This window comes from Agelaius tricolor, unplaced genomic scaffold (genome assembly GCF_023055355.1).
Source record: "Agelaius tricolor isolate 1412-34295 unplaced genomic scaffold, bAgeTri1.0.p SCAF_9, whole genome shotgun sequence".
In the NCBI taxonomy this organism is placed as follows: Eukaryota; Metazoa; Chordata; class Aves; order Passeriformes; family Icteridae; genus Agelaius; species Agelaius tricolor.
Genome location: NW_027269269.1, coordinates 24,898,596 through 24,970,684, shown reverse-complemented (window position 1 = coordinate 24,970,684; position 72,089 = coordinate 24,898,596).

Here is a 72,089-nt window from a genome sequence, read left to right as displayed (position 1 = left end):
CATTCTTTTCACTCATTTGATTTCTTTTATCTTAAATATCCAAAAAAGGCATGGAGCTGTCTTAGTGCCTTTCTCAGGGGAGACTGATCATATTTTATATGATTTACCCCAATCCTAGATTATCTTGCATATAAAAAAATAAGATTTTATAGAAAAACCTTCATCAATCCCTTCCTATCTGAATATGGTTCCACCAGAGAGAGTGGGAATTGTTACTGAACAAAGGCATTATTTTGGTTTGGTGGTCAGCAGCTCTACATGCCTCCTGATCAGATGAAACAAGTCCAGGTTAGTGGTGGTATGTTGATCCCTGTAGAGGCCATACAGAAGTGAGCATCAGGGCTACTCTGGGTTGTTACAGAAGGACAGCAGGCAGTCCTTGTAAGCTATAATTTGAGAGTTGTCACCTGTCCCCTCCTCATACTTCCTTTTGATGAGGAAGAAAGACAGCAGAGCCAGCTCTGGCTTCTCTCTTTCTCATGGACCTGCTTTACACAAATGCCCCTTCCCTGCAGACAGCTAAGTGTTTCCTACTACTACTGATCAACAAGTAACCAGGCTAAATTGCCACAGTGGGCTCCAGGAGAAGGAGGGTTAATGACTGCAGCTCTTTGGGGCAGACATTGTGTTCTGTCAGGATAAGTTTTACAACACAGGACTAGCAGCTAAACCAGCAGCTGTAGCCAACAACACACCGAGTCTGCCAAGTCTGATAAAGCAACCTCTTGCTCATCATCCCTGAAGTCTGCAGGTGCTTCAATGCCCAGTAGTAAAGGGTGAGGTGACATCAGGAGGTTGTCTCACTTAGTGACACCCAGCATTGCCTTGTGGCAAAGGCAAGCCCAGAGATCTCCTGTCTGGACTGCTTCATTACAGAGTCAGCACGAAGGAGATACCTCAGCTGCTTATCTGATCTTTCCTGAAATGGCCACAGCCTGCAGGTGACTTAAGGACAGGTTTTGTTTTCTTGGGGTTTTCTGAAAGCCAACAGTTTATTCTATTACTTTCCCAATTTAGAGACCTGAAATTACTCCACTCGATGGAGTGGGAATAGCAGAGTGATTCCTTGCACAGTTGGAATCACTAGATATTATGTTTAATACTGCCTCTGTCCCAGGAGGATATTGAACCAGGTACTTCCTGAATCAACATGAAATTCACAGGAAAGGAGTGCTCTGCATTTCAAATCCTAGCTGCAAGCCTGCTTAGGGCAGAAGGGGAAAGAACATATGAATAGCTGAAGTTTTTTTTCAACAGACAACATGCCTTTTAGGAATTAATTCTGAAGGCTTTGTTTGTTTGTTTATTTAAATTACATCCCTCACAGCATTTGCAATTTGTTCTCTGTTACAGATTGTTCTAGTTGACATGGCACAGGGTAAGCTCAGAAAGCCTAGGTGTCCCCACCCACCTCCATTTAAACGCTAAGAAGGCACCTCTCTCCATCAGAACTTTCCCCTTGCAGGAGCCATCAAAGCCATCTCTTCAATTTAGGAGTTGGCAGCTTTTCTCTGAGGCAGTACCTTGTCTTCACACACCAGGAATCACACTGAAGATAGTCAGTCACGCTGCTACCATGCTGATCTCCACTTCTCAGAGGAGGAAGCAGCAAATCTGCTCTTCCAGAACAGGGAGCACAGGAAAAGCTAGAATTACTCACTACAAGTATTTGTGTTGATCAGGGAGCTGCCAAACACTTTTTATTGCTGCCATCAATTCCATTCCTCCAGGACAGGGGTACACATAGCTCTTTTGACTCCCAGTGATCACAGCTGGTTTCTGTGCCCTCATTCTGGGCTATTGAGTTCTTATCTTCAGAAAAACAGTGAGGTACTTAACAGCAGCTGAGACCACCTTTAATTTTATTTTATTTTTTGGATTCTCAGGAGTCCCAATGTCCAGGAAACATTATATAATAACATTCATCATGTTTCTAAGGGGAAAAAAAAAAGACACAGCCAAAGCCATCATTCCATGTTTTATAGGCTTTCATTTTCAATGTAAATGAGCCTGGAGCTAAACTGTGACCAAGCAACACAGTCAGGCAAAAGATTAAGAGCCAGACCCATCAAAGAGACCCCTGCCACCTGTTTTCTCCATGCCATAAGGGGTCGGGTTTGATTTGTGTCTCCTTTTGATCCAACTGCTCGGGGAAGATGCAATGGGCACCTACAGAACTAGCCCAAGCAGCTCCTGTGCCATCTCACCTTGATCACCTACCTTCCCCATCCCCACACACATCCATCCATCCACAATGGATTCATAGCATTTGAGGTCGTTAACAAGAGAGGTAGAGGTTATAATTTTCTCTACCTTAAAAAGCAGGAAAGATGAAAAACACTTTGATAGATGCTTGAAGCTTTGCTTCAGTTCCAGAAGCTGCCACCTCTCCTTTTGATCTCACAGTTTAATACCTAACAAGTCATGTGTCATGTCACACCAGGCAGTGGCAGGAGGGCTTTTAGCTCAAGGAAACATCTACCTTCTATGGCAATTAACACACAGGAAGGGGAGCAGCAGCCACTGCAGTCCTGTGGCTGCTGAGATCAGACCACAGCAGCATTAGGCAAAGCATGGGGCTCCTCTAGAACCTCGGGGCAGGGAAGTTGCAGTTGAAGTGTCTCAGGCTCCCAGGTGATGACTACAGGCCAACAGCCAAGTTATCCACCCTGCCAGCCTTTCCCAAGAGGAGCATATACAAAACCACTACTAAAAATCTTTTTATTAAGAAATTACTATTTTTCACTGAGGTTTTTGCAATCAGCTGACTGTAGGCAGGGAGAAGGTTCTTTGCCATTGACTTCAGGTTTCACTTGTAGCATTTCTGCCATGTGAGCTCAGAAGAGACAGCTGCAGGAGAATCCCAAAGCCTGCACATACAAATGCTGAGCAGACACACAGGAAGGATGGTTTTGGAAACTTGTGCTTGTCCCAGACCTTTCTTCTTTTCACCTGGAAAGGTCACAAGCTGCTGCCCTCTGCCATGACAGTTTGAACGGCTCTCACAGCGTGCTTGAAAACTGACCTCTGGGGTGAGGGTGAGAGTTTTCAGGAGAGCTTTCACAAACAGACTAAAGATCAGTCCTGGATTGGAAAGAGGTCATTTTTCTGACCCCCATGGTTAGACTGGTTTTACTGCTGAAGCCTCTATAACACAGAAACTTGTTACAAACCTTCACTTACCTACAAAGGAAGCAGAGGCTTAGTTTAGTGAGCTAGCACACTGCACTAGAGCCCAAAGCTCCTTGTATTTACTCCTGCCTCCAGCCACACAGCAATCACAGGCACTTTCCTTTCAAGCTTTAGCTCATCCATTTCTAATGCTGGTTCAATGACCTCTAGAGTAACTGGGTGAGAGATAACCAGCTTTTATTCTTAGCTGCTAATGTGATGTATAGCCCAACAATTGTCCTTCTCTTAGGAGAAGGATCAGGCCTTAGGAGGAGGTAGGTTCAGGTCTTAGAGAAGCTTACAGCAATCAGAAGATTAGCTGCTTTAACCAGAGGGGCTGTTTGCTGACATGAAGCCTAAACACAGCTGTGCTGTGGGTACAAAGAGCTCATGGACCTTGCAGAAGGAGCCAGACACTTCACAGCTTTCCCTGTGTGCATCACAGCCTCAGCCTTCCTCTTACAGTAAGCATTAGGAGACTTGTTGCACCAGTGAAACAGAAAGAACAACAAGGGGAGGAAAAGCCTGCAGCCCCTTGGGCCACAGCTTTAGCAAGCTACAGCCACCTCGCTGGGACAGACAATTCACACTCAGGAGCCAGCAGCCTCTCTGTTACACTGACTTCACACCATTGTAAACTCCAGTGAGTCAGGCCCCACAGGTGAGCAACAGAGAGGGCTAAGGGAGGGCAGTGATAGAGTGGGAAAGCAAAATTCTCTCAATTTTACACTCGGTCACCCAGCGTTATCTAGAGACAAGGGGAAATCTCATTCCATGTAATTCACTTACCCACAGCAGTCAGAAGGGAAATCACTGCAGTGCTGTTTGTGAGAAGGGTGAGAGGCATGCTTTTTCAGCAGCAGCAAAGGACACCACGGTGTCCCAGCATAATCACATCTCTAAAGCCATTAAGAGCCCCAAGGAGCAAAGAAAAGAAGCACCAGAGCATCCAAAGCATACTTCCCTAAGGAGTCACTTTCCACTTTACCAGCTACGTCCTGATCTTACTGTCTAACAGTTCATTAAAAAATCCCACCTGCTTGTAGGAGAATGTTTTTGTACTCTTACTTGAACTGCAGCTGGACAGAACTAAGGACACCAACCTTCAGGTAAGGCTAATACTGCCTCCATGGGGTAGGCAGAGAAAAAGTCTATTCTCACCTTGCAGACACTCCTCCCTGATTAAATTGTCAGCACCTGCTCCACATTTATCTATTTTTATTTGTTCCAAAATTAGTTCCCCAAACCCATCATTATTTCCTAAATAAAAATAAATGAATTTCAGAATGTAAATAGAGGAGGCAGAATCTGAAAAATACTCTCCACTACCATTACTGGGTAAGAATAGTGTTAAATGTTATGCCCTCTTCTAAAAAATAAATAGATGAATGTGTACAGAGGGAAGTGAAAGGCCTGAATCACACAAAAGACAAACTTCTTTATTGCCTGCTCACACAATGCTGAACAATAAAACATACTACTTGTCAAACAATGCAAATGCTTCCTATAATCTTATAGCATGTATGTGCAGCATTTTTTGTTTCTTTATAAACAGAACAAGTTGTGATCACATTTCAAAAAGAACTTATTGCAGTGTACGTGTGAATACATAGACACATGCACGAAGCAAAATGTGTGAGGAAATCATTCACAAGACATGTTCATCATAAGAATTTGGGAAGAAATTCCACTATCACAGCCATGCAGGCAAATGTCTGTAGTCCCTCTGAGCCTCTGCAGCTCCAGGGTCAAAAGTGTGCACAGAAAGAGAGGAAGTTCCTGCATTGGGACTTGAGATGCTTTCACTTTGAGACTCAGGCTTACCAAAACAGCAGTGGAGTGTAGGATTAAAACTTTAAATACTTTAAACAGAAGAAAAGTTCCATGAAAAAAAAAAAAAAGACTCAACTGAAATAGAAAAAGCCCGAGATAAAACAAAAGCTTGAGGAAGGTAAAGAAAGCCTGTAAATACTGCCTTCATGCCTAAAAATTTTGCTTTGCTTCTCCACCCCTCCCCATCCAATGGGCAGCTGGTCTGTCTACCTGGAGTGGGTTAATTCTGCAGTACCTAATCCATGGTGACCACACAAATGCACACTCTCACCTCAGTTTCAGGACCTACAAGAAGTCAAGTGCAAGCACAAAAAAGAGCTGCCACAGAGCATTTAAATGCATGGTGCACCTTACCACAGTGTGATCCAGTTCTGTTAATCAACTTCATAGCCGGCTCAACCAGATGCAAGAATTAAAAATATAAGAGGGTGCTTGCTTAGATGGCCAGCTTAGGAAATTTTCTTTTTCACGGTATGCTTTGGGTTTCCAAGGCATCTCTCTGCCCACAGAGCCACAGTCATTGCATGAGGCAGAGCCATGTCGATGTCACGGAGGGCACATGTTTTGATCTCTTCAACCAAGATCTTTTTAGGGCTTTTTTTCTCTATTTCAATGTTAAACAGAGACATTTTAGACTGAAAGGGCATGGAAAAGTCAAAAAATCACTAGTTTAGTTATATTGTTTGAAGGAGGGAAATGCTGCAAATAAACAAATGACAGACAGGGAACAGTGGGAATTGATTTAAAAACCCCACAACTTTCTAGATTTAGTTATGTGAGATACCTTTTGTTTATTTCAATAGTTCATTTTGTCTGAACTGCTTGTCTTGTGTGACTAAAATCTTCACCTTGGGGATCTACTACTACAGATTTTTTGCAGTGTGAGTGGTATTTTCAAAACACCTTAACATTAACTCAGTTCTGTTTCCCCCTGAAGTCAAGTGGCATTTTATCATCAATGGCAATGAAAAGAAAATAAAGCTGATCTAGAGTGCTTCACCTTCCTGCACATAATTTTCCTCTTCTGATGGTTTGTACCTATGTGCATGCATGTACCAAACACACTGAGGTGCTTAGGAATCTGGGACATAAAAATAACATTGGTGGCTCAGGTCCATATAGAAGAAAAAAATAGAAAAATTTTGCATAAACCTAAAAGAAATGAGTAAGTTTTTTCAGAACTACATAAAGCATCTCTATATAAAAAGCTAAAGTAACAATAGTCTGATCCAAAACAGACTAGTTGAGGATAACGGGATAAAAAGAAATCAGAAGACATTTAGCCTGAATCAAGGCAGACTTGCCCTCACATACATTTTTAAGCTAGTTTTTTTTTTCACATGAGGGAATGAAACAAATACAGTTCTGTCCAGTTTGACTGTTGCATCTAAAGGAGTGACACAACATTTATTATCTGTAGTTACAATTCTGAATCACAACACAAGCCATTGTAGTGTGCAGGAGTCTCAGAGTTGCTTTAAACTGTGCCAACTGCTTGCAGAGGAGATATACAATGCTCAGCAGCACAAAATAAAGGAATATTATGAATGATGGCAAATTCCTTATTGTATGGCTGAGCAAGCTGGTATGGAAAAGGGAAATGATGTGCCCAGCAGTCTAAATTAGATCCCAGATCCACAGGTTTTTTTGCTTCCAGTAATGAGCAGGACATTTGGTCCTGTCAGACTTGAGCGGATGGACTGGTACTGGAGTACTGAGATTTTTAATTGCTTCATTTGTGTGCCTGGCATGGAGGAGGAGAGGTAAGGGACAGGATAAAGCAGTTTACATGCTTGTGCCTGAGAAGAAGGAACACATTTTGGTTGCAGTGTATTCCTGCTCCAATCCCCCATGGCTCTGCTTATACAGAAAGCATTCCTGAGGAGATGGTTTCTTCTCACTGTGAGCTCCCATTAAGCTGCCCGAGCACTGGGGGCTGTGGTGTGACAGAGAGTCGCACTTGTCATCAACACTGACACAGGACAAGGAAAAGCCCCTGATGCTGTGTCCACAGGAATCTGAGGCAGCAGAGACCCAGCCCTACCATCCTGAGAGGCTGTTCTGTGTTAGCAGTGGCTCTGTGTCTGCAGCAGTGACCAAGTCAAGCCACAGCCCAGGGGCTTGTTTGAAAATGTGTCCTTGTGGTACAAGCTCTGCACTGGAATAGGGCACCTCTAAAGCAAAGGGGATGAGCTGCACACACATCTCATCTCACTCCTTGGAGATCTAAGCCCAGGAATGACAGTGGGGAAAAGCAGGGAGCATTTCCTGAATTCCCAAAAGGAAAACCCTGGTGTCCAGTGAGCCGTGGTCAGCAGTGCAGAGTAGTGGGATGTGCTGTTAGGTGGTGAGATAAAAGAGGGGAGAAAAGGGCCAAAGAGACATTTACTGATGGGCATAAGTATGCTGTGAGGCCACTGCCTGTGTCTGTCCCTCCCTCTGATCATGCAATATTCAGTCAGCTTCCTTTCCCTTTCTCTCTGTGGGGATGCTGGGCTATGCTGGCAGCAGCACAACCACCACTGCAGGCTGTCTCACATGGAAGTGAGACAAAAACTGGGGTGACTGGGAAAAGATCAAACTTGGAGAGCATCCTTTATTTGAAGGACAAAGCATCATCTTCTGCTTTGGGACTCCTGGAGCATATTTCCTCCCTGGCCTTGTGCCAGGGTCAAGGCAAGGGCTTCTTCTCTGATGTGTCACTCTGGCTGGGTGCAGACCATGGGTGTGCAAAGTTGCCCTGGTGATCTCTGCCAGCACTGCTGGAATTGTTCAGAGCTCTCCTTCAGCTGCCTGAGGCTGTAGGCAGCAGTGGTAGGAAAGGGCATAGCTCTCAACTCACTGGTTCCACATCTCTAGGGAGAAAGGCAGAGCTTTTCAGGACTGCCAACGTGTGTGCTTTACCCTCAGCACAGCAAAGGCAGAGGCCTCTTGTTTTGCCATGGACCAAAGCTATTGGTGCTAGACTGATGCTTTTGCCTGGGGCAAAAGCACAGCATACTTATGCCCCACTGAGGCACAGTGAAAGTTCTGTGTTTTCATTGCTTTCCTGTTCGGCATACTCACAGGTATTATTACAATGGGGTTTTAAAACTCTCTTGAAAAGCTATTTTTGACTCCGTGTGTGTGTGCATGTGTGTGTAGGCACACAAACTTAAACTTAGAGCTGCTCATCCTCTCCCATTTCCTCCCTCCCTATGGCATCTGTTTTCCCTCTTACCAAGGCAGGAAGATATTAATTTTTTGCTCTGCTAGTCAGAAGATTAGAAATATTAAGATGTATGCAGCATAACCGTGTTTATTTAGTTTGGTTTGTTGTGGTTTTTTTTTTTTTATCTGAAGGCCAAAGAGAACTTAATTTAATTGGTGGGAAGATAAAATAGGACTGCATTTACAAACAGGTTATCTTTCTACTGTCAACTCATCTCCTCTGCTCTGTCAATTGGTTGAATTTAATTGTTCCAGGCCTCCTAGTTTTATTAAGCTCTTCCTCTACTCTCATTCCTGGTTACCCTGCTTCTGCATAATATATTCTCTTCGCAGGTTACTGCAGAACTGTAGGAAAGCCTTGAAGGAGTGCATGATTTAAAAAAAGACATCCTAAGCAAATCTAGAAAAGCCCAAAGCCAAACACTTGCATGTACTATACTAATATATTATTTAGAAGGTATAGCAGACTCTTCATCTGCAGCTATCATGTCTTGAGACTGGTTGTTTTCCAAGAGCTGCCTCTCAAACAATTTTAAATGTTTGAGGGGAGAGGTGACAGGACTTAAATCTGCCTACTATTGAACATGGCTTATGGATAAGTGAGGTGGACCACAATTGTCCATTCTGGCCCTGATTCACTGATGCTGTGGGTAAAAAAGTGTGGACAAGACCTAAGCAGTTGGTTTTTCAGAAAAAAACCCCAAACCTCTCTGGCATGACTAGATGATAGCAGTGCCAAAAACTCTTGTTATTCAAAATTCCCTTGGGTATTTGATTCTGCATTAGTTTTGCATGGCCTGATTTTGGTAGTTGGAGGGGCTGTAGGAGTGCCTTCTGTGAGAAGGTGCTGGAAGTTTCTTCCATGTCCAGCAAAGCCAATCCCTGGTGGCTCCAAAGATGAGCATGCCACTGGCCAAGGCTGGGCCAATCAGAAATGGTGATAATGCCTTGTGATAACAGATTTAAGAAAAAAGGAAACAAAAAAGTTGTAACTGCAGAGAAGAATAGAGTGAGAACATGTGAGAAGAACAGCTCTGTAGACACCAAGGTCAGTAGAGAAGGAAGGGGGAGGATGTGCTCCAGGCCCTGGGGCTGGGATTGCCCTGCAGTCCCAGGTGCAGACTGTGGTGAGGCAGCTGTGCCCCTGCACTCCGTGGAGGTTCACAGGGATGCAGAGATCCACCTGCAGCCCATGGAGAAAACCCAAACCAGAGTGGGTGGATGCCCGGAGGAGGCTGTATGGGGAGAGGAGCCCTGCTCCCAGGCTGGAGCAGCCTGTCCTTGAAGGACTGCACCCCATGGAAGAGTGACCCATGCCGCAGTAATTTTGGGAGGGTGTTTGCCTGTGGGATGGATGTTGCAGCAGTTCACAGAGAGCTGCTGCTTGTGGGATGAAGCCACATCAGAGAATTGTCTTCCACAGGAGGGACCCCACAGTGCAGCACTGGCAGCGCTACTCTCCCTGAACAGCAGGAGAAGCCACAGTGATGAATTGACCATAACCCCATTCCCTGTCTCCTTGTGCCACTGGGGGAGGAGGTAGAGCAGGGAGGGAGGGGTGGCCAGAAGGTGTTTTGAAGGTTCTATTTTACTTCTCATCATCCTGCTCTGATTTGTTAGTAATAAATTCTCTTCATATCTCCAAGCTGAGCCTGTTTTGCCTGTGGTGGTAGTTAATCTCTCCTGGTCCTTATCTCAACCCATTAACCCTTTGTTAAATTTTCTCTCCCCTGTCTGGCTGCAGAGGGGACTGGGTGAGCAGCTTTTGTGGGTGCCTGGCATCTGGCCAGCATCAACCCACAACAGATACAACCTGCCCAGGGGATTGAATTCTGTCCACTTCCTGCGGCAGAGTATGGCAGAGCAGAGCTGAGCATGTGGGAGGTTTTGCAGGCTGGCCCAACCTCTGTGTTGCAGCAGCCACAGGACAGCAGTATGTGAGCTGGCAACTGCATGTCTAATTCAGGTACAGCTGTAGGAGCTACAGCCATATCTCGATTAAAATTAGATTAGCCTACCCTACATTAGGTAGGCTTCAGCCAACTCACATATGCTTCAGAAAGCTATTTCCCCAGTCCCTCTGCAAGCCAGCAGCACAACCATTATCAGGTTTGTCAGCATTTTTCAAAGATTTTTCTACATTATTAATGACTGTACCCACACTGTCCAAGGAAAGATGCAGCCTGGGCTGGCAAGTGATTACTTCAAGTCTTCAGAGGAAATATAATAACTCTTCAAAAAACTTTCTAAGGCCTGGATGGGCTCATACATATTAGTAAGGGAAACTGATGCTTGGAGCTGTATTCTAAATGTTCTATGGTCACAGTATAAGACAGAATAGCAGCACACTGCGACTTTTTATCTGCTCTCTATTCTGTATTTGCACTAAAAATAATGATATTAGTCTGCATTCCAAATCTTCTGTGGGCACTGGAATACATCCACAATCATATAAGCAATTACAACTTAGGCTGAGTCTAAACATTAGGGGCTGATTTCACCACTCTGTGCTCCTGATCAGTACAATCCTCATACTCAAAGCTTGAAGCTCAAGCAATTTTCCTGCTCCTTCCCTTCTTCTATTGTTCCTTTGCTACCACAAAGAGAACAGATGTTCACAAACAGGTCTTGCCTCACAACCAGTAGTGGAGGAAATGTTGGGACTGGTGACTGAGAGACATGAAAGCTGAAAAAATCCTGTGTTAGTGAGTGTCAAATGTGATAGATAGACCTTGAACTAGTCAAAGCAATTCTCAAGAGTTCAGCAATACTCTGCTTATGAGCGTGCAATATCTTGATCTCTGTCTCTCAAACTGAAATGAAGATGTATGTTCTCTGCCTCTCTGATCCACTTGACTCACCTTACCTGGCAGTATCTACCACAAGAATTGCACCTGGAATCTGCTATGACAGTAAATTCCTCTTTGTCTTAGTTTCATCTTTTTCCTTCTCTTCCTAATTCAAATTATCCTAAATGGGATTAGAGGAGCTTTGCCTAGATTCCCCTGGTGATTCAGCCACATTGTAAGCATAATGCAGAGACCAGTGAGTCAGCAGGAAATGAGAAGGAGCAATTCACTTACCATCCCTGTCCCCTAATCCTTCTTTGCCTGTGAAGAAGCTACAACTCTCTAAAGAAATCTATTAAATGGCAGAGTTGTTCCTTCCATTGTCAAAAAAAAAAAAAAAGAAAAAAATTAAATCCAACTCAGAGGTTAAACGGGGGGTAAAGGAGGAATCATAGAAGTAAATACATCCCTCCAAAACATAGCTACTTTTATCATGCAACGTCACCTTTGTTGTAATAAAGTCGCAATGTAAATTAAGAGAGAAATATTTGTTCCCATCCTAGAGAAGTAAAATACTTTGGAACATCATAGTACAGAGGTACAGAAGCCAATCCTCTCTCACTGCACACCCCATGATAGATAAACACCCTTTTCTTCAGGTCAAATGACACCCCAAACACAGATACAGCATTTGTCTGCACAGCAGCAAGAGGAGTCAGTCATAATGGGGTAGGGGCAGAGAGAAAGGGGAAGTCTCATACTCTCTCTTGAGAGAGGAGAAGTCTGAAGCACAGTCTTAAGCTGTGGGACTGCTCACCCATCACTAATGGGGGGCATAGACACTGTTCATGCCTCCCTCTACCTCTGTAATTGTATGCTTCACCCATACCAGTTGTCTAGGCTGCTCTAGAGCCTGCTTCCTCTGGTGGTTAGTCATTCTCCCCCAATTTTCTGCCTGTTTTTATTCATGGCCAGTTTATACCCACTTGCTCTTGTGCCAAAATTTTAGCTTAAACAGCTTTTCTTCTTCCTTGACGTTTATCCCCTTAAGGTGTTTATAGAGAATAATCATATCACTTCTCAGCCTTTGTTTCATTAGACAAGTAGAACACTTTGTAGTTCTCCATTCTCCTCGATGGACTCATAGCCTTCCTCAGCAGCCTTCCTGTTCTGCTCCTGCTGCAGCTCAGCCAGACACGTGGCTGACTGGTGCTCAAAATGATCTTCCAGGTAGAGCCTCAGCAGAGCCTCAAACAATGATATTAAAAATTCCCTGTCAGTCTCAGGGAATATTCATCCTAAAATCGCATTTGCTTGTTTCTCACCTGCATCCCAGAGGTGGCTCACAGTTGTACTAGCTGATCACAGGATGAATAAATTCTTGGTCCTTTCTCCCTGCTGTCATTTGCAATTTATGGAATTTATGAATTTATTTATTCTGGCACATAGAAGAAATTCTCATGTTAATCCCAAGAATGCAACTTTTTACTCTGCACTATATGACTTGATTCTGCCTCTGTAACTTTCAAGCTCACCCAATGCTTCCTTCACTATCTCACTTTTGTCTTGAAACTGACACAGTTTTGTTTCATCAGCTAATTACATTGACACATTCCTTTCTTGCAGGTTTATTCCTAATCCCTGTCCTCTCCAGATTTAGGCAGTAATTTCCCATGTAGGGTATCACCTTTCCATATAGGTATCACCTTCCTAAAGTCCAAAACAAATTAGATTTGACACAGGTTTTTATCTCTAGAAAGATGGTTCTCCTCCTCAAGGAAAGTATCTAGTTACTATGTATTGGTTCCACTTTGACAAACCTGGACTGTATTCAGCCTGCTTATCTCCCTGTCTGTAATTATTTTTACTTTCAAAACTTTATTTTGTTGTTTTTAGAGTGGGTCTGCACAATAAAGACATCTGCACGTTGTTAAGAGGGAGAACAATTTAAACACCAAACAGCTGAAAACAAACCAAAAACCAGTTTCAAGATGGATCAGGGTATTATTATTATTTTTTTTTATTCTTTTCCTTTTCTTGGCTATTTTTTCACCTCTCCTCCCCATCCTCTTAAATCTGAGAAATTCTTATTGTCATTCAACTCAGATGAGTAACTTCCCATTCACGTCTAAATTATACTACACACTGTTAGCCTGATATTGCTGCAAAACCTCAGGAGTTTCACAAAGGGGCCCTTGAGCAAATACACATTGCTCATCAAGAGGGCTGCTGAGAGGGCCAGGTTGGAGTGGTGGGTGTTGATGGTTCAGAGCAGGCAGAGGGGGCTGGGTTATCTGCCCATAGCAGTTATTTCCATCTCCTTTGAATCAGTGGGAACCCACACACTTCATATGAGCCAGCGCGTTTTCACACAAATAATGACTTGCATTAATAATGTTGTCGGCCCCCAAGTGCTGGTGGCCTCTTTCCAGGTGCTACTGGCTGAATTCAAAAGGGCTGATTCACATAAGCCTTGGAAAACAAAAATAAAAATCAAGAGGCTTATCAGAAGCTTAATCAACCCTTTTCAGCAGCCTCATTAAGTTGGCCAAAGGAAAATGTTTAAAATCCTAGCCACCAGTGGAGACATGTAAAATCAGCTGGACAACACAGGGGTGAACAGGCTCCAAACACCAAATGTATGTAGCCTCGTAGGGAGCAACAGGATGAAACAGCTTAGCCCTAAAACTACTGCTCCCTAACTAATTAATTACATTAATTAATTAAACAAATCCTACCTTCCAGATCTGCATCAGCCAGTGGTGAACATTCACCATTGTGAGAGGCCATGCTCTCTGTGCAATGAGGACTTCAGGACAGACCCTCAGTGTACACTCTGGGCTCTTGTGTGTCCTACCAGCACAACCTCAGTCCTCACTGCCATCCCAAAGATCCCAAGGGGTTCCACACCAGAGGAGGTGACTGACGAAAAATGATCCTCCTCACCTGCAACAGAACCTACTTCTGTTTAATTTATCCTGCTTTCTTTGGGTTATGTGATCATACTGTTTGTCTGTATGTCTGTTCTAATAGCCATTGAGTCAGTAGGCCAGTTTCAACTCAGTTTGACAGAGAGCACAAGTCTGAAACATATTATTAAGCTCTGAACTGTTTTGTGGAAAAAAACCATACAGGTAGAAGTTTAGTTTCAGAGACCTTTTGGGTCTCATCCATCCTGGAAGAAGTAGATGATGTAATTTTTAGATGAGAAAATTCAAGTGATGGCAATAAGAATTTTTGGGCAAACGTGAATCTCTGAATGAACCCCAAGACATTGCTTCTGTCCTTGTATACCCATCTATAGGTATAGTTCTATGCTGGATGCTAGAAGACTGGAAAGACAGCAATAGGAACTATATCACAGACATTAAATTTTCTTTCATGAGCCCTCATACAAAAGGTGCATTGGTTTATCCCAGACATTGCTGTTGAGACACTGTATGGGAAAGTGCTAAAGACGCTTCCTCAACTTTGGTCTCCCAGGCTACAACCTTCATGACATAGACTTCTCTCAATCTGAAGCAAAGTCTGCTGCTACCCTCCAGCTTTGATTTCTGTCCTCTGCACAGCCAGGAAGTGCTTCAGAGATCTTATGAAAGAAAGAAGGAAAGAAGGAAAGAAGGAAAGAAGGAAAGAAGGAAAGAAAGAAAGAAAGAAAGAAAGAAAGAAAGAAAGAAAGAAAGAAAGAAAGAAAGAAAGAAAGAAAGAAAGAAAGAAAGAAAGAAAGAAAGAAAGAAAGAAAGAAAGAAAGAAAGAAAGAAAGAAAGAAAGAAAGAAAGAAAGAAAGAAAGAAAGAAAGAAAGAAAGAAAGAAGGAAGGGAAGGGAAGGGAAGGGAAGGGAAGGGAAGGGAAGGGAAGGGAAGGGAAGGGAAGGGAAGGGAAGGGAAGGGAAGGGAAGGGAAGGGAAGGGAAGGGAAGGGAAGGGAAGGGAAGGGAAGGGAAGGGAAGGGAAGGGAAGGGAAGGGAAGGGAAGGGAAGGGAAGGGAAGGGAAGGGAAAGGAGTCCCTGTAGCAATGCTGTGAGTTATCTGGCTAACTCCTGGAGTCAAATGAAAACAAATGGGCCTTGATTTACCTAAGCAGCACCCTGTGCTCTGCTAGTTCTTCTCAGCTTCATACAGACATCTTGCTATTTCTACCTGCCCTTTTTTCTACCCAAATATTGATAAAAATCACATTTAAGTTCAGGAGCTAGTTAACATCTTGGTAAAAGGAAAAGCTTCCTTAAAGGATTCGCATCTATACCCTGCAATGCTTACAGGAAATATCCTTGAGGTTTTTCTCTACTGAAATAGCTCAATACTTTACAGAGCAGCTCTGACATTTCTAAATATTTGTTCACACTAGAATATACATTGCTTTAATGCTGGAAAAAAAAATCAGAACAGTCCCTTAAGGCACCCTCATTTCTATTTGCATACAAGTAATAGTCCAGTTTGACTTAACAACACAGCTTTCCAGCACTTTTACGTTTCTGTGACCACATCCACACTAAGGGTGGCTGATAAAACAACATAAAATCACTTTCCTAAATGAACAATTAAGAATGGACACAACATTTGCATAGAGATAGCAAGCTAGGGAGAGATGAAACCCTCGTCCCCTTTGGCTTATCTTTGTACAGCAAGAAAATGAAAATTGGTGCTAATGCTTCTACAATTCTATGGGCATGTGAAATGGTGTTACCAGAAAGACAGATATCAGTGTTTATATTATGGCACAAAAGTTAAAAAATAACATTGTAGTTTCAGGTGTAGTGAAAAGCAAGAGGGTTGGTTGACATGAGAGCCAAAGTAGAGAGGCATTCATTAGAGTGAAGCTGGATTCTGTCTCTACCCTGACAATTCCCTTCTTTATTCAAAGCAATTGTTTCCGCCTCTCATTTGCATAAGCACTTTGCTCATTAACAGGCTGTAAAAGGAAAAATGAGATGGGGGTGGGGAGAAGGAATGGACCACTGATAGAAGAAAAAAATGTTTTAAACCAGGGAAGCAATAAGGTCACATCAACACCAGGCTGATAAGAGCTGAGGTCAGTGAAGGCCATGGCACCTTGTTATCAAAATCAGTCAGAAAAAGGAGATCGAGCTGATGCTCATTCCTCACTCTTCTATTTACACAACTATCTCCCCTCTCCAGTTCTTCTCCCCTCTTCTGCTCCCTCCCACCACTTTCTCTCCATGTTGCTGGCTCTTTTAAGCCAGAGCTGTTGGGGCCAATTCTGCCTTCATCCCAGATGGTTTCCTTGCACTGAGTCCATTTTCATCTCCCCCGGCAGGAAAAGAACCAGACTTCCATGTTTATTGGTATCTGTCCTTGAGGGACAAACCCACAGCTGGTGTAGAGAGGAGCTGAGGATCTACACCCCCAAATCAGCCCCTGGGGGAGACACAGAAGAGGCAGCTTGGTCCGGAACAGCCGCTCTGCCGTGGCGTGCATTAAGATTTGCGCTGGATTTGTGACAACTGTGGCAAGCACGCCCACGGGGGCAGAAGACAACAGAAGCTTCTGCCTGATGCTGCAGGCAGGACACATGGATGGCTCACACTCTCAGCCAGTGGATATTGGCTCATGTCACTGGCTTGAGACAACATCTGGCTTCCTCACTCTTGCTCCTTCCCACTGGCTCTCTCCTATTACAAGGACAGTTTGTGCTGACATGGCTTCGGCCCAGGAAATAACTCCATTTTCAGAGCTGGCCAGACGCAGGCTGCACAGCAAGGAAGCAGTAGAAGGAAAGGAAAACAAAAGAATAGGAATAAAGAGAGAAATTCAGTGAAGCACTATGCAGTGGTATGCATAATGAGGCTGAAGGGAACATCACAAGACCATAGTCCCTTCTTTCATCATCCTTTCCTTTCCTTCTGATCATAACCAATCTCACTGTATTTGTCAGACCATGCTCTTATGGTGGAGGAGAATGCTCCCTCCCTACATGATCAGCTACAGGGAGTCTCTGCACTTACCAATGGAGAATCTATCCCAGCAAATCTCTCTTGTAATTAGTCTGATAATTTTTGTCCTTATAAACAGGACAACAAGAAGATGGTTGCCCTTGGTTTTACAACATCTATTACCATTTTGGAGCCTCTTTTCCCTGGTGTTCATTGGCAGGAAAGAAAAGGAATTAAAGGAAAAGATTGCTAACTGTAGCACAGACAGGACTCAGTCATAATTTGTTATGTAAGAGCAACTGACAGCAAATGTTTGAGACAGGAACACATACTAATGTATTATTTATATCAGACTAAGGAAAAAAAAAGTGAGAACCTAAAAATCCTATGCTTTCTTCTGCTTCCTACATATTTGGGGTTCATTATTCTGCTGCTGGTAACACAATTTAGGTGAAGGCTCTTGGCCAGCAGTCTTCTAGTCAGAATAGGAATGAAAAATAAATCCTCTCCAACCAACATCAGTGTCCACAGAAGGAGTATTTTCTAGAGACCAGCAAAAGTGTCCAATACAGAGTGACTTCCAAACTGCATGAATGGAGGCTTCTTGTCACTCTCAGAAACATACCATTCCAATGTATGAGTTTGGAAAGGATGGAGGGAACGTGGCCCCCATCTTCATGACTGGCTCTCTCTGTTTGGCTAAACACAGCAGTGACAGTTCTCACCTCTAGGAACTTTATATGCTTGACCAAAACTTAATGGGTTTAGTGATCAGAATGATCACAAAATCATTCAGTTTACAAAAAACCTCTGATATCATAAAGCACTACCCAGCACTGCCTAGTTCACCACAAAAACCATATCTCTAAGTGTCACAGCTACGTGACTTTTAAATACCTCTAAGGATGGTGATTCTTCCACTTCCCCAGACAGCCTGTTCCAATAATGGATGATCTTTTCTGTGAATAAATTTTTCCTAATATCCAATACAATCTGAAGCTTATGCTGTAGCATGGCTTTTGGCATAAGGACAGTTTGGTAATGTGCAGAGTTAAGCATGCATTTGTCAGATCTCTTTGGAGATGCAGTGACCCTCTAACTTTCAGTTCTCATGGTCTTGGGACCAATGTCCACATTGCTTAGTTCAGCCAAGCTCCACTGCACTCAATCAAGTTTTGCTACTCACAGAACAAACCCACAAACCTCCACTCTGTGCTGGAGAACCAAAGCCAGATATTTATTGAAAAATAAGATAGAAGAGTAACATTCTACAGGAGTCAGAGAATTACTCCATTTCTATAGGTCACATTATTATGCAAATAATTATCTTTGCTAACATAAAAATTGATAGATCAGGACATCAAATTTAGGAGGTGATGAGCTTAGCATGCTGTTCTTGGTAAGTGCAGGCATAGCTAGTGTGCCTGTGGTTTACCTGGGCCATAGGAACTGTGCTACTCATGCCTGCACAAGAGATTTGTGGCCCTGCCTTGCAGCTTTCCAGGCAGAGTCTCTTTGTTTAGTTTTGCACAGGGTCAGCAGCACACTATGCTCACTACAGCAGCCCTTAGACAGCCCATCACAAGGTGCTGCTGACTTTTCAGAGCTGCGTGCTTTAAAGCTAAGAAAGTATCTTTATGGGATGTTAATAGTCCCACACAGTTAACTCCCCCAGTGACCCAGGCAAGGTGCAGCAAATGAACTGAGTTGTTTTACTAGACACCACCAATTGTGATAGAGACAGTGCCTAAATCTTCAGAAGTGCTCGATTGGAGAGAAATCTTATTTGGCATGTAGTCAATAGCCCAGGGAAAGAATAGAATCTTGTCCAGCAACATCCCCAGAGGTATGTGGTACATGTAACAGTGGCTGGGGATAATATAAAAAAAAAAAAAAAAGAAAAAAAAACAAGCTAAACAAAACCCCGACCTGGCTTCTCAGAATGCTAATCAGGCTTATATTTCACCAAAGAAAAACAATCCTTTCTGGTTTTGTCTATTCCCCAAGGCTGCTGAGACACCCAGAATTTGTAAGGTAGCCACAGCAAATAAATTGGGAAGTGTGATGTTACAGAGGGAGGATCTTATTCTACGTTGGGCAGAAAAGCCACTATAAAAGCAATTAGACAAACTCTTCCTGGCTCACTGGTGAGGTTCCGGATGACTGGAAGCTGGCCAATGTGATACCCATTCACAAAAAGGGTGCAAAGGAGGATCCTGGTAATTATAGACCAGTCAGCCTGACCTCAGTACCTGGCAAGATAATGGAACAGTTTATATTAAGTGCCATCACACAGAATTTACAGGATGGCCAGGGTATCAGACCCAGTCAGCATGGGTTTAGGAGGGGTAGGTCATACCTGGTTCACCTTTTATGACCAGGTAACCTGCCTAGTGGATGCAGGGAAGGCTGTAGATGTTGTTTATTTGGATTTCAGCAAGGCCTTTGACACTGTCTCTCACAGCACACTCCTAGACAAGCTGGCAGCCCGTGGCTTGGACAGGAGCACTCTTTGCTGGGTTAGCAACTGGCTGTTTGGCCAGGCCCAGAGAGTGGTGGTGAATGGTGCTGCATCCAGCTGGCAGCCAGTCACCAGGGGTGTCCCTCAGGGGTCTGTGCTGGGGCCAGTTCTGTTTAATATTTTTATTGATGACATGGATGAGGGTTTAGAGTCTTTCATTAGCAAATTTGCAGATGACACTAAGCTGGGAGCGTGTGTCGATCTGTTAGAGGGACAGAGGGCTTTGCAGAGGGACTTGGAACAGTTGGATGGATGGGCAGAATCTAATGGGATGAAGTTCAATAAGTCCAAGTGCTGAGTCCTGCACTTTGGCCACAATAACCCCCTGCAATGTTATAGGCTGGGGATGGTGTGGCTGGACGGTGCTCAGGGGGAAAGGGACCTGGGGGTGCTGGTTGACAGTCGGCTGAACATGAGCCAGCACTGTGCCCAGGTGGCCAAGAAGGCCAGTGGCATCCTGGCTAGTATCAGGAATAGTGTGGCCAGCAGGAGCAGGGAGGTCATTCTTCCCCTGTACTCAGCACTGGTGAGGCCACACCTTGAGTATTGCATCCAGTTCTGGGCCCCTCCGTTTAGGAGGGACGTTGAGATGCTTGAGTGTGTCCAAAGGAGAGCAACGAGGCTGGTGAGGGGCTTGGAACACAAGCCATATGAAGAACGACTGAGGGAGCTGGGGTTGTTTAGCCTGGAGAAAAGGAGACTCAGAGGTGACCTTATCACTCTCTGCAACTTCCTGAAGGGTGACTGTGGCGAGCTGGGGGTCGGTCTCTTTCTCTGGGCAACAACAGACAGAACAAGAGGACACAGTCTCAAGCTGCACCAAGGGAGATACAGGCTAGAATTAGGGAGGAAGTTTTTCACAGAAAGAGTGGTCAAATACTGGAATCATCTACCCAGGGAGGTGGTGGAGTCACCATCCCTCGATGTGTTTAAAAAAAGACTGGATGTGGCACTTGGTGCCATGATCTAGTTGAGGTGTTAGAACATGGGTTGAATTCGATGATCTTAAAGGTCTCTTCAAACCTAGAAATTCTGTGATTCTGTGATTCAGGTGCAGCTAAACAATACAGAGTATTTTCAGTGGGCTGAGCAATGCCTGGTGCAGGTAGTCCATAAATTGTCAGTCTCTGGAGACTGGAAGCACATCCCAAAAAAGTAATTTCTCTATACTTACGCATGTTTCATACACTTCCTGGAAAATCTTGGTACCTTGGTTAAAGGCTTATTTATTTGGGGTTTTTTTCTGTTTTAAGATATTTTATTTTAAGATGACATGTTTCAAGTTGCTCCATTTCAGGCCCTTAGCTGTGCCTAAATGAATGATAGTTGTTCTTCCCTGAAGTTTCCTCACCAATCTCTGTTTTATTGATAGATTAGTTGTGGCTCCAAAATAATAGCATTACTCTCCTTTCTGAAATACCTGGATCAAACCACAATAGCATTCCCAGTGGTGTTCCCCAGTGAGAGCAGCTTTAAAGTTTGTAGACTTGGTACCAGCTTCCAAGGAGCATTGTACACATACACATAAACTCTTGCCTAGGCCATATCTCTCCTTTCCCCGTGTCCTCTTCACCCTCAGGTTGCACAAAAGTGGAGTGAAGATTTGCTTCTGCTCTCCAATGCATCCCAATTGCAGCCACGAGGAAAAGGCAGGCAGGTGCCTACGACAGCAGGGAGCAGATTTGCAATAAGCAAAACATTACTAACAGAGCTTATAGGCAGAGCCATGGGAGCATTTTACTATTTGATGGACTGGCAGTGCTTCAGTGTTTCAACCATTAAAAAATTCACCATGAAAGCTTGGAGGGAAAGAGAGAGGCCATGAGCCAGCCAGAACAGGGTGATGTGTGCATAGGAGCTGTAAAGAAAGGAGTGGAGAAGCTAGAGAGTACGCCCAGAGGGAGTGCAGGCAGTAAAATAACATGTTAAAGGAAAGACTCCTTTAATATCTAAATATGGTGTGCCATCCTCTTAATCTGGGGGTTAAAATAACAGGCATGGGTGCAATTTTGTATGTTACTTCCTAAGCAGTGTACAGTACAAAAATGGAAGCAAGAGTGAAGGAATTTGAGGCAATTTCCTGGAATCCCTCAGGAGAAACTGAATTTAGCCTGGCTGACTTGCCCCCTGCTGAGAAAAAATTATTCTTCACTCAGAATAAAAATACTAATTATTATTATTATTATGACTGCTTATAATAGCATTACCTTTCATTTACCACTGAAATTCAAAACTTGTCATGCTGCACATTTTACACACAGTGAAAATCATTTTCCCATATCCATGAGACAAGATGGGATAGGGGAAAATTTACAATGAGTCGTGATTCAAGAGAGGTGGTAGAGCCAGTTCTGGAAATCTCTTCCTTTGATATCTCCCAGTGCAATTATCTATCCTGTTGGGTCTTCTGTCTGTTTGGCTGAGCAAACTCTGAACTGCATTGAATTATTTTCCAGCTCTTTATTCACTGAGCCATGAAGCTGAAGGAAATACATAAGGCTATGGCAAGCCTTCAGCTTATCCCTCCATTAATTCCACTCTTCCATTACCCTGCACCATGAAGTCGATAGTGGTGGGTTTAGTTTTGGCCAAATGTGAAGAGGACATCATGTGGTAGAGAAGGTGCAAATAGAGAAGGCGCAAATATCCACTATGAAATCCAGTAGAGTGGTTAAAGTTACCAGGTTTACCTCTGGGTATTTTTGTTAGCAGGGGATACAGTCCCCAGCTTGGACATGGGAACTGCCCATTGGTGTTTCCCCTGTCCAAATCCTGCACAGCAAAGGCTTTGTTTAAGCTGCCTGACTTTGCACTGGAGCAGATAAGGAGTGCACAGGAGCTCTGCTGCACAAACTCTGTATAACAGCTGAGAGCTCTTTATCTCCAACCTCCCACAGCAGGCACAGTAGAGATCTTCCTCTCACCTGTGAAACACCTGGACTTTTAGCTGAGGAGTCCTGAGTCTTGATGCTATGGGTTTAGCAGGAAAAGTCTGTGGGAGCTCCCTATATTAACTGAGCCTGTTTGCTTACCCACAGTGTATGATGTGCATTACATATGACAGAGAGCAGGGCCTGAAGACATAGAGCTATAAGAATCACTAACAGTCCAGACATTGAAAAAGTGTGCAGACCCCAAAGCAGTTAAAAAAAATCCCAGTGGTTCCATTTCCTTCCCCCCTGGGAGCATCCTCTCTGTTTTTAATTTGTTGTATGCTTTGTTGCTGGTCAGCAGGTGCCACAAGGCATCCAAGACACTAATCTTTCTAATAAAATACTTCCTTCAGGATACTGAAAGTGCCAGAAGTTTGGAAAAAAAAGAGAGAAAGAGAGCAATCTCAGAATCAACTTGCAACTGATAAGAACAGAAAGGTCAAGTTTTTCTCAGCATAGCCAATATTTACTTTCATATTCACATCTCATTGCCTCACATCAAGAATAAGAAGTGAAAAACTAGTCTCACGGATCAGCAAGCATCACCTGCCATGAAAGAAGGTTCTGGAAGTCCAAGTCTGTGAGCCAAGACAATTGGATTGCCCAACTGCATCTGTCACTTACTTGTAAATCACCTTCCCTAGCAATGTCATGAGTTTTCAAACTCCGAGACAGAGCCAGCAGTGCTTAGCAAGTTCAGATGCAAGTTGTCGGAAGTGGCTCAAAAAACTTCAGCTGGCCTCAGCATCCAATGCCATCAGGCAATGCACAGTGAAAATCTCAGTGGCCTTTTCCAGCCCTCTGGAAAGGTGTGGTAAAATGAAACAGAAGAGATGGGAGGAGCAGCAAACTGGTTAAAGCATGAGTCCCTGCAGGTCCTGAGGAAATAGCTCTGTGAGTTATCTTCTTAATTTTGCCCAAGGCCTCCAATTTAAAATGGAAACTACAGAGAGAAACTTTTCTGGAAGTCAGATCTAGAGTGGCTCAAATTAGAGATGCACTGCCTCCACCCATCTGTCACCTCTAAATGAAAATGTCAGCCTTAATTCATGGACTTTTTAAAATCCTTTGATGGAAAGGACTTGAAAAGCAGTGGTTATTATCACAAGCGCTCAGCACTGCTATCAGGCACACGGCTATTTTATGAGCAGGCAGTGCTCTACCCATCCTCCTACTCTGGAAAGTTATAATGTATCTCTGGGGTAGGTTGATATTTGCACTTTGTGGACACCCAATAAATAATAATCCAAATATTTGCACACATGGAATATTTTGTGACATTATAGAGCTGACAGACTGTGATTATTCGGGAGTTGCTTTGTGCACAGAGCTCCCATTGGTTTCAAAGTGAGTGCGGAGTTCAGAAGCGCTGCAGAATAAGACCTGTGACATTTATGTTTATGAAATAGGAGAGACCTTATCATTTACTGTTTCTGTAGTCACAAAGCCAGAATAGCTGATGAGGGGCCTTTGCTGCTATCTTCAGTATAATCACAATGTACACAACAGAGGTGTCTTGGCAAGTAGTAAGTGAGCTAAGGAAAACAAAGGGAGATTAGCAAGGGATGCTGCAGGGCACAAGGGGGCACGGGCAGAGCCTGGCGGGGGAGCCCTGGCCTGGGAGATATGAGATGGCTGGGGGACCACTGGGATCACTGGCAGCATTGGCATGAAGATCCATGGGCTGGGAGACACCAGGAGGCTACAGAGAGGAGTGGGCACTGGAAGAGCTCGGTGCCGAGCACTGGATGGGAACAGCAGGGCTGCTTTGTGGGGGGCACTGGCGCAGCCAGCGGAGAAGCGAGCAGAGCTCGTATGCCATCTGCTGCTGCACTATTAACTGCTATTAGTCACTGAGCTTCATGAGCATGAAATTCCCTTAGTTGCTGAAAAGCAAGGAGAAAAGCCTAGGATGTGGCTTAACTTTGATTAAGCACCAACAAATTTGGGACAATTTAAACAAGAGGGATTTCAGACATCTCATTGAAGCATGTTGCAAAATTCCTTCTTTGCCTGAGGGAGGTACGCACACAGAGTATGCCCCATTGTACTTCTCTTTCCACAGCACTTTTGCCAGCAAGATAAGAAGAGAGAATTTGCAAGTGGTTAGGAAAGGAGCTCTGGATTTGCTAAATGGATTTGTATCCTGTTCAGTTAGAGTGATATGGTTCAGCACGTTCCAAAAAAAGATGGAAGCAGACAGTAGTATGAATAGAAACAGCTTTCTCAATTATGCTAGTTAAGATAAATGTTGGTAGACTTATTAATCCTTATGCTTCAGGGCTTTTGCCGATCAGCAGCTTGGGTCAGGAAGAAACATCCCACGCCTTGTCATGGCATAATGCAATTAGAATTGATGTCTCCTTCTGTTGTGGTTCTGGCTGAGATAGAGTTAATTTTCTTCATAGTAGCTGTGGGACTGTATTTTGGATTTGTGCTGAAAACAATATTAATAATACAGAGACGATTTTATTTCCAACCATGTCATGTACAGCATCAATGACTTTTCTGCTTCCTACACCTGGGAGTGCACAAGAAGTTGGGAGGGGACGCAGCTGGGACAGTTGGCCCTGGCTGACCACAGGGATATTCCATACCACAAAACCTCATGTTTGGCATATAAAGCTGGAGGAAGAAGGAGAAAGAAGGGAGGAACAATTAGAGTGATGGTGTTTGGCTTTTCAAGGAACCATTACACATGATGGAGCCATGCTCTCCTGGGGATGGCTGAACACCTGCCTGCCCATGGGAAATGGTGAATGAATTCCTTGTTTAGCTTTGCTTGTTCAGGCAGCTTTTGCTTTACCTATTAAACTGCCTTTACTTCAACTCACAGTTTGTTTCACTTTTACATTTTCAGTTCTCATCCCACCAGGACAGAATGAGCAAGTAGCTCTGTGGGGCTTAGTTGCCAGCTGGGATTAAACCATGACACATTATCTGCCAGATTTGGCTATTTGATAGGGTAGGACATGGGGCATCTTGTGACCACACGGGGCTCTGCTCCCAGAACTGCCCTTAATACATAGGCTAACTTAATGGATAGAAAGACTGTTGATTTTCTTCCCGTGAACACTCCTCCTGGAAGCCAGACTTGCACTCCTATAGCTGAATGGGAAGTGAGATGGAGGGAGAGAGCAGAGGCAACCTAATGTGACTGTCACCCGTTGACACAGCTTGATTTAAACAGCAGGCTGGAGAACTAATGCATTTGCAGATAAAGGCTGAAGGCACTGCTTTGAAAAAATTATAATTTCCTTTCTCAGACAGAGGGAAAAGTGAAATACATCTGCCAGATTACGAGCTGTGAACAATTTTCTTAATCTTACTGAGAAGACAGTACATAAAGCAAGATTTGGTCACAACATGGAAACAGCCAGAACCCAGCAATCCTATACATCTAGCAGGGTGGAATGTGGTGACAGCCACACCAGCCCAGCTGGGTGCTAGGCAGAAAAAAACAGGTTATTTTGTGCTTGTGGGAGTCATAGGGAATGGTTGGACTATGCAGTAAATCTGATCCTGGGGCTATTAGGACTGGATCAAAAGCTCTGCAGCCGTGTGAGGCCACTGCTGAGCTGGTATAAGCTCACTCTCTTAGAACAAATTTGTCCAAAGCGTTTTGCCAAGGTAAGTTGCACTCAGCCCGCGCTCACCAGGCCTGTCCCACAAGAGACCCTGTGCTTCCCAGCCTGCTGGCATCTCTCTCACCCATTCCATTCAGGATGGGGCTCTCCTTGGGAGGTAGTCAGGCACCCATGAGTTTTGGCAGGGGTGAGGAGAGTGGGAATTCAGGCTTTCCCAGCAAGCCACATCCTAGCTGAGGCACTAAAGGAAGCTGTTGTCTCTTCAAGACCATACATTACAGCCATTGTTAGTCAGTCATTGTAAAGTGCTCTTAGAGCAGTGGCAGATGTCCTATTACACTGAGAGAAGTAAGACACCTGGGTTCGTTACCACCTAATTAGGTTCTCCATGTGATTAACTACTTGTGTTGCAGACAAAGAAGCAAACTACCCAAATGAATGCCAACAGAAGACAAGCTGGCATGGCAGCAGGCACCTGACAGGCACACACAGATCTGTAACTCATCTGGCTTCCTGACGGAGACTGAAGGACTTTTAGTAAAAGTTATAAAACTATAATCAGAAACTCTGAGAGCATATGTTTTGCCTGAGTCATAGTCCTTTGAGACTCCCACAAACTCTTATCATCTCACAAGGAGAATCCATCTTGATCCCTGGTGGATCTGACCTACCTAAACCTTTACGTTTCCTCTGCAGAGCCCTCAGCATCTTCCAGTCACCTCAGTATCTTCTCCTTAGAGACACCTCCACCTTCCCAGGAGGAGATATTTCTCTTTACCTTTCTGTACTCCTCAAAGCCTACACTATCCATCTGCAGAAAGCCATTTTTGTACCTTTGTCGTGTAAGAAAATCTTCTCTTGGGGAAGTCCTTTTGTATAGTCCCGAGATTTTTCTGCCTTCCAGTTCCCTCCCTCCATTTCCTAAACCCAACAAGGTAACAAAGCACATCTCTGCAAAACTGTCTCTCTTCCCTGAGAGCTTCCCAGCCTGCTAGAGCTGAGACTGCAGTGCTCCTGCCTGAGCCTGAAGGCTGCAGGCTGGGTTTCCTCAGGAGCGCCTGATCCAGCCCAAACACAGATCCACATTCAAACCATCTGAAGCCTCTAATCAATCAGTGAATTGCACTGAACGCCCTGAGGAAAAAAAAGATCTTTGATGAGGCTTTGCTGCTAGCAACCAATCCAAATCCATTAGCTTTCACATCTGGAGTTCCAACGAACAATAAAAATGAGCTTGATGGCCTCAATCTTGTCCTCATTTTTCAGCATCACAATAACCTGGCTCCACTAAACACAATTCAGCATGATTGCCTGACTGCTCAGACTTCAGGGATACCCAGAACCACTACAGCTGCCAGAGAAGAAGGGCAGGACAGAGGGTGCTTTGGCAAAACTCTGTGTGTCTGTGTGTGCACATATGCATATTAGGGCAAGATAAAAAGAACTAGAATTGGGCAGGATGCTGCAGGGTAGGATCAGGGGTATTGGCAGAGCTTTACGATATAAATCCACTTGGCATTTTCCCAGTCAAACATGAGTATCTGGGCAGGACTATTGCTTTTACAATATGGCCAGCTTTTACCTTATTTTTACCATTTTTTGAAATTTAATTGTTAGTTCCTCCTTGTAGACTCTTCTTTGTCCCCTCTCAAGCCCATCCAACCCTGCATCTCCACCCTGTAAGAAATGGAGGGCCTTCCTTTGGAGCTGGGCTGTAAGGAAGGAGAGTTTGCTCTGCTGCCCGGGGCACCCGCAGGCAGGACTCAACTGATTCCAGGAGATCTGAAATGCAAAGAGGTAGCAGTGCACAGTGGCAGACAGAGGCTGGGATAATTGCATGATTTGTGCTCATGATGAAAGCTGTGCTGATGCCAGCCTGGGACATGCATGCTTGGACTCGTCCCAGAGCTGCAAAGAGTCCAGCACAGCCCTGCAGCCGCCAAGCCAGTTGCCTGGCAGGTGGGCAGAGCCTGTGTAGCTGGATCGGGAGTACCAGATTTTAGATGCTTCTCCTGATTTGTCCAGCAGCTTCCTATACCACAAACAGTGATTCTGGTTTACTTCTTTCTGCATATCTGAAGTGATCTTGGTGTCAAAATGATGTGGAGAACCTGACTGCACGAGGGACTCTGGTCTTTCCACTGCTGTGTGAGCAACCAGCCCTGGCCTAGGATTTACAGGTCTAGTTTATTTCAACTACCTTTCCCCATACACAATACCCTCCAAGAACCCTCTCCCTCTCGTGTGAAGAGCAGTTGGTAGTGGCAGTGACTTTTCTCTTTCTCCCTTTTCCTTCACAAGTAGCCCACGGCCCACTTCCTGACCTCACCTCTCTCTCTCCTTGCCTTTTACAAACAAGGAGCCCATGGTGAGACCTCCGTGTGAAGCCATCTAGAGCATCTGCTAACGGGCAGCCTAATAGCTATTTAATGGGCCTGATAAAGCTAATAGATTTGTAAAGAAAATATGAGCAACAATAGCCAAAGGGGAGCGCTCAAAAGCGTTCAAAACTGGCAAGGTCTTTCCCACTTGGATTCAAGTAGCTGAAGCTGTGCCTGAAGCCAGGCAGCAGCTTTGCTGGCTTTCCAAAACTGTCACATTCCCGGGAAGGAACTTGATCTGAGAATGACACTACCACAAGGTCATAGGAAGGATCTGCAGGCGGCTGCTAAACGGCTTTGCCAAGTGCTGCCAGCTCTGGGGTGGAGGAGTGCTGGTGGACAGGAGGTCAGCCTTCTCCAGATTGAGGAGCAGGTCACTGCTGGAGTTACTGCTGTTCATATCCTCACAGTGGAGAGAAAGGTCTGTTAAGGCCGCATCCCACAGATTTCTCTTCCCCAAACACAGCAGAGTCTACCTGTCAGAAGCAGATGGATTTATTTGATCTTGACAGAATTTATACCTAAATCTCTTAATACTTATTTTCCTTATGTGTAGCCAAAAGTTTTATGAGACACACTAACCCCTGCTAAAGAAACAGACAATATATTTTGAAGGATATTGTATCTAGCTGACAAATCATAAATTCCCTTTCTCACCCTGGTGCCCACCTCTAGTTATACAGCCACTGTGGAGTGAACACTAGTCCATATCTCTCTGGGGCTCCTCCAAAGGCCCTTATCACTCTGCACATATGTTGCCTGAGCAGGATGCCCAGGCCTGGAAATAAAAGCTGAGCTGAAACGAGTCAGGTTGTTGTCAGATGATCTTACAGTTCAGGTGTCAGTGATAGTGGTACCAACCAGGATAGGATATACACACTCTTGACAGACTTATGTACACCTCTGGAAGATGTATGGGGTCAGTGGGGGAGACATGGTCAGCTTGGGAAGTGAGATGGGATGTCTTGGCACTGCAGCCTGCCTGGGCTGTTCTTCAAGCTGTATATACAGTGGGAGGAAATATGCTCCCAACAGCATGTCCACTTGAAGCATACACCTGTGTTTACCAAAAATGTCAAGTACTCTCTTTGAGAAGCATCATGATATCAGTATCGTGCACAACCCAGACTCTCCACCTGCTCTCTTATCCCAGCCCAACCCTGCGCCATCTCTGTCTCAAAATGGGACAGCAGAAATGCAGGCTATGTTTCTGCCACATTTCCCCATCCAGCAACTCTCCATCCTCTCTCCAGGCAAGTCCAGCAGCCCAGCACAGCTGTGTGTCTGGGGATGGAGCAGGTAAGGGTAACAGGTATGGGATAAGGACATCAACCCTCACAGTACAAGAAGCAAAAACCCTTTTTTCACTCCTATTCTGAAAGAATAGGTCTGAAAGATAGGTCCTGGCCCTCAGCAAGATCAAATTGATTGCCACATGGGGAATTATTGACAGGAGAGGAAAAAGAATATAATTTTCCTGTGGCTGCATTCTAAAAGCTCACCAAGTCCTTATCTAAGTGCAAACACACAGCAGTGTTGTGATATGTGACAGTTTGGCCCTCATCATTGAGGATGATTACATTTCCTTTTGTAGCTGAATTTAGCAAAGTGTAGCTACCCTCTGGTTAAAATAATGCTTCACTGTTTTAAGGGGCAAAAAAGATATGTTTAGCTCTTGTTACACCAAATCTGGGATTTGGAGTTTCCTTGTGACTTTAGCAGCCTGCTTGGAACTGATTGTGCCTTGGTAGTCCCAGAGGAGGGGTTTTGAGTTGCCATTAGAAATACTACAGATAGTGAGCAAAGCAGATCCTGCGGAGGGAAGGACAGGAGGATGCTTGCACATGGATGCTTGAGGGATCCTTGCCCTGTACACCTGTACTGCCCAGCCCTGAGCAGTAGCACAGCTGGCTCTCGGCCTCAGGGAGCCTCTGCTGCTGCTGGCCAGGGTGGCATTGATACCTGGGGGACAGGGAGTCAGCAGGCAGGGAGCTGCCCTTCAGCATCAAGGGGCAACACAACACTGAGGGTGCCCTTTTCCCATGGAGAACCAGAGGCTACCTTTGCCTTGGCAACACCACAAAGACAAACGGGATTCATAACTGTAGGAGCTCCCTGCAGCCAGGAGTTTGAATAATTCACTTCCCAGCAAGAGACATCAATCCTTTCTCCACAACCCCTTCTACCACCTCATGAGATGTATGAGGGGAAGGCAGGAGGCATTTTTATTATTTTTATTTAGGTTGCAGATGTTTAGTGTTCCTCACTATGGGCTATACTCAGTCCTCACGTGTATGATATTCTCAAGACCTTTATCAGTTGACTATCCCTGCTTTAATTTTCCTCCTGTTCTTACCCTTACTTTTCCCTCTTTATAAATTACAACATTCAGGCCTTTGCTGGCAGTAGAGAGCACTACATTGTTCTGGAATAAAATGGACTTTATTCCATTATAATGACTCTGCTTCCAAAGGGGAGTAGTTATACTGGAATAAAAGTATTTTTTATGCTCCAGTCTGGAGCATAATTCAATCATAAATTACATCAGAAAAAAATAAACCATAATAATAAAATGGCAGTTTGTGCATTGATTAAAGTGAAAACACTCTTCATTCTGGAATATTCCATGTATAAAGTGAAGTAAGTGTGCAATAAGTAAGGGTGTGATTTTTTATAGCACACTAACTACCCTTCATTCATTCCCTAATGGATACCCTGCCAGAAAACACAAGTGCCTTTAGGTGAGGCAGGTTTGAAAGCGGAATAAACTATTGTGCATTAATGTGCACTAGGAACATTCATAAAGGAGTGTAGGGAAGTAAGTAGAGAGGCAAAAATCCACCACTAACTACTCCCACAGTGGCACCCCTAGGGAGGTTCAGGCAGGTCCAGGCTGGGAGAACTCTGGGGGGAGAATCCTTCACATTCTCCTGTAATAGGAAGATTTTCCAGGCCCACTGGTCCTCATGGTCTGGGTCTTCAAACTAGTTGTGTGACCTTGATGAAAGAGGAAGCAGTCTTGTTTTGGGAATGGGGATATGCCACCAGGAAATGTACACTATGAAACTATCCCTTCCAATCTTGCATGAGAATATATCTCAGATCCCTCTGAGCAGCTGACCAGCCAACTCAATGAAGGCAGGCTTTGTACCTGTGCAGGTACCCCAAAGGATCCAGCAGCCAACATCACACACATTCAGCCAGGGGCTATACTTAGGGCATTTTCTGTTCACTTCTCTTGTCACACATTAATACAGCATTTGTACCCAACATCAGTTTATATCAGCCAAGAGCTCTTGATCAGACTTCAATGCACCCCATAAAGCAATCGTTTGCAGGGAGCAAGGGAAGTGATCTCCTGGCTAGGAGACTTCCCAGGGAATCTGTCATTCTCTTTGATTCTGCTTTATATTTTTCTTTGTGAGAATTTACAGGCTAAGAGAATTAAACAGTAGTCTCATTTTCTAGTTTTACCTAAAGAGCAGAAATATGCTATAAATGCTCCTCAGCTGTTTTTTACCACGATGTGCTAGACAATTATATCAAGGTATACCCAGCAGCCATTTATGTGCCAAGCTCAGCTCTGCCAGGGAGCCACTGCCTGTTGTCCCCACTGATGAGAAAGGATGGGTGCAAGTACAGTGAGAAATCTGGGGGCCTTCCAAAAATGGCACTCAGGTCCTTGACAACATCCAAGTAAAATTTACACATGGCTCAAGACAAATAAGGCTTGCCATTTGGGAAAGCTGAACCTTCAAGACATCCATATTTCAATACCCAAGACCTGGTATGCCCAAAATCAGCCCTGCCAATGGCCCTGTCTTGCAGCCCCCTGCTCTGCCAGCCCAGGGCTCCCCACACCAGCTCTGAGTTTCTTGCTAAGAAGCCACATCACTGCCACACTGAAAGTTGGGCTCAGGTATGACTTCACCAGTAAAAAAATATCCTCAAAGCCTCATTATTTAACACATAACACTTAACTCAAGGCCTCATATGAAAAATGATATTTTGACACTTTAGCTACTCATGGCTAACGCTAAGGTGCCTTAACAAAAATGGCACATTCAGAAATATCACTGCCTGTATGCGTGTGAAAATGAGCATTTTCTTGGACATTGTGTTAGTAAAACCAAAGTTCAACATCTGTGGACTTCATGGTATTACACCCGCAGGCTTCTGAGCAATCTGAACTTCAGAGCATGGTTAAGTCTTGTGAGTCCACTCATTTCTGCACTATTGTCCTCTATGCTGAAAAGTAATTTAAGCTTAGCTAATTTCTTTTGCGCTGAATAGGGTCAGGAGAGCTCACACAATCTCCTGCCAAAGCTCAGCTGTCAGAGTGGTGACATTTAATGAGGGGAACAAAATTAAGGCAGGAGGGAGAAGATGGTTAACATGTTCAGCTACCAAATTGGATTCTTGAAAGCTCATGATCTTAGAAGTCTTTTCCAGCCTAAATGATTCTGTGATCTCCCTTCCCAGCATGTGATTTCTAGTGCAGGGCAGAGAGAAACGAGCCTGTGGAAATGACACAGGGCTCCTAGGCCAGACCAGCCTGAGGCCATCAAATGCATTTCTTTGTGCTCAGATCAAGAGCTGATTCCTGGCCTGTGCACTGACTCACTCATTGCACTCCTTGGGCCCCTTGCTGAAAGGTTAGGGTGAAGCACAAAGGAAACATGGAATTAGAGATGTGGATTATATCAACAATTACAATCTGGAGCATAATTAAATTATAAATTAAATTGGAGTTAAAAAAACCCCGACCATAATAATAAAAGGCGATTTGTGTGTTGATTAAAGTGAAAACATGCAGTCATTAGCCTGTGTATAAATCTTGTTAGATGTGAGCAGAGCTGTATGTTGCCATTAACCTGGTGAGTGCCTGTGGGGAACTGGCACTTCTCTGGGTGTTTAAAACATGGATGTACATCAAGGCAGCTGCTGCCCTCTGGGACCCCAGTGCTGTAGGTCAGGCAGGGGAGTGGTACATATTTGCTGGTAATAAAAATCACTCACAGTAGATGCTTTGCAATGCCTCGTACACATCTGTTTCCATGGGACAAAACCTGCCAAAAAGTGGCCATTTTTAAGTGTGAGACATGGGCAGATGATGGGAGATGCCTTCTCCAGAGACCACAGGCCGGCGTTACTGTGACTATGGGGCCACACACAGAAAAGGGAGGGAAGTGAAGTCATTGTGTGGGGGAAAAACAAGAGCCTTCACCAATCCTTGATAAATCTCAAGAGGATAATGGTGACCCCAAATGAAAGGGGTATCCTCTGACAGTGTTTCTGCATCCCAGAGAAATGCTTAGAAGACCAAAGCTAGAAAATTCTGCTCTTTTGCTTGTGTCTCAAAGGCTTTCAGGGAGCTTTGAGGGTTGCCAAAAGCCAGATGATCCTGGCCCTTGCTTCACATACCTGGGAACTTCTTGCCCCATCTGATCTCTGTTGTGGACAGGGCAGAGACCTCAAGCAGATCTGGGGCATCCTAGATCTTCTTCGTGTTCCAAATTTAAAGGTCAACACACAGTGCTCTGTATCCTTCCTCTCACATCCATTTTGCCCTGCTGGGCTCAGGAGTTTGTGTCTTCCCAACACATTCTGAATAACCTTCCTGAGTAACCCTGCTGGGATGCATAAAGGCTCCTCCTTACAGCCCCTTCTTTCTCCTGTATTTCATACCTCTCCTGAGCCAAGCACACTGTGTTCCCATATTATGAGAGAATAATTGCTTTTCCACAGCTCACATCCATGCTGGTTTTTTTCTCTTTTGCTTTACAAACTCCTCTCCCAGAGAAATATGTCCCTGCACGAGAGCTTTAGATCGGATTTTTAGATCAAATTATCCTTCTGTTCTATAGTACCATCCATAATTACTCCCTGTAACTTTGCTTTTGCAAGTGATCGCAACCATCAGGCAATTTTCACACATCTCGCCAATAGAACTCAAGAACAAGCAAATATTAGAGTGAGTGTGAATTTATTTTTATTTATAAATTACTTAACATAGAAAAAAAAAAGCGACAAGTTCCAAGCACTTAGCAAATTACCGACTTGAAATAGCTTTTGCAAAATTTGCCTGTGTTGTTTTCTCCTGTGCCTTGCACAAAGGGGAGGGAAGGGGCACAGAGGGAAAGGCATACGTGCTTAGATACTGGAAAGACTGGAGAGGAGCTGAACAAACCATGGCATATTTCACAGTGTAAAGATGCATACAAAAGTCTTGAGCTTTCAATACAGTGAGATTTCTCAGTCACTCCTAAGTTTAGGCACCGACTCAAGTTATCAACGTGAGGAACACAAGCTTAGTATTTCACCTGTTCATGTATGCCTGAATGGAGTCCCCTCTAGCCTCTCAGTAGCTTCACCTAGCATCTACTCAGTTACATCCAACTTTGATTCGGTTTGGAAATGATTCTTCCCCAGATTTGTGTCACTTCCCATGAAAATCCAGCCAGAGATCTGGCCAACAGGGAGCTCAGCTCTGAATTAGCCCAACTTCAGTTGCAAGTGTAGCAGAAGAGAAGGAGAAAGATCCAATAAAAAAGCTCTGCATTTGACTCCATCTCAAACTGTTCAGTTCCAGAACTGAATCCAAAACCAAACTTTGCATTCAGACCCATCTGCCATGAGCCCTTGGCTCACAGGTTGAAGCCTGTAACCTGCTGCCAACGAGGGCATGTTTCATGAGACTGCTGTGGGAAGACTTGGCTGGCAGAAAATATCAGTGGCTGCATTGTCCAGAGGCAACAAACACCAGCTTGCTCATATGGAAAGTGGACATTGGAACAAGTAAAAAAAAATCAAGAGCATCACAAAAGACTGCAGCACATGGGTTTTGTCAGTTTGGCCAGGCTTTTCAAGGGGAAAGGGGAGCAAGAGCCTGTCTGTCTTAAATGGACTTTTCTTGATATCACCAGCATGGATTATCAAGGCTTATCTTAGATTTGAACTGGGAAGTCACAGGGAAGTTGCAGGAAGGATGGCTTTTGGCTAAGAGCAGGGTCTCAATAGTGAATTATGTTCATGTTAAATGTTAAAAAGAGAGCCTAGTGACTTCTGGCAAGCTTTCTTTCAGCTACCAAGGTGCAGAGCAGATCAGATATTGAGATCTCTCTTCCTGGACACTTTCAAGATTCAGCTCAACAAAACTGTGGCCGATCTGATCTCATGTTGATGATGGTCCCAGAGAAGCTGGATTACGTGATTCCCAGAGAGCTCTTCCAGTCAGATTTTCTGTGATTTTGTAGTGCAGATATGCCCTCCTCAGTTTGGTTCTCTGTATAAATATAAGGGGTACAGCTGAATCTGCATCATCCCTCAGAATTCCCAGCAGCAAAATGAATCAAAGGCTCATAGGATAACTTGGGATGGACAAGACCATCACAGGCCATTTGGTCGAACAGATTGCTCAAAGTAGGGTGAGATCAGATTGGGTACCAGTACAGCAGTGAGGAGAGATCACAGGCTACTTCTGAAGGGCCAGTGAAGGTCACCTTTATTCACTTATGGTTCACTTATGCTGCAGAGAATCCTGACAAACGCATTGTTCCTAAAGTATCTCACACTTCCCCTTAAAATATTTTAGAATTCCACAAATCAAAAGAGAGATCGAAATACCATTTACTTCTTAGTTTCACTTCTAGAGAAAACCTCCATAGTAATCAGGAATTTAGAAAATCTGAAGGGCACCCAGATGATATTGAGTCTCTCCCCCATCCAAGAGCACAATCTCTTACAACCAAGGCAGTCAAATAGAAATTTCCCTTAAAGCCCTGCAGAAGGAAGCCCCATCATACCTCCAAGCAGCCTTTTAAATGGCTTCATCCTCCTTCTTATCATGATGCTTCTCTGTGTTTTAACTTAGTCCCACCTCCTATGGAACAAAGGAATGGTATCTTTTCCTCTTTTCAGAAATCTTTGCTAGGTTACCATCACATTCATCTGCAAGCTCTGCAAGGCAGGGGCACAGCCTCATGGAGGCCTGTACAGTGTCTAACACAACTGGGCACGAATCAGAGACTTTCCCTTTGTATCATATTTGTAAGACCCAACCTGCACCAATGAATGCACTGACCCTGTAAAGCAGGGAAGTGTCATTTCAGAGACGAGAAAATGAAGCAGAAAGACAGGCAGCATAGCAACATGCCAAAGTTCACACAGAAAGTCCATGCCAGGCCTGGGAATCAGGCCTTATTCGAGCATCTTAATCTTGTCTCCTCTCTTTTTGGCACTGCTGAGATATAAAATAATAATAATCATGAAATGTGCCTGGATACAAAGAAGATCATCACCTTAATTCAAATAATAGAAATAGCCAGCATCTGTGTAATGCAGAGTCAAAATGGTACATAATGGGGAGAACAAGATGTAGCTTAGAGTTTAAAAGTAATTAAAATTTCCTACCTAAGTTTCTTTTGCTTAATGTACTTCCAAAAAAACCGTTCATCTGCTTGCAAATGCCCGACCCTAGGAGTGCAGGTTTGAATGCAATGGAAAGTCATACATTGGCAGAATGACAGCAACTGAACAGCATCTCATCTGGATCCAAAAATGTAAAGAAAAGGAAATACTCATTATTCTAGAGGCTCAAAGACAATTTCAATCCATTTTAGCTCTAACAGGTCCCCCTGTGGCCTCTTAAAACCTACTGAATTGTAGCAAAGTAGTGTAAGCGGCAGAGTTTCATCTTCAAAGGTGCAGTGAAAATATCCAGGTTGACAAGAGGGCTCAGTTCAGGAGGTTTTGTGGGGTGTCACTGTGGACTTTTAACAATGCTCTTCCGCAGCACCTTTTATCTGTGGATCTGACTGCACTTTAAAGATACTGACTGATCTCTCACCACGTTTCTCCTGGGAGAGGTGTATTATGATCTCCATTTAATTAGCAGGGAAACTGAGGCATAGCAAAAGGAAGTTCTTTGCTTGGGCCTGCAGAGCACACTGGTGGAGGAAAGGAAAGAGCTGGGATTAGATTTAAGCTCTCTTGATGATTTAGGTGTCCCACTCATTTTTATCTTCTCTGCTCCTGCTGGTCTCTTCAGCTGCAGTGTCCCCAGCTCTGAGTTGTCAGGAGCCTTGGGGGATGTGAGGGGTGTGCTGAGCCAGGCAGTCATCACAGCAAAACAAGCAGCAACCCTGCCTGTTCATTCAGAGCAGTTCTGAGCATGTGAAGAGATATCTCAGTAGCCCAGACAAGACCTTATAGCTCCAACAGCCCTATTCCTAGGCTACTAGCTGTAATTTGCAAAGGTATAAAGCAAAAATGAGAGGAAAACCTTCTCCTTCCTCCCCATTTCTCTAGCATTGCACAGTGCAACTGCTGTGCTAGAGAAGGATATGAATTTCTCTCAAATCAAGAAAAGAATTTGAGTCCCAGACTGGAAACTGTAGCTGTACTGGAAGCTCTTGGCATTCACAGTGCACCTGCCCAGAACCTCTTTCTCATCCCAGAGTCACACCTGTCTTTTTAATCTGCATGTGCTGATTTTCCACATACATACATAGACACGCATAACAATGCATAAATTAATGCTTATGTGACTCTCCAGAAAACAGTAAGGAGAAGCCCTGAGAGGAGAGAATTGCTACTGTCACCATAGCAAGGTCTTCTGTTTAGCTCCCCTTCATGGTTATTTAAATATCAGCATTGTAAACTGTAGTAAGGTCAGCAATATTGAAGCCCACATATTCCCCTGCCTTCTCAGGAAGGCCTGACAGGAGCCAGCAGTACTCCAGGCATGTTAAAACATATTAACTCATGCTTGGTGCCCCACTTGTACAGAAGTGATGGTTGCTAGCTCAGATCCAAGCACTTCAGAGAGTGTTCTCTGATTGCACTTGAACACAGACATGTGCGTTCATGGGAAAAAGGGAGTGGAAGGAACATCCCCTCAATTTACTTTTATTCCATTGTTCTCCTCATAGCTTTCAAGGGTTTTAACTATATTTAGGCTGGCAAGGACAGGCAGCAGAGCCTACGCTGTGCTCACAATGTGGGGGTTGATACAATTTGATGGTGTCCTTTTGAAGAAAGTCCCACTGTAGAAGCCAGGCAGCTGTAGCAGAAGAGAAATGGGATCTAAGCTGAGGGGAAGCAGGAGGCTGGGGTAGGGGGAGTCTTTGACTGAAGTATGTGTTGTCAAGTAGAACATCAGGGAGACAGTCACACAGCCTTAACAGAGTTCCCAACATAGATGTGACTCAGAGCACCAAAATCAGGAATCTACTTGCTCAATTTTGTTATGGGGGAAAAGCAGGCGCCCCCAAAAAGGAGTTCAGGATTCCTGAGGTAACCACATAAATATTTTGTAAATCACTAATAACAGCCACAACCTGAGCATTCATGTTTTAAAGACACAGAGGTATCTTTGGTTTTCTTCTTTAAGAGCAGCCAAACTTAATGAGGCCTTGACCCTATTCCAGGGAACAAGAAGTCTCTCCTTTCTCCCACACAGGGCTGCCTCCAAGGTTATGCAAGTCCAGTTCCCACACAGAGCTGCAATGGAGATGATGCTGGTGGACACTGGAGGTTGCTAAGACACTCCAGCTTCAGCTGGAAACTGCCACATCCTGCCTGTTGGTTGGGGTCAGAGTTTGCTAAATGGAATGCAGAGTCCCCATGCTGATGACAATTAATGGAGATGCTCTGGGATTTTTAAGAGGCAAGTGCCTCTTCTTTTGGAGCCAGAGGACCTGAGATTTATCACTGGTGCTGCAATGAAGAGGGAAGTCAACATGATGTACAGTGTAAAGACCATCAAAAATTATTCCTATGGACATGGATTCATTGAATTACTCAACATCCTCACACGGAACTCTGGAGTTTAATAATGCTAATGGGGTACTTTGAGATCCATAAACAGAAGAAGTGAAGGAGGAAAATGATCATTATGTTCTCCCACTGTCATCTGCAGGTTTCAAAATATATTACAGTCCTTCAGTAATTGTCACAATGCCCCACTAAGTCAATATTATTCTAATAGTTTCATAAGTGCTGAGAGACTGATTTTGATCTCACTCACAAGGATCTGATCATGACATCCTATCCCAGCCAGAGGGTTGTCTCTTGCATTTCAGGGCTATAGGAGCATTGTGGGTTAGAAACATCTTCTACAGAAAATAAATGAGCTTTGACCACAAAGGACCAGATTAGAGAACTGTAATGGTGCCTCCCTAGCTGGCAAGTCTGGCCCACTAGCTCCATTGCATTTATGGTGCTTTACAGCACAGGTCCTGTCCCACAGGAGAACTTTGGCAATTCTAGGGGTAATCCTGGGCTTCTTTCAGAAGTGGGCCTGGGGTCTGACCCAGGGGCTCACACCTCAAACAGAACTTGCTATTTACATCACTGTGAATGACAAGGAAACCTAAACAACTCATTCAAGAGTGAACACTGGTTCACTCAGTAAAACTGCTCAGAGTGAAAGCTGTGTCCTCACCTTTGACCAGCACATAACCCTTCGCTGTCTGTGGTTTTGGACTAATGACAATGCATTAGGCAACAGGGTACATAGCTGCAGGTGGGATAGGGGAGATAAGAACTTGATTTCTGAGAGTTACGGGAAGTCCCTTGTCAAAAGTTTCACCTCAGTGGATGACCTCAGTATTCATCTCCATAAAATGGGGAGAAGAAAGCAATCTTGCTTTATACATTGCTTTGAGATTCACAGATAAAACACAGCTTCTAGAGCTCTGATGCTTTGTTTAAAAATTCATAGCATCATTTTCCCTTCTGCCTTCCATACCACTAACCAAAATTCAGGGGGTTGTGAATTGTTGCAGGGGAATCAGGAACTGGAAAGACGTCTTTTCATATCTTATTTATTTACAAAGAATGCATGGACTAATATTTTCTCCCATGTAGGAGAAATCAAAAAAGCCAGAGAGTTTCTTTGCTTACAGCATCAAACTCAAGGCTTTTCCTTAGGGTCAGGCTACCAGCTGCTTGAGCAGGCTGTGCTTCATCTCCCTTCTTTTTCCATACTTGTGCTGACGTTACATTCACTCTCTCACATGCATACACACCATCCCAATTTTTTCATAGCCCATTGAAGTTGTCTTTCCTGTGTGGCTAAAGTGTGCTTGTATGACCTCTGGCTTGGATAGAAGCCTGCTATCATTTCATAAGAGACTTTAACCATTACACTAGAGTGAAAAATGAAACTTAGCTGAAGCTACAATGGCACTGGTGATTCTCAAGCCCTAAAGTAGTGGTCAAAGCTACCCAGTACTCTGCTTCTGAGAGCATATACCCAACAACATGAATTTTGCACTTGAATTGCTGCAAGCCTTCTTGGGAGAATTTCTTCACAGCAGTTGCAGTTCAAATGTTTCTCTCTGTGGCTCTGGCAGATACAGAGGGAATTTTCCTGAGGTGCTCTCTGTCTGAGGCTTCTCTGTTAATTTGCAGGGCATGCTTTTGCTCCCAACAGCACCACTAGCAAGGCAACCATGGGAGAAAAAAGGATGCAGAAAAGAGGATGAGTTTGGAGTTGTTTTGGTTTCTTTAATGCAAGGTGACAGGATGCAGCAGAAGCAGAGAGAGGCAAGATCTGGGAATTTCAGAGGCAAGAAGAAGAGAATGATATTGAGGGTGTCTTATGACTTACTGGGACTTTGCACCTCAGATTGTGAACTCTAGGGAGAGCATTACAGGAGAAAAGGGGAGGGAGGGAGGAAGGAAAAGCAGATAAAAGCTAACAGAAGCAGGAAAATACATTTGGGAGGTGTGGGAAGGCACTGGGGGAAAAGCATAGGTGAAAGCAACATGGAGGAAACAGAACCTGAGAGGGGAAACAAATGAGGAAAAGGAAAAAAAGAATGTAGGAAATGAAAAAAACAGTTTGACCAAACAGGGAGGAAATAAGCTAGTCAAGATAACAGGGAATACAGAACAGGAAAAGGAGCAAGCAGGCTTTTACCCAAACAGGTAAAAATTTAGGATGCCTCTTCCTGCATTAAAAGAAAAAGAAAAAAAAAAAAAAAAGCACATTGTTTAGAGATGGGAACGTAGCTACGGATTAGAATTGAGCTCTGGGATAACCTCGCTCCTCCCCGAGCTAGTGGCCGATTTGGCAGACTCTGGCTGCACTGGCCCCTCTTGCAGCACAGTGAAGAATTGCTGTGTCCAAGAGCACCATCAAGCGGCGAAGGGAAAGCGATGTTGGAGCAGCCCGAAGGCGCTTTTTGGCGCATAAGGGAAAACAGCACAGAGCAATCCATCTCGGAGCGTATCCCCGGCACAGAGAGCCCTGCGTCTCACCACGGAGCAGGTTAAAGGAGGAGAGAAAGCTCGACACAGGCAGCTGCTGCACCCCCAGCACATTCAAGCGGCTTCTGGTTGTGGGTGGGGACAGGGGGGAAACAAAGGGGGAATGAGAGGAAACAGAAGGATCAGTGACAGAGCAGGGAAGCCTTGATGCTACAGAATGGAGTAGGAAGGAACAGCCTGGAGAAGGTGCCTGAGATCAAGTGTGACAGCAGGGGGGAAGGGTGGGAAGAAGCAGTGACTGTGGGGGTCACTAGCTGAAACCAGTGTGATCACACACATCACAGGTATTTGCAGAGGGCACAGGAAAATCAGAGAAGCTCAGATCTGGGCACCTAACTGGGGAATTACCTCTCCACAGTACTAATCAGCCTTCCCTAAAATTGCAGTATTCATGGCTGCTGGTGCTGAGCCCAGCATGGCTTTGGGAAGAACCACATAAGGGATAATTTGGAATAGGTCTGAGTGTAACAAGTCAGTGATGATGGATTTTAACAAAGGAGTGGATGTGGCAAAAGCAGCTTTTGTGTGTATCTGGGGTGCTGGAGCAGGAACCTGACATAGATATCAATAAGGAAATCGTGACTAATATAAATGTGAGAACTCAGTAAAAGCTGGTGCTGGAAGAAGCATATTGACCAGTGCTACTCATCTGCAAGTTTTCACTCACAGATCTCAAATACTAACAATTTTTTTAAAAGGGGATATCAGCATCACCTTCTTTATTTTACACCTTGAAAAACAGAGACATGGAGAAACAAGTCATTTGCCCAGAAAGCATAAACAAGAGCAAAATTTCAACCTAATGCCTTGGGTTCTGTGTTGAGTATTCTGCAAAACAGTCCACACAAGGAGGAAGAATTTCACCCAGGCACATACACTTCCCTTTGGGAAGGTTTCAGAAGTAGGAAGGAGAGCGAGGGAGAGATGCGGTAGGGTCCAGGCAGACAAACAAGAGATGAAAGGATGGACTGAAGGAGATGGAAGAGTTGAGTGTGGTCCACACAGGAGGACACCACCAGGATTACAGTGAGCACTGGCAGCAGAAAAGGGAGCAGTGATAATGATGGAACTTGTTTGAAAGGTAAAGAGAAGAGGAAAAACGGCTCAAACAGCAGTGAACACAGTGAAAGAGCAGCAGATGATGAGGCACAATTCACACCAGGAGGCGAAAGAGAGAGAGAACACCCAGGGAAAACTTCCTTGATTAATAGTGCTGAGAACCATGGGGAGGGCACAGAACATAAGGGAGGAAAAAGAAGAGTTTACTCCTACAAGAAAGAAAGAAAAAAAAGGAACTGGACAGCTTGCTACTGAAGCATCAATATGACCATTACAAGAGAGAGACTGATTTCTCCTGAGCAAGACCTGTCTTGTATCAACACCAAGCACAACTATATCAGTCAAGTATGAACTTCAAGAAAGACACTGGCACTTTGTCTAATTTTGTGGCCCCTGTAAATTCACTGTGTGTTCTTTTTTGGGGTTTGTTGATTTGGGTTATTGTGTGTGTGTGTTTTGTTTTTTGGTTTGTTTTGGTTTTTTATTGGTATTATTATTTTTGTAGCCATTATTTTCTATAAATGGCTCCCTTTAGAATGTCTCTTCCTAGACCCTGCCTTTGGGCCTATTCTTTACTTTGGCAAGGCAGAATCAAAGGCCCTGGGGAGGTCTGCCATCTGAGCCACAGAGGAATTCTGCCATGCTGACCTGTGGGATAATGCAGACTTCTCTGAAGCACTGAGGGACACACAGAGGTCTTTTTGCCTGTCTCATTAACCAGAATGCCTTTGTAGCTTCCAGCTGCTTCATAGCAGTGCTGGGGTCAGAAAGGGGGGCAAGCAGAGATTTCCAACATGTGGTTGCACATGGCAGGCAAAGGAAGGAGAGAAATATGTTCTCCAGTGGGTTTCAGAGCCTATTTAGAATGCAATAATTAATGAGTCAAATATTTCCTCAAATCAGACTCCAGAGTCCCAACTTCCCATCATGTCTATTCCACACAGCACCAGTAATTTTCCTTTCCTCCCTCTTCTGTTGAGGTGATTAATAATTGATTATTATTAAAAGAAAATGGCTGAGGGAACCCATTTCCAGTTTTGCAACCAAAAGACTCAAACGGACACTAATTATAATCCTCGTCACTTTTCATCCAGTTAGGCAAAATCTGGGTTTATGGCAGAAGGCTGTGCCTCTGCTCCTCACTGTATCTAAAGCTAATGGCATGGGGAGGGATGAAGAAATGCAGCAGATTCTCATGAGCTTTGGAAGGAGCTCATATGAGGCAAGGCAGAAATGAAGAGGTCTCGGCTCTTGGAAAGCCCTTTTGAAAGCTCGTTGGAGGAACCACAGCAGAACTGACTGCTTCTGACTTCTGCTAATACCCCATGCTGAATATTAATGATAAACATAATAAAATATGTATACAGTGTAATAGGAATAAAAACGCACATGTAGCACCACAGATTTATAATACTGCTTTACATACACATTCAGACAGCTGAGTGGCTGTGGTGAGCACAGAGCCTGCTGCAAAGAATAAAAACAAGCTCCCTGCTCCAGATACTTATTCATGCTTGTGCCAGGCTTTTTTCACGTCTGCTGCATAGCTTTCAGGTCCTTTGCTTCCCAGTTCCCAGTGTGATTACACTGTCTGGACAAACTTAATAGCTTAATCTGTATCATTGTCCTAGCACCTGGAAGTATTTAAAGTTGAGGAAAAGGGAGTAGATAAGAACTTGGTTTGCTGGTGTTTCATAGTCCTATCCCATAAGAGATTTCACTATCAACAAACCAATGAATTGGAATGGCTTAAGTCTCTCCAGAAGATGACCTACCTCCATTCCTGCCCTACAGCTGGATTTATTCCATCTTTTTCACCACCCTGGATCTGCACAGAGAAGTTCCTGACAGCTAGGGATTCTCAACAGCATCAGCTAGACATTCCCTATTCATAACATGGCAAATGGGAATATGTCCTGTTCTAAATCTTTAATAGACAACAATAGTCAATGTTGCAGAAGCCTGAAAAGTCTGAAAAGAGCCCAAAGTTCATAGAGGCAAGATGACAGAAGAGAGATGGTCAACAGAGCCACCTTTTATGGTCTCCAACAGGGACTACATCAAGTGTTCTGCTGATGTTCTGCTGACCAAAAATCCACACTATTTTCCCTCCTCTGTATCATTTGGTCTAACAAAAGGATTTGCAACTCCCTCTAATCTACCTTGCTTATTTTACATAGCAACCTTTCTCCTCTTCCAGCTCCAGTCCCTTTCTGCCATTCTTTTTCTGCTTTGCCTCTTTCATGCTTTGCCCATTCTGTTTCCTCCTCTCACTAATTTGAGCTGCCAGGACTGAAGACCACTGTCTATTTGTGTGGCCTAGAGGTATATAGAATATCATTGATATTTTCCAATTAGAATTTTCAAGAGAACTTGGGTTTTGTTGGTATAGGAATGTTTGCCCTGAGAAGGGCACAGAGCCAGGCAGTAGGTGTGAAGATTCTTATGAGAGCAGATGTGACTACCACCACAAGCCTGCTGGACACATTTTCCACTCTGTTTTAATCTTATCTCATGATTTCTTGAAGCAGAAGTGGCCTTGATATGTATAAATGAAACTGTTAGGCAAAACCCACAGAGTGGCAGTAAAAGTAATGATTATGGTAATAACATAATGCAGGCAAAATATCATAACATGTGTTTACAAATAACAACACTCTCCTTTAAGGCACTTGAGACATTCCCTGCTCCATAGGGTGCACCTGTTCATCAGATAGGCCATCTCTCAGGGGTCTGACCTGAACCACTGAGCAGCTTCAGCTGGGAATTAGACCCCCTTCTGGGACTTAAAGCTCTGGAAATTATTTAAAGTGCTTGCAAGCAAATCCATGGTGCCTATCAAACAGTTCCCCAGAGAAAGCAGAAACAGGGGAAAAATTCTTCCTGTGGAGACTCTGACAGTGATCTTGAGAAAGCACCACGGGAAACAAACAAGCCCTCACCTAAATGCAGCTAGAGTTGTCTATTTCCTTTTCCTGCTCTGATATTCAGCACCTTTGCTTCCTATCTGTCAAAAGAGCTGTCAGCAGAGGTAGCTCACGAGGGAGATGCTTTTCTGACTGGGTCTGTTCACAGACTCAGCACTTTTACAGAGTCATTTCATTCTGAATGACTCCCAGGTTGTTTATGCCAAATGAATACGGTACCACCTCCAAAGCATTTCAATTACTGGAGCTCAGGGAGTAACCAAACATCTTGCCCAAGTACAAGATTAAGACTGCAGGACCTTCTGCTATACCAAGCAAGTCAAGGAAAGAGAAGCCTGCTGTGAACTGTCCTCCACCAGAGGTTACTGCCTTGTCTCAACTTTGAGACTTGCTACTTTTAGTCTTTAAGACAAATTTGCCCATTCAGACTGAAACAGAGAGGAGCAATGAAAGAAGCAGCTCAGCTGGCAACTCTTTGAGGGATGGCATCACCAGCACCATGAGGGCAGCAGCTGGCAGCAGCTGCAGTATTTTCCACTGACTCAGCTGTTTGCAGGACCATCCATTTCTCTGTGCCCTCAGCTCAGCCACCAAGTAAAATGTGTCTACTGAATCAAGTGTCACAGCAATAACTTGATCACTTCGCACTGAGGGCCTGTGAGTGGCACTCATTAAAATTAGATTTTAAAATTGCTTTAGCTACCTCTAAGTTGACTCAGGACAAGTCTCTCCTTGTCTTGTGTAGACTATCTCTCTCAGCCCCCCTAATGGCAAGGTCACCCAAGAGCACATGTAAAGCAGTTTCCACAAGGGAGGGAAAAGAAGTAGTTTACACAACCAGCCTGTAAATCACTTGCACTCAACTGGTACAAGTCTCTCATGTAAACCAGGTGTTAGAAAAACAACCCTTGCCCTTAATTAACAAAGATGAATTCAGACTGCAGGAGCAGGTGAGTTTGGCACCTAAGCTGGTAAGATCAGACAAGCTCAATAGAAAAATCTATGCACACAACGTACACCCAGCGGGATACACACAGAGAGCCCTGAGAACACAAGATGGAAGAATTTCTATCATCAAAGCAGAACATCACAGGCAGCTGCAGGCAGCCTGAGGGCAGGACACAGTTGCTAAGCAACTCTTCCCTAGGTTGGATGTCACACACGCCCCCAACCCCAACCACGCTGGGCATATACGGGATATTTTGCACTGGGGTTTCATTAAGAAGACAGCTAATAAGTGTGTTGTTTTCCAATGCTCTCCTCAAGCAATGCCAAGTACCTTGATTCTGTGATTCTAACAATCCCCTTTCAAAAGCATCCTGGCCTTCTGTAGTTGGAAGTGGGATTTGACTGGACCGGTTAGCTGCTCATGGTGTAAATACAGACATCAGGGTGGAACATGTGCAACATAGACACTGGTGCAATTAGATGTTTTAGCCTGATAGTGTTTGACATGCGTGCCTAACAATAAGTTCAGAAATAAATAGATAGGCAAATAATAGAGAGCATTGTTAAAGAAAGACAGAAAAGCAATTCTCCTCCCTACTCATTGCCCCAAGAAACTGTAAGCTTTATTTTTTCTTCTCCTTTTTGTAAGAAATCTTTCTTACAATGAAACAGTAAAACCAGAAGAGGATCAATATTTTGAAGAAAGCAGAAATACTTTAGGACATTCCACCCTCTCCCTCAAGTATCTGGATCCTGGGGGGGTATCCATCTGCCCAGGAAGCCAAGGGTAGATGGGTATCTTGAAGAGAACAGTTCTTGAAGAGCTGAGAACATTGAAGGGCTGGTGACCTCACAAAGCAGAAATCTGAAAGGAAAATCTGCCCACAAAAAACTTGAGAGTCTCAGCTCAGCTGGGCCTGGAAAGCCAGAACCACCCAGCTCAGCAGAAGAACTTCAGTAAAGAAGAGGAAAGAGAAGTGGTTAGGGACAGTGACAGCAGGTCATGGCTGGGTGCTGACCTGGCAGCAGATCTGTGCCTCATCTCTGCCATGAGCTTCAGCAAAGCTCATGCCCCACTGCAGAACATTTCTGTTCCGGTTATACAAGGTTGCCTGAACATGAGATGAGAATTTCTTGAAGAACTTTTCAAAACAGGTCTTACCATAGGTGTACATCTGTAGTGCTGCCCCAGCCTAAGTCATGGAAGGTTTCCCATGGCTACAACAGCTTTGGGCTAAACCAACACATCACAAGGTGCTTAAAAGTGCCTTCTCACTTTGGGGAGTAACTAAGACACAAGTGACCAGATTTCTGACAGCACTGACAGCAACTTGGCTCTTTCAGGGATAAGGCAAAGAAATTTGCATGCAAGCTGCAAATATCAGCATTCATTCCCCGCATCCTGGCAGAACTGAGATGTCTTATCTGAAAGGTATTTATACTTGTATAGAGCAAGCTTATCTAGTGCTCTGTAGCCGTCATAAATTCTTCCACTCCATCCTAACCTACTTTTGCTGGAATGTGTCTCTGTAATTATTCACCTGTGCTCACAGGTCCATTGTGCCAGGCATGGGACAAGCACAGACTGAGAGACATCCCTGGGCCTTCAAAACCAGAGATACAAGTACTTGGTGTTATTGGCCTCATTCTATAGATGAGCAGCTGAGGGTCTGAGACCCTTAATCAAATGCTTATGTCCTTTTGGAATGCTCATGGAAGAGCTGGACACATTCCCCACACTATCTGAATGCCAGAGAAGCTTTTTTTTTTGTCATGCAGGTTAGATTATTCTTCCTAAACTGAGTTTCTGGGAAGCTCCAGAAATGTTACTAATGAAGTTTTATTCATTAAAAACTATCTGCCCTTTTGTTTCATATTCAGTGGGCCAAAGAGAAAGTCAGGAACTACTCTCTGTACCAGAATCCAAGAGAATGACAAACCCTCTCCTGTCTTCTCTTTTGTTGTAGCTTGAGCCTTGAACAAGAGGAACGTATCTCAGCAAGGCTTTCCTTCACAGCCTCTTGCAGTTGCCCATCAGGGTGTGATGTGAGCCTGGGCCTTTGAGAGATTTCCCCAGGTGGTAGGACTTTTGTTAAACTCCATCTTTGTGAAAAGGAACTTAGGGCTCTGCTCAACTCCAAAAGTTTTGGGTTTTCCCCACAAAGATTTATTCTTCCCTTTGGGACCAAATAGCAATATATGTGGACAGCAGGCAGACAGCTTGGAGATAAACAAATAGCAGTTTTCAGCTGAGGCTTTTTTCCCTCCTTTTCATTTTCACACAGAAGACTCTGGAGGAGAAAGAGAGAAAGTGAACAGAAGAGTCCACAGGGAGAGGAACATGTGTGGGGGGAGGAGAGTGAAAGGAAACAAATTAAAATGACAGATAGAAGTTGTGTGTAATAGTGCATTATTTATAAAGACAAGTTCAGCTGAAAAACATTCCTATCCAGGCAGGAAGAAAGGAAATAAATCTTTTTCTTTCACCATGTTCATTAGTTGCTATCATCCCAATCCAAGTGCCAGATGCATCATCCACAAACCAACCAAGGATTGTGGCCACAGCCAACTGTGCTTTGCATGGAACATCTGTGATTTGCAGGTCAAGATCATGAAAGAAAGTCAAAACATTCAAAATCCTGATATGGGAGCAGCCTTCAGAGCACAGGGCTTGTTACATGAGCCTGCTCTAGGGCAGCACAGCAAGGGCAGCACTGTCATACTTAGCAAGACTGATTCTGGGACCTCTTCAGTGATATTCCAGGGCTACTTTTCCAGGAGTGAAACAGAGGGAGAAAGTTGCCAGGTAACACTGGGGAACTTCCAAAGAGTCAAGCCCCAAGTTTTTGTTTGTATTTTGAGCAGAAATAGGCAAAATCCCCAAAGATATTTTCAGGCCAGGAAAAGGATACGTCCCTTGGAGCTGCATGAGCTGTCAGTTTAATAAAGCCATGTTTTCAGGCTCCCAAGGGCAGTTCTCGTTCTCCAATATTCCTCTCTGAATTCCTGTAAGTTAATAGAGAATTTAAAGCTATCCAATATTTTGCAACAATCCATGTGTGTTATAAATCCCCTTTGTCTTCCAAATTTGAGCTCTTTACAAAAATCACATGCCTTAGTTTGGCCATGGAGTTTCTCTGTACACTTTCTATTGCTTATGGTTTCATTGTCTATGGACTTCAATTTTCCAAATATTTTATTATTTTGCTGGAGATAGAAATTAGACTGAAATGATAGTTACTTACAGGATCACTTATTTTCTGAAGGTCACTGACTTTTCTTGAAAAGAAAGCCTTTTAAGTATTTCCTCAAATCTGCCTGCCTTTTCAGAAATAATTGCCACTATTGCAGCAAAGTTAACAACAGTAAGTATCCTAGCACACGTGTTGTGCAGCTGTTTGCCTGTGTGTAAGGCAGCTGGTCAGTCCCTCCACTCTTGAGAGGACCTGCCAATAACTCCACTCTCTGTCACTGCACACTCTCATCTTTTTCCCATTTTAGCTGGAAGCATTCTGCTATGGCCCCTGCCTGCTCTTTCAAATCTCTGGAGCTGGGATTCCTCCAAAAATTGATCATCTCCTAGACACATCTGCCAGCTCTGTTCTGAGCCTTTTATGGAGACTGCCTAATGATCCCAGCTGGGTCTGACTGGGACTCGATGGGTCCTGTAGAGCCAAAACATCCTGGTACACTATCTTGCCCAGAAGAGCTGACCTACAACATTATCTTGTTGCAAGCTTCCCATACCTACTCTTTAACAGCTATTTTACAGATTGTCCTTTACATTTTCAAACTGTTCTTTTTATTTTTTCATCTCGTTCATGATGCTTTTGGGTGAAAGAGAACCAGCTTCTCAATCTCAGCCATTTTCGAGCCATCATTAATTTCTTTCCCACCCTCATTTGCTAATAGACCTACTTTCTCCCTACTGTTACTTTTTGCTCTGATCTCTTTGCAAAAGCCTTTCTTATTCTACTTTAGCCCATTGATTTCATTCTGTTTCTCATCTGCCAAGCCCTCAGATGGCATGTTTTATCAGCTAGGAATTCATCTCATTTCTTTCTATTATGCAATATTATCTCAGCTGCCTCACTGAAACTGAAGCATAACAGATCTCCTGCACTCACTTTTATCATCTAAGGCCCTTATTCAGCAAGGTAATGCCACCAGGCTCACCTGAATTGTCTCTTTGAGGTCAGGCACTGAAAGTTAGGAGGATAGTCTTAGGGCCCTTGTTCATCACTGGGAGGTAAAAGCTCCCTTGCTGACATTTTGTGAAAAAAAATTAATATATACATTGTGGGGATATATATTGATATTACTATATATTGATACATGTTGAGGATAGAGGAAAATGCTCCAATTAGAGTTTCCTCTGTATTCCTAATCAAGAGGTAGTGTGCTTGTCACCCACTTCCTTCCCCACCTGCTTCCAGAAGAAATAAAGGACCCACCAAGAAGCCCTGTCGATCCTTTAACAACATCCATCCCTGAGGAATGGAATAAACCACAGAGGACTGGCACAAGGACTATTAGCAGATGTCAGCTCCAACCTCCTGGCATTTCTCCTTGTGACTGCTGCTCCTAAAACCCAACAAATGCTCCATGGCTCAAACGGGGCACCCTCTCAGGAGGTGCTAATCCACAAGATGCTCTCCGTGGGTGGTAGGGAGAGAGGGGATTGAGAGGGTGCACATGTCTTTAGCAGTCAATGGTATTGAAAAGTAGCCCTGCAGGAGGATTAATTATGTCATCTGAAGCAAAGAAAATTGAGCAAAAGTGTTTGAAAATCTCTGCCACTCTCCTGTCTTCCCCACCGCCTCACTTTCTCATTTGGAAACTCTCTGATGCCTCTCCCTCTCTGGATGTTTTGATAAGGCCTTTTCTTGTTTCTGTGCCGCCTCAAGCAAGTGTGATTTGATTTTGCTTCTCTTTCCTCCCATCCCTGGTTTGAGGTGTGCACTGCTGGCTATCTGTTAAATTCCATCTCCCTTGCTTGTTCATTTTCTATACAATTCCTTTACACACCCTCCCTTCAGCCAAATGGATTTTTTTAATCTACCTTGTATTTTAAGTTGTCTTGATATTGTTAGCCTTTGGGCTTATGAGACTGTGTTTTTAATACTTTCCCACCCTCCCTATGCCCCATCTCCAGCTCATACTAGAGGACAGCTTTGCATTTATTTCTATCAACTCCATAATTGGTTTGCAGAAAGTTCCAGCATCCTTATTAGAGTTATGTCAGAACCAATACCATGGGCCTGATTCCCCAGCAATAGAAAGTGAAGAAATACCAGGGCAATGAGAACCGTTCACCACCTGCAAGGGCAGATTGACGTCACTGCAGCCAAAAAAAACCTCTTTGAAATTATGGGATTGGCCTCCCCTCTAAGATGAACTGAACTGAAAGTCCAGACAGCAGAAATTCCTCCAGATCTGGGCAAGATTGGATTGGGATATGAATTTGCATATGGCAATAGCTCCAGAAGTTCTCACACTCCTGAAAAGTGGACTCTTGAGTTATACAGGCAGTGCTTGCCTGATCAAGTAAAATCCTACCACAACTTTCATCCCACCACAGACATTGCTCCTCCCCAACCCTTCTTGCATTCAACTGACCACCAGCTCAGAAGCCCCTGGTTTTGAGTATTATTTTTTAAATCTGTTCCAAAACAAAAAAAAAAATTAACTGCTGGGTACTCAAAGTATGAAAATCTCTGATAGATATTTCTTTGCCAGCAGTGAAGACTTTTTCCCCAGTATATTTTTCAGTAATAATAATAAAAAAGTCCTCATGCTTAGATGTTGAAATACCTGAAAGCTTTTCCATATTTTCAACTTTGATCTGGCATCACAGTTTTGAACTTTTTTTTTTTTTTATAGTGTGTGACCACTTCATAAAACATCTTCTTCTTTATTTTTGCAACACTTCAGTATTGAAAGTTCATTGGTTTTCTGCAGGTGCAATTGTTATATTCCTGTCACAGTGGCCTGTTTCTTTGCCTCATTTAACTCCAACATATTCTAGTTGGGGTAAACCAGAGTATGTAATGTCATTTTCCCAAAAATAACACTTTAGTTTCTCAATAAATCCAAGCCAACCTCATTGTGGGGATATATACAAAGACATTTACTTTGAACATCAACTGTGGAAATAGTTGGAATGAAATGTTGGAATCTGCCAGGGTAGCTCAGTGCCTTTCATTTTGACACTTTCACACAGATATAAGAAGAGGTCAGTTTCTTTCTCCATGGCTAGTTTTGGCTCTCAGGGTGCTAATGGAAATAAAAGCTCTGTGTGCCTTACTCAGGCATCACCACAGCGAGCCAATCTCACTGTGATGATGCCTGGAGAGAAGTCAGTTAGATGGAGGAATACCTCTCATCATTTTCATTCCTCCATTTTTTTCCCTTTCTTTTTCAAGGAAAGACTACAGCAACAGGAAAAGAAGACAAGACTGTGTTGCCATACCTTCAAAGCCTTCTAACATTTTAACTCACTGCTTTGTTTCTGTTTGGAAACTTCATTGTTACAGAGACCATTCTGAATTAAAGTCTGTCGCAATGCTTGGATCTTTAATCCCTCAATAATTCAGATTCCAAGTTCTCTGGACACAGGAATTGACCCCATAACACACACACTATTTAAATAGGGTAAAATGTAAGGTGTCTACCATGACATGATAATTGCAGAATGTCAAAGAATTTTCAAAACATTTCCTCATGAATCCTCAGAGCGTGCAGTAAATCTTATCAGCAACTTTTGAACCACCCAATCAACATAAAAGCAGCAGTGACGTGACCAGCTCACATAGAGAGTGGAACAGGTAGAAGCATCCCAATTCCTACCCAGTCCCACAGTCTTGAGCTGCATGAAGGGAAATTTAGGTTGGATATTAGGAAAATGTTTTTTATGGAAGAAGTGATAAAGTACTGGAATAGTACAGGTGGGATAGTACTGGGGAGGTGGTGGATGTGTTTAAAAAAAGATTGGATGTGGCACTGAGTGCCATGGTTTAGCTGAGGTGTCAGAGTATGGGTTGGACTTGGTGACCTTAAAGGTCTCTTCCAACCTTGTGATTCTGTGATTCTGTGATCAGTCTGCAGAGGAAGGGATAAACAGGACTGTTTATCCTGTCCTGGTTGTTTCAAAAGTTTAGAGGGAGCCCCAACGCACTGTTTCAGAGGATGACAAACTTTTTTGCTCTATATCTGCTGAAGTCACACTGACCCTCTGTTCATCATGCTGTAACTATGAGATCATGCTTACAGGATCACTTAAAAAGGAAACATGTTTCTAATGAATATCTCATTTAAAAAGAAAAAACCATAAAGCTTTCTTTTTATGGCTTAACTTTTCATTTTAAAATATAGTGGGCCTGATTCATGTGGGAATGTCAGGTCAAAAGTTCTACACAAAGGAAAAAAATTGCTTCAGAAAAAAATCTGAATTACCTTTTTGAATCCATCATTATACAACCTCATTTTCTTCTGCCCTAGTTTTTTTTCCTTCCCTCTGCTGTTGATCATATCTTCCTTTATTGATATTCCAATCACATGCATTATCCTACCCGCTTTCTGTAATGCCAACTAAATCATCATTGTTTTCATGCATGAGATCTTCCTGCTTAGTCATTTCCTATATTTCTTGTGTTGAGACACTGAGGAAAGACTTCAGTCCATTTTCTATCGCACCCTTTAACCTCACTTTCTTTTTTTGGTTGCATTCCCTCTTTCTTAGTCCTAATCAAACCTAGAGACATAGACCATACCTCCTGCTCACTTTTGGGTTCTTCAACAGCAATTACACTGCTTTGTGTCTGACTGCTGCTTAGTTCAGTCCCTGTGGACAACACGATCCAGTCTTCCCTGCTGAGAAATCCCGAGTGACCTCCAGCTCCCCCTCAGTTCTCCTCATAGATGGTTCTCCAACATCTCCTCTCCTGTCAGGCAGCCCAGTGCTCTCAGCAGGGGTGGCAACAGCACTCTCACATCCCTTCCCCTTTCTCTGGCAACACCACCACTGAGAAACAGAAAGCAGCATGCAGCCCTACAAGTGTTAATCTACAAGTAAAAAAACCAGAATCATTTAGGCTTTGGAAAAGACTTTTAAAATCATTGAGTCCAAGCACAAGAACCTTCATGCTCCCTGCTCTTGGCCACCTTCCTCACCAAATACTTTTCCCACCTGGCCCCAAACTGTTCCTCTGGTTCTCTCATTTGCTTTACTTTTCTGTGTGGCCTCTCCCCACAAGGCTTGGTTTTAAACAACCTGTTAGAGCAAGCAAGACTTTAAATTCTCCATTCCCCTGTTCCCTGTTGAGTCAGTAAAGAAACTCAGAGGAGACTGGAGATAGCCTAAAAGGATAAACCTCGACACCAAACCCTCCAGAGACTCCCCCAGCTCTTTCCACAATCACACTAGAAGAACATTCCTGATCCATTGATGCTCCATGCTTGGCATGTTGCCCAGTTTTGGCTGTTACCCTCCAAAAATGTGATTATTCTCCCCACCATGAATATGACCTTATGCTACACAGGCACTGCCATTTCTTGTGATTCCCTTGTGACACCTTCAGGCCCTGCCTTGCAGTTACCCTTCTTTTTCCACTGCTTCCATCTACCCATCAGCTCCTCCACCCACAGTAAAAGGAATTGCATCTCCATGAAACTGGCTATTGGAATTTTTAATAGTACTAAAATAATTTAGTCCATACTACAGGTAATTTTATTAACAGTCAATATTTTCTGCCCTAAATGACAGATTTATTACAGCACATTATTTTTATTATTGAGTGTAATCATATCCCCATGCTACTGAAATCCCCTGGGAACCCACAGTGCTCTGGCAGTAATAAATAACCAATGCACACAGAGAAACTTTGCTAAGGTGAATTTAAGGTTGCAGGCACATAGCAGTGGTTTGAGTGCATATTGCTCCTCAAGAACATTGGAGTTAACAAGTCATTTGCAGGCAACAGCAAAAGCAATTCTCGTTTCTCATGTTTCCAGTCCAATGTCCCACATAACCCAAAGTCATGAGGTTCTCCTCCAGCTCTCCTCCTTTGGACATACCTTACTTGTGCTCTCTCCCTGTGTTTCCTTCTAGCAGCTTGCATAAGTTAGGCCTAGCTGACAGTGATGTTAGAATATGAACATGAGTTAACCTGGTGGGATAAGGGAATAACATCCATTTGAGAAGAGGAACTTAAGCAAGATTGTGTCAAGAACCACTTGTCCAGATGAGCAGATTGGTGGCTCCAGCAAGTGGCAATAGACAGGGTACATTTAGGGAATTTGTATGGACTAATCAAGCATTGGTTAATCTCTACCAAAACTTACACCTGACAGCACCTGGAGACACCCATGGACAGAGCCCAAGGAGTCTCACCACTCACCACCATGAATATGCAGGGCACAGCTGGAGCTGCTATGCTGACCCATCCAAATTCTCTCCTCTGACCCATCTCGTCATCTCTCCCACTGAACAGAGAAGTTGTGTAACTCATAAAAATGTGTATACCTGTGACTAAAATGTTCTGGTATCTAAGTCCATTGAGACTCTGCAATATCTCTTGGTCCTACATGGCAGCAGCCCTCGCTCCCTGCATGCACACCTCTGCAGCATCCCCGTGGTTACCTGACCAAAGCCAGGACAAGAGGCAGCTCATGCTGGGTTTGCTCTCAGCTGTGCACGTGCTCATCAGCCAGCTGACAGGCCACACTGGGCAAGTTACACTCCAGCTCTCACCACTGTCTTTCCTCCCAGTGAGGGCACTCATTTAAGTCTGTTTCCCTAGCCCAGCCACTAATCTCCTTGGTACTTACAGGAACCTTGGTTTGTTGTTTTTTTTAAATCACTATCCTGTTAAGAAATGTGGCTGAAGGTAGCCAGCTGATACCAGAGAAGATCAGGACTGACAGGTTGACAAGCAGGCAGACAGAATGATTGCCTGTCTCATGCTTGTTTGAGAATCCAGGATACAGAAAACCACAGGAAATGTAAAAACTTTGATTCAAATGAACCACTCAAACTCAAACTGCATTCCAACAGAAGACCATTTCACTATTTCCCCTTCATTGAAGATTTTTAAAGCAATTCACCAGAGGGCACAGAACTATTTGTTATCTACTCCAAATAACAACCATTCTGCTTTGTTACCACATTAACCTTTGGTCTTTTCCAGGTAAAAACTTGAATCTCACAATCAGGGAAGATGAGGTATATCCGTGGAGACAGGCGAGTGCAGCGTGCAGGAGCACTCAGACAGCAGGGCACGAGGTGCAATTGTCAAACTTAACCTTGTAGGCTGCTAAATACCTGCTAGAGCAGCTGCATGACCTCAGCGTCTGGCAAGGTCACAGCCTATGCTGCACAGGGAAGGATTGCCTTCATCATGCTGTTGGTGTAAATGAGGATTTGTGCGCTGTGCACGACTGCAAATAAAGCAGCAAAGCTCCTCGCTAACATTTGGAATACTCTGATTCTTTGTAGCCACATGATGGACTAAAACTAATTGCAGCTACATTCAGTCGAGTTTGCCTAGTGCCAAGGCCTTCCACACAGTGGAAAAGTGACAAGGAACTTAAATGTTTATGCTAAGACACTCAGTCTTGTCTCTTCATTTTCCTAGCTCACTATTTGTACTGCTTTTAAAAACACTTGCATGTTACATGCTCAAATCACCCAGAGCTTGCTAAAGGACCTGGGCTAGAGATGACATGTCTACAAGTGTGAAGAAGACTATTTTCCCTGCCTTCAGCCTTAGTAAAAGTCAAAGCCCTGATGTTACCAACAAGAAGAAATTCAAAGGGAGAGGATAAAAGATGTTGTTTAACAGAAAAGGAAAAAATAAAACATTTCCTTTGAAGCCAAGTCTGGAGCAAACACAACAATTGTGTCAAGTGCTGTACATCTGGGGTTCAAGGTGACTGTTCTTCCCACTGGGTCATACTCTTTGGCTGGCCTACCTCTGCTGTGATGCATGATAGCTTGTGAGAGCACTCCTATCACCTTGCTTCCACTGTAAGACACATCATGCTCCTCCAACATGCAATGCATTATGAAGTAACATGGAAATAACCCAAATCCAGCATCTTTCCCTTTCTAAATAAGAACAAACACATTCTGGACCCCTGATTCTCCATGTGTTATTAGCCCCCCCCCCATGCTGTTATGAGGGGGAATAATGCAATTTTAAACTTATTTGTTAATACACTTTGGCTGGAATTTTTCAAATATTTGCTATTTTACAATATCTACCATGAGTTAAGCACTCCGTTAGTGGGATTTGGAAGTCTAAGCAAATAGGGTCCTTTAAAGAGCTAAGGCATAAAGAGCTTTAAGATCCTTGAATGAAAGAATCTATAAGTAGTACAAAGAATCATTGGCTACACAGACAGAAATTGTCATTATCATCTTATTTTGTGATAGCAAAACCCTGTATAACAATTCAACACATTAGGCATTAACAGAGAGATAAAATACTCCCTTAAATAGGAAACCTCCTCTAGTACAATTCTGAAAACTGCTGAGTTGATGGATAAATTCCTATCTTCTTAATGCTTTCTGTGTTGGATCTTTGGCCCACTGGTGTATTATTCCTCAGAGTGGAATCAAAAAAAAGGTTCTTCAATAATGGGTACTCAGCTTTGTGTAATGTTGGTGCTCAAAAGTACTGCACAATCCAGCAGAATGCTGCCCATATTGGAGGGGTTGGGTTTGGCCTGGGACTGTCAAGGGCAGACATCTCCCTCTCAGCCTTCTGGAATCTCCTGCAAGCTTAGCACAGTCCATGAAGCCAGCAGAGAGGTGGGAGGAAAAGAAAGAAGTGTTACAAGGCAGAAAGCAAGAGGAGGACATTTGAATTTCATAAGACAGGTTAACCCCGCAGGGCTGAGAGAAGCAAAAACAACTTATTCTGAATAAACATGATATGGAAATTGCAGAGATAGGATTGAGCATGAATTTATCTAGGAAGCTACAGCGCAAGTTGGTGCAAGATGCCATCAGGAAAACCTTAAGAGAACTGAAGACAAGAAAAGTGATCTTGCCAGCCACATCCATCCAAAACCCCAGACTCCTTGTTCCCACAAGGCAAGGTTTCGGAAGGAGAGATGATGCGATAGTGGTGCCCACCCTCCAGAGGCAGCTCCCACTGCAGCCCCTTTGCTCAGCCACCAGGCTGAAACTCATCCTTAAGGAGCATGTTCCAGGCTCTGTGTTTGCCATCTCCTGGATCATGGCCTGGCATTGCAGTGGGAATGCCAGCTCACACATTCTGAAACCGTGGTGGGGAAATGTTAACTGCTGGACAGCAGGGACTGCTGTGGGCCAGGGCTCGACTCCACACCCCGGCCTTCACTCACTGGTGAGCAGGGATGCAGCAAATCACCAAACCTAGGGACCACAGTCCCTGCCAAGGACAGGAAAGGCGGTAAGGAATAACACACATACAACATGGAAGCAGACATACTCCAAGATGAAGCTTCATGTCCTTGTCCCAGGCTATCCTTAATATGACTGATGGTCCCAGGCAAAACAGAGTCAATTTGCACCCATTCTAAGTGTGCAAATGTATTTGACAGACGAGCTCCAAAGAGACTAGCTGATGTGATTAAAGATGTTACCTCTCCCCAGCTGTCTACCCTATTCCTCTGCCAGAAGTTACTTCCCCAGCAGCAGGGAAAGCAGAAAAAACATTTAAAAAAACGTGTGTCTGCACCTTGAATGCTCTAGCTTGTGCTGTTGTATTAGCATAAAGCGCCAGTGAAGGGTGGGTTTGTGCTAATACATCAGATGAGAGCTGCAACCACTGGAGCACAGGCACATGTCTCATTCTGCCAACGCTCCAGTCATCTCCAACAAGGGTGCAGAAAGGACAGCTGAGGGTATTAAAGTCATGTGTGCTGGGTACAGCTAGTACACACACACACACACACACACACACACACACACACACACACACACATTATAAATATATATATATGTGTGTGTATTTATATATATGTGTGTGTGTGTGCGTGCGTGTGCCCAGTACTCTGATGAACACACATGATTTTCCAGCCCATTTTCCCAAAGCCTGGTGATCTGCAGACCCAATAATGCACAGCCTGGGCCATGACTATCAAGCAAGACAAGCAATCAGCACTAAGGATAGCACTGAGAAGGGCACAGCTACAAGCCTGCATAGGGCACAGAGGGAAGGGGGACTTCAGCTTCCTCCTCCTCTTAAACCACCTGGGAGAGTGCCAGCTCATACCTTGGCTCATCATCAAGAAGGTTGAAAGTCACCACCCAAAAACTTCTTTAGGCAGAATTACAGAATCACAAGCTAACAAGTTACTGGAAGAATTCCACGGGTATGAAAATAGGCAGAAAAATTTGGTCAGCTCATTCTAACATCCATTTCTGCTATCAGTGTCAGTGATGCACATTTATGCTAAACATTTCTTTATCTCATACAGCATAGGACTTGCTTTTTACATGAAAATCATTTGTGCTTTGGAAAATCCTGTAATGTGATGATTTGCTTAGCTTTCTGTTGTATGCCCTCACTTTATTGTTTGTTTTTTGCTTGTATCTCTTGCTTATGATCTCTCTGTATGCTGAAAATCCAGTACAAATATTTAGTAAACAATAAGAAGCTTATTGCTGCTTTCAGGCAGAAAATTTGCCTCTGCCTCGCAGAACATCTATTTTGGCTTGTATTTAATTTTTTAAACAATGCATGAATATATATCTATAGATCAGATCTTTCCTTGCTTGGATTCTACAGTGGTAGGTGCTTTATAAAAGTCAATATAGATGGAATCAGCTGTAATTCATTTACTGCAAACTCATCTTTGATCAGAAGATATAGCAATTGGTTTTTTTCACATGTGACAGGCACAGAGCTCCTTTTTCAGTACATTATTTTGAAAGCTTTTTTTTTTTTTTTTAACTAAAGAACCCCTGGACAATCTTCTGTTTTGACATTTCTAGAACACTTGAAGCAGCCCAGAGACTGAGACCACAAAGAGATCCATGACATGGGAAAGGCAACTAGCATGTTCCCTCGAAACTGTTGTTCTAGGCATAGACTTAATGAGTAATGTACAGGATGGAGTCCTGGAGCTCTCCCTTCTCAGAGTGAATTTATCCCAGTCAGAGCTTGTGCAGGTAATTTACTCACCTCCTGACTTTTCCTTACAATTTCAGATAAAGCCCAAATGCTTTTGAACTGCCACATTGACACATTTCTCTCTGTGAAATCTCAGGCTAGTCTTTTTTTTTTTTTCATAGTAACCTGATTTTGAGTGTCCAGCTAGATACCGGAGGCAACAATGACTTCACTGATTATGGTATCTAAATTCAAGAGGCTGATGTGAATCTCCAACTGTCTAGGATACACAGCTGTCAGACCCAGGATCTATCTACAGCCAAGGGAAAGAAAAAGTTGTCCAAGAAGAAAAAAAATTAGAGCACTGAGGCATATGACACTTCCACAGACAGACTTTGGTAGCCCTGGAAAAGACTTAGTCCATTTGTTGATCCACTACCCATCACCGCTTTTAAAATTAGTTCCCATAACATCAGGCACATTTCTTCCTTTTAGTGATTTTAATAGTTGGCCTGAATGTAGTCACTGTGTACCTTGGCCAGTGCAGGCAGAAACTAAAATATGTAAAAAAGCAGGAGCCTTGGTTGAAAGTGTTGATGCTTGTTGATGCTTGCTGTAGTTCTGGAGCTGTTATTAAGGCCCCAACAAATGAAATTAAGAAGCCTCAACAGGCAGAGAATAGCTGCTTCCTGCCTCTCTCCAGTTTTAAGGATACCCATTATAACCAATTTAATCATTTTTTGCTAAGGTGGTCACTGAAGGATGGGAGACCCTCCCTAACTGAGCCTTTCCTGGGAAGAATTCTGATGCTCCTGTGTTTAACTTGGATATGTGAGAAATCTGTTGTTACTGAAACAAACTGGGGAGGGATGTTGAATGACAGAAGCACCACGGCATCACCAGCTTGGATTAGAAGCAGAGGACTTTGAGGCCACCCTGGGGGTTTTCAGGCAGAGCAACTGTGAAGCTACAGCTATAAATTTAATCACTGTATATTGATGTGGTGATGTTGGGTGTATTGATGTATTTTATTGCTAAGCAGTGCATTCTCCCCCTGTTTTTTCCCCCTTGAGCAGATTAACTGTATATTCCAAGATACTGTCCAACAGAAACATGAATGGCATACTATTTTCACTTTGCTTGCCTCCCACATAAAAGAACAGCTGTGAATGTCAGCTGAGGCTGATTTCTCCTACACAATGGCCTATCATTTTTTGTAAAAATAAATAAGTGGCAATCATTCATTTTTTTTTTCATGGATATAAACATTTTGGGTCAAACTCAAAGTGACTGAAATGATATTGCATTTTACCTCTGGTTGATAAGTAGTCGTAATTTACAGGCCAATAAAACTGGGTAGATAGAAAAGCAACCACCAAGTAGAATTAAGATAAAGAACCTCCTACTCTCACTTTGTCTTACACCTTTCACTGAGCTGCCTTTGCTCCTGCATCATTTATTCCCTGACTGTACATTCCTGTAAGTTACACTAAGTTGCTGCCAGGTAACATAGAGCATCATTTATATCACCTCTGAGCACTGCCCAATTGCAGAGCAAGCTGCTGGAATCATTGGTTCAGCCCCAAACACACGATCAGAGCACCTTCTGCAGTGAGACCAGGCACAAGATTCAGTCTTTACACAAAGCTGCAGAAACTGAAAGCACAATTGCAGGGTGAAGTGCCACCCACACACAGCCCTCCCTTAGTGACAAAGGCTGATTGTCATAAGAAAGGCTCTAGACATCTAATGGTATCTCTTACCCTTATCCTCTGCAAGGGCATTTTGGGCTTCCCCAGGTAATCTCCAGCTGATGTGGCATTTCAGCTTGGCACAGTGTTGTGCACTTGTTACAACAGGGCCCCAGAACAATAAAGCCTGTATCCATGGGATGCACTATTTTCCAGTCCAGGGAGAACTTGGTTAGTACCCAGCCAAGCATCTCTGCAATGCTCTTCTGCACATCACAGAGGAGCCCTAAGGATCAGGCCATACCAGGTTTGAATAGCAAGGACTTTCTACAATGCATGGTGCATTCCAGTGGTTTGGATCTTGTCCTTCCTTGCAGTCTGCATGTAAGAGTGATTTGGGACAAGTAATTTCCCATTTTTATCCCTCTGCTGTTCCCCATAGCACAGCAGTACTGCAGAACCTCAGGAAGCACTTTTGGGCCATGTCAGTACCAGCCAGGACTGGGAGTCATGCATGTAATTGCGACATTGCAATTGATATTGATTATATGTATCCTTTGGAATCAATACAGGCCTTTTTCCACTGGAAATTAGCATTCTTCTGAATATGGCACACAATGGAAAAAGCTCCCAAGTGTGCATGCATATCTCCAAAAAGCCAGCTTGGCACTGGCAGCAGTATGTTAGCATACAGAAGACACATTTCGGTTTATGTTCTGAAAGGATAAGACTAAACCCTCTTGCATCAATACCTGCTGCAATGGTTTCCCCATCCCTCCTACTGGAGACTGGGAAGATTGTAATTTGTGAAAAACCCACTAAAAATACAGATCTCCCCATTCACCGTGGTGGAAAGTATTAATAATTTTTTCACTGAAAGCCTGGAGACCAATGTATATTCTTCCTCACTATATCCTTCACCTTAACAGACCTCAGTCTAGGGATAAATCTTCAGGACTTACACCATACAAATGGCAGAACAACATTAAGAGCTATATCCAGAGTATGTCTAATACTTCCCATTTTTCAGATGAGTGGTTTTCAAACCGTGGTCTGCAAACCCATAGGGCCTTGCTCAACTTCTGTATCTGATGTGCATTGTAAGGATCTAGGCATGGGGATTTCCTAAAGATGACTGGACATCTTTCAAAACTATAAGGGATCATCAAATTAAGAGGCGGAAAAAAATGTACATAAAAAGCCTTGAGGTCAAGTGCATCCATGATGAGAGTGGAGAGGAAAAGTTGGGCATCTGAACACCCTCTTTCCATGTGACACCAGGCACTCCCATACACCAGGTATTGCTATCAGCAAGGGCTAGGACCCCATCAGCCTCCTCCGTTCCCTCTCCTCCTGTAAATCCACAACTGATTAAAAACATTAATTAACTGTCAAACCCTCCTCTGCTCTCCATCAATTAAATCTGGTTTATGTCCATTTTATCTATCCATCCAGATGCTTTAATTAGTCTCCATGATTGCAATTCATCAGCACTTCCACAGAGTAAAGCACATCAGCAGTCTTCTCTCTCTCTCTCTGCAAAATTTACCCAACACCTCACCTAATGGGGCTCTGAGCCCAACTGATGTTTTGGGCTCAACTACAATGCAAATAACAGTAATAACTAGCAAAAAGGGAGCTTTCTTTCCATTCCCAGCTAAAAAGTTAATATTGTGTCTTCATAATACATAATCTAATTATTTAGTAGTGTTTCCTGATTCCCTAATGTAGTGATATGCACACTATGTTCTGTTTGTAAATTTTTAGCGGGTTTATAAATACAACATGGCCTTACTGTGCAACCTCGCAATCTCTCTGAACCCAAAAAAGGAAGTTTAAAATTAATAATAAATGATAAAACTTGGAAAAAAAAAATGAATCTGGCTTCATTAAATGATAAAATCCATCAGGAGCCAGGGGCAAGGACAGGGGCAGGCACTCAGTTAATTTGTGAGAGTAACGTAATTTTGAATTGTTGAAAAGATATAACAGTGGAAATACGTAATGCAGTTTAATCTTGGAGGTCACTCCAAGGAGAAAAGGCCAAGTAGCTATCTGACCTTATCCAGGAGAAGGAGAATATATTCTGTTGCCTTGGCAAAATTCAAATACTTATGTGATCTTGAGCTGTAATGACTAACAAATCAAAGAGTTCAACTAGCCAAGCTGTGATCATTTCCACTGCAAAAGACCTCCATGCAGGCCTCCAGCTGTAAAGAAATTTGGGCAGCCAGTCCAGGAAAACCCTTGCCATTCCCTACCTTATTTTGTCATCTGCACAGGAAACAGCCCTATCACAACTTCAATCTTAAGATTAATTCCACAGCAGTAAGACATTTTTTACCATAAAAGCTTGGCTGGTAACTTCACTTATACTCCATGTCTCCACAATGATGCCTGGGAGCAGTTTTAATCTGCTCATCAGCATTGTGCTGTCAGACTGGGACACTAGGCCATTAAATGTTAGCATGGGCTCCCTTCCTTACACAGACATCTGAATTTCAGACAGTATCAGTGGTGAGGGGACATTACCTTCCTCTACTACCACATGCAATCAAGTTCAAGATGAGGATTTGTAGAAAATATCTGTTGGAAAGACACCCAAACTCAAGAGAATGATCCCAGAGGAAGATGGGATCTCCCATCAGTAAAATTCAATGGCCAGTGCACTGCCACTGTAAAAAAACTGCCTCATTTCCAGTCTAATTGTTTTTACATTTCAACATGCAGCCTTTAGCATTTCTTAGGACTTTGTCCCTTAAATTACAGGGTGTCACATTTTGAGACAGTAGAATGGCATTAAAAAGTAAGAATAGGTGTCATATTAAAGAAAAACTTAAAATAGCCTAATTTTGAGCTGGTAAGTATGCTATTGGAATGCTAAATCCTTTCCTTTTGTAACATGTTTATTATTCCTTTTCTCAAGGGAGTAGGAGCTTTATATTCCTCAGCAGAAATCTTAAAATCAGCACAGTCTTCTATCAGAAAAGCTGGTCTGACAGAACTGAGTTGTGCAGTGTCTGCATGAATATACTGGCTGCATAAAAAGTCACTTTGTGTTATCAAAATACTTTTTATTGTAAATACATATTTCACATAGTATTTCAGATATCTTTAAAATATTTATGCTGCAATTAAACAAAAAATACTGAATGTGTGTTGCACAAATTAAGCCAGTAATCCAACTGGGGCTTTCATCCCAGTTTGACAACATAAAATTTTGAAATGTCAACACTGCCTTCAGGACAAAATTTCCATTTCTGTTGCCATCTGTCATGATGTCCCTCAAAAGCTGCAGACCATACTCTGATCTCTCCAGGCCAGGAGTTTTCAATTGCTACTTCCTACCTGCTGTTTCCACTTTCACATGGGAATAGAGAACTCACTCAAGACCACGACATGTCAAAGACTTATTTAGCAGGCAGAGGGAAAACAAAAACAACAACCAAAAACCCCAAAAAGCAAACCCAAAAAAACCCCAAAAGCCACTCACAAAATAACAAAACTATATTCAGCTGGATTGTTCAACCCACACATCTTAAAGTAGGCTGCAGCCAGGGAGTAAAGTCACTAAGACCAACAATTGCAGCATTTAGTGTTGCAATTGTCATCTCAGATGTCCTGCACATACACATGAATAATCACACCCCAGCTACCAGGTTTGCCCAGGGTAGCTGTGCCAACACAGGGGCATCTTCTGGTGATGAGCAGCTGAGATCACTGACCTTCAGCCAAGACTGGCTGCTGCTTTGCTCTAACTCTGCTGTTGAAGGTAAAGTCTAGCCTGACACTCAGTCTAGAGTCTGTAAAAAAATGCAGGCAAATTCAGGTTGCTCTCAATATGCATTGAGCTCTTTATACAAAGCAAGGCTTTCCAACACTGGAAGAGTTGCACTTGAAAATCCACAAAATAGTAATTGCATCACAATATAGCTAAGTAAAATTGCCTTACAAACATCTATCACAGCTGAATACAACCCAGATATCTTCCTGCCAGAATTTTCACATTCTGATTTTGGTCCCTTAGAGGCCCACAAGATATATTTACAGTTTCCATAAAAAATAAAGAAGAGACACTGTTATGTTAATTCACCATTCAGGGGTCCTCAATCTCAGGATATTTGGTAGGGATTTGCAAACTAAAAGAGATTGAAAACCACTGTTGCCTATCAACTCCCCAAGAATCTACATGGTGCTCATACTAAATACCTTCATATATTACTTGCATACTCTGCAGATGTTTGCATGCTGTGATCATGTAGAATAACAATGCCTTGAACTGTAAAACACTGGTCTTATTTATATACAATGCCATACTTGCTATTTTATGTTTATCTGTTCTCATAAGCCACCATCATATATTGCATTGGTGGGAAACTATCAAAACAGCTCTGAAAACAGCAAACACTCAATCACCAGTCAATTTTTTTGCCAATTCATTTTCACATTTATCTGGGGAGGGAATCTTGGCTTTGGTTGTGTCAGAACAAATTTCCTCACTGACTTGAGTGGTCCTAGAATTTCAGACAGTGTGCTATAGCATTTTTACTGCATCCCAGGCAAAGTAACTCCTAGCCTTTCCTTTTGGAAACTATTTAATAGCTCAATGAGCTCACCATAAGGGTTTCCTCATTTGTATTTCTTCCCATCACTGCTAGCTCTGCCCAACACACATTAACTAATTCCTTCTCCACTTGGTGTTTACACACTTTAAATATTCATAAAGGGCTCCATTTTCCCACATTCCCATCACTGCCAGGTGCATTAACTTTCATTTTTGCCAAGTTGACTCTTCACTTGTTTTCGTACCAAGTCTCTAATCTCTCTAGGTATCTTTGTATTACTACTATTTAATTTCTGTTAAGTACTGACAGTGTGCCAGGTGCCTTCAGTTTGCCAGATGCAGCACAGAGTGGAAAGGCACAGTTCTACTGTGGACCATGCAGTCTAAAAGACAAAGCCAAGATGGGACAAAGTGTCCTCACAGCTCAGAACATATGGGTAGGCTTAGAACATGTGAAACCAGACTGAGGGATAAAACCAGGCAGGTCCCTTCTACAGTCCTGGTGAAAAAAAAAAAAAAGAGTGCTTCCCCAACATCACTGGATGGAAAGGTTGTGCTAACATTGTGGAAATTTGGAGGAAAGTAGGTGGTATAGGCTGGAAGGATGCATTTAGGAAGCAAGACAGGATCAAAACAAAAAAGCATTGCAGGCCATTGCAGCCAAACCAGTGTCTGTCTTTGATGAACATCACTCTAGCAAAGGGAGACCTGGAATCGCTGAGGGAAGTACCCCAGATCCCTTCCTCAGCACTGAAGGCATTGGAATCAAAGGCTGGAACCAACACCAAACCAGTGAAGGGGGGCTCAAGCAGACAGACAGCCTGAAAACAAATACAGAAAAAAGCAAATACAAGAGCAGTCTGAGAGAATCACAGATGAGACTGGGGAAGCAGACACAGCCCCAAAGATGCCAGCAAGGGGGATGGCAGCTTTACTGGTCTGCCCTGCAACCTGGTTGTTGTTTTACCTGTCTTGCTAACATCCATGTAAGAGCCATGAATGTGCTATTTAATCTGTCTTCTAACTATAGCTGTAGCACACTTTGGAGGACTGAACATCATTTTTCTCACACCAATCCCCATGAGAGGTCTACCCCTCTCATTCCCCAAATCTCAAAAAAGCAGATGAAATTATTCAACAAGACTCCCCTTTCAAGGTGATGAACATTAAAAAAAAAAAATAGTTCCCAGCTCTTTAACCACAAGGCAAGAAAGTACACTAAAGGAAACTGGAAATTTCCCTACTGAGAACAAGCTGGAGGCTCTCCCAACTCGCTTTCCACAGTCTGAGGAATAAGGGATAAATGAAGGGAAAGCCAGGGACCAACTGCACTTCCTCTCAATGAGGTCAAATTCTGGCAAGGGCTCCTGAAAGTATCAAAGATTTTATCTGTCACCAGGAAATGGCCAGCATTGTTTCCAACACACAGACTTACAGAACTAATACAAAATTTTGCTGGTTACAGCAGTTCTCATGGCTGCTCCTTGGGCCACTTAGTCTTGCCCCAAAACAGTGTCAAATGTTTTCTCCAGCTTTAGTGATGAGATCTAGTTGGCAATGCAGCACTGCTTTTAGTCCCCTTCCCCACATGCACCTTCTCCAAACAAGCAAGCTTCCCAATAATGCTTCAGGCTCCTCAGTCCTCTGCTTATCAACCAAATCTCAAATCTTGCTCCCTTCATACCCAGTAGGAAAGAGTACTGAGCATAAACCATGATCTTCCATCCTCCTGCTTCACCCTACAAGGGATGAGACGGAGACAGTGCCAAGCATGTCCCATCAGAGGAGTGAGAGAGACATGTAACACTAAAGTTATATTTATTCAAGCCTTTAAGAAGTTCTTGAGCTTCTAAAAGCCACCTTAAGCCTTCTTCATACATACAGATACCAAAGTACTAGATCTCAAGAAAATGGAATAATACATACAGTACTGCACAGTTGAGTGAAAGAATTGTGACTTGAGTCCAGAGCAGAAACATCCCTGACTTTATGAAAGCCAGAATAGCCATTGCTATTCCATTTCTAACAGAAACAGCACTTTTTGCAAAAAAAGCAAGCCGCTCCTTTCATATATCCCTCCCAGAAACCTTCAGGCAAGTAGATAAACTGTTTGTAAATAGAGGTTTCACACCAATTAGGTCCATGTTCTGCAAACAGCATCACAGACTCAGTGTGGTGTTTCCAAGGGCTTGTTATTTCAGAGCACTACATATATATTTCCATATAATTGATCTGTTCTGCTTTAAAGAGGCCATCAGGAAGATATGTGGGCAATTTATTCTAGAGGTAAGAGAAGGAGAGGCAAAGGGAGTTAACCTCAGATTAGCTGTGTTTACACAAGAGTGTTTTACACTGTGGGCTCCTGGAATGAGACCAGAGCCCACACTGTTCTCTCCTGCTTCTTAAGCACCCTGTTTGTCCCTGGAAGGGAAGGGCAGGCACAGCAGTATAAACTCAGGGGGCTCAATTTCACAGCCATGACAGGGCAAATATAATATAAACACAGAAAAAATTCTGCCCCATAGCATGGCTGCCACCATCTGGGCACAGGTCCCTGGTGCTGGATGACTGAAGGGCTAAGGACACCTGGATCTGGTCTAAACTAGGTACCATTTGGCTATTGCAACTTGGCACACCTGACCAGCAAGAAAGCTGGCAAATTCTCAAGGCAAATATTCAGAGTACTGTAGTATCACAACACACCAAGGCCCATGGCCTCAGAAATCTCTGTGCCCTTTTGTTCCCATATTGTGCCAGCTATCATAATTTTTTTATCCAAATACAGACTATAGAAGCAACCAGAGCTACTCTGTCCTCCTGCAGAGCACAGGTCATAATCTCCAGCTGTAGTTCTTGTATCAGACTCACAACTTCTCTTCACACCATGCAGCCCATGTAGAAGGCTGACAGGATTGGACTGAAGACTTGAGTCCTGATGAAATTCCCTGCTTCTGACAGATCTCTTCCAAACAGCTCATTACTCTGCTGTGCTTTATTACCATTCCCAGTTTGTCTAGCTTCCATCTCCTGTTCTCAGTTCCCTTCACATGTTTCAGCACTAAAGAGCTGTCTTAGATCAGACAAATTCTTTCCCTGTTGGCTTTATTCCACAATCAAGATCCTTTGCTTTGATAAGCTAAATAGATAAAAATGTCAATGCCTTTTCTGCAGATGAGAATATTCCCAGCCCGGAATCTTTCTTGTAGCTGAAACCACAATTTTCAGCTTTTGATCTGTGGACCCCAAAACTAAAACAAGACCTGGAATAAGTACACCAATGTCCATCTCCTTAGTCCATTTTGCTGAGAGCTCTGCATCAAGAATGTTCAGCTCTGCCAAGCCAGCCAGGAAACATATGCAAGCATCACACCTTGAAACAGAGTGAGAGACTAAAAACCAGATAAGAAATAGACTTATCCAAAGAATGTGGGAAATATATCTTTGATCTTGCAGGGGACCACAGGATGGGCTTGTAGCCAAGGTCCAGACAGGATTTTCCATTTGAAGGGTTCTACAAGAGTTCTCCTAATGTGACCCAGCTCCCTACAATCAGCAGCAAAACTTTACAAGGGGACCACGGTACTGAGAGTACCAAGGCCAGCTTTTGCAAACATGGCTATCCATCCACAGAGACGAAACACCTCTCAAAACAAAAGACACTGGGCAAATCTTCTACCTGATTCCTACTCTGAAGTCCCTGAGCAATATCCCAAATCCTCATGTCCAGCCCATTAACATCAGTCACCCAAAGTAATTTACCAAATCAGTGTGGCACAAGAGACAGCTCTCCAGCCAGTGCCTGTCCCACAGTCTCTATTTTGTGTGTTACCCCTGTGAAGTCAGGCAGCACACCTTGCTAACACACTGCTCCATGGAACCAGCCTCATCCCGCCCGGAGTTACCCAGCAGCATCTGTCACGTGTAAGCTTTACAAGGGATGATTTTATCATCTCTTACCCACAGAAACATATGTTTTGTTATTGTAGCAAGTGAACTTTTGTATTTCTTTTTGGAGGACGGGGAGGAGGTCTGCTACTTTTAGAATAAAAGAGCAGCTTGATTAACAGACCTTATAGCAAGGTACTGAAAGCACATGAGGGTGACAGGAAAGAAGACAAACCTGTCAGTGAAGGAAGAAGTTGACAGAAGTGATCACTGAGGACAGATCAAGGGGAGAAAATGTAAAAACAACCCAAACTGGAAACGTAAGCAGGAGCCATGAGACGTAGGGCCCTGAGAACAGAGGCTGATTTTGAAGCACAGCACAACGAAGAAGCCTTGAAATGACTTAAGGAGGCAACTGTACAGTTAAGAGATCTCCTGGCATCTTCTCAAAGAGGTCATGACTTGTGGTCAGGGTGAGGTTGCAGAACAGCAAAGCAATACTGCAGGGGCTACCAGCTTGCTGATTCTCCCCCACACCAGTATCCAGAGCTTCCATGTTATGCTGGAAAACTTCAAAAGTAAGAACACATAATTTTTTCCCCCTATCCTTTTAAAGTTATTGTGCTCTGGCATCCTGGTGAAAAGTTCTGTGGGAAGCTAAGTAGATAATGCAGAAGAAATACATCCATTGGATAGAGGCTATTTAAATATTTGATGGCTAATATATTAAATGTTAATTGAATACTACAATGATTTTCTCCCCTGGACAGCACACAATTAACATTTAATTTGTTATAAAATATTTAAAGTTATGAAATATCCGAGGGCAACTGAAATGTCTCTTCCACCAAATTGTCTTGGGACAATGTGTTGAGGGGACAAGAGGGCAGGTTAGCATTTCAAATTCTTCCAATGATCTATACAAGAGACGTGAGAAAATGTTCCAGAGCTGACACAGTTCAAGGACATAGTGAGAGGATATGAAGGGACACACACAGATATATGATCCTGTCCTCTCCAGGTTAAGCAAGATCAGGATCCTCATGGCTATAAGGAACCCAGCTTGTTTTGGTGACTATCCACTCCTCGGAGAAAAAGAAATTCCGGGCACTTAGACCAAACATATGTTTTCATGTTATATTTTTCAGAGATGCCAGGGAGGGCTGGTCTCTTCACTGCTCTGCATTCATTCAATCCAGGGCATATTGACGAAAATAGGATTAGGATGATACAGAGCTGCTACTTTGGCTGTGCTCAATGCTTCACTGAGAATCAAGGATGGCAGTCAGCTTGGGATATTAAAGTTAAGCCAGTTGTT